General features: G+C 38.0%; 2 protein-coding genes across 3 annotated transcripts in view; both read left to right on the plus strand.

Moving 5' to 3' along the window:
- Positions 1-13,197: 13,197 nt before the first annotated feature.
- On the plus strand, positions 13,198-47,397 carry dgat2 (diacylglycerol O-acyltransferase 2). Its single transcript, XM_039744586.1, has 8 exons — positions 13,198-13,352; positions 19,271-19,399; positions 19,716-19,823; positions 20,286-20,356; positions 27,388-27,592; positions 35,300-35,474; positions 41,560-41,762; positions 45,076-47,397. Exons 1-8 carry the CDS (start codon positions 13,232-13,234, stop codon positions 45,228-45,230), a joined length of 1,167 nt encoding a protein of 388 aa, XP_039600520.1. The 5' UTR covers positions 13,198-13,231; the 3' UTR covers positions 45,231-47,397.
- Positions 47,398-70,014: 22,617 nt separating this feature from the next.
- uvrag (UV radiation resistance associated gene) overlaps positions 70,015-72,089 on the plus strand; it is a 331,183-nt gene continuing 329,108 nt past the window's right edge. For both annotated transcript variants that reach the window (XM_039744584.1, XM_039744585.1), the window contains exon 1: positions 70,015-70,383. In XM_039744584.1, coding sequence (XP_039600518.1) covers positions 70,273-70,383 — 111 coding nt within the window. In that variant the 5' untranslated portion in view covers positions 70,015-70,272. The remainder of the gene's footprint in view (positions 70,384-72,089) is intronic.

Genomic DNA, 72,089 nt, shown 5'->3' on the forward strand with positions numbered 1-72,089 from the left:
GCTGGAGCCTATCCCAGATAGCACAGGGTGCAAGGCAGGAGCAAACCCCTGGATAGGGTGCCAGTCCTGCCCAGGGTCAACACACACACTAAACTCACACTAGGGCCAATTTAGCATTGTCAGTTCAACTAATCTGCATGTCTTTGGACTGTGGGAGAAAACCAAAGCACCCAGAGGCATATTATACTAATGTTAGGTTATTAGGGATTGATGAGCTTTGTTGGACCATTGCCATCAAAATAGTTCTTATGTTCTGACCCATTTTGCCATCTTTGCCTTCTACTTTCTGAACTAAATCACTCTTACCACCTCCAGAGATCTACTGCTTTCTGTTAGCTTATCAGGCTGGAGAATTCTGACCGACTTTCCAGGTTCGCACAGGTTGGATAAGGACAGCTCCAGGTAACTACAAGCTATCTGACTAGGCATGGAGCCTATCAGGGGTTAGCTGTCTGCCAGTCACATACTGTATACATAGTCTACACAACAAAAAATAATGAAGTCTCTAAAATTGCGATATATTATTTTTGTACTTATTCCAGTGTAAATGGAAATAAAAGAATGCAATGATTAACAAAGACAGAATGTTTGACAGAGAGCCGTGAAATCTCTGTTTCTAATTTATTGTGCACAACAATAACACACATTACTGGGCTCTTGATTTTCTAGGTTCTCCAACTTTGAATTTTGCACTGCTTCAATGTATATGAAAATATCAGTACTTAGCAATCAAAAACCAAGGACATAAAGATGTCTGAACCACATTGGGTTACGTTAAAAATAAAGTTTTCTGTTACAGATCAACAAATTGAAAAATGTCAGGTAATAAATCAAATAAGAATCGCATAGGAGCAAAGGGGAAGTTGTGATTAGAAGTGATGTTAGTTTTCCAAGAATTAACAGGCTTTGTCTAGAAGGATACAAGAACGTGAAGTGATGCTCCTCACAAATTACTTTTTCCATGCTCCTATTTTCTAACCCATATAGACTTTCCACAACAAAGACATATAAGAGAAATGAGGGTGATTGATTCTCTGACATCAATCACATTATGGCAAAATCACAAATAGACTGAAACACACAAAGATACCACATAGAATTTTAATTTGCAGAAACAAAGAAGTACAAAGAATGAGAAAATGAAGACATGTATGCCATAACCAATAAAAAGCATAATTAAGTGATATTTTTATTCATGTCAAATAAAATACCACTAGCCCACATATTTTAAATTATGGTTGAGCATTAAAAGCATCATAAACTACCACTGTAAAAAATGTCAGTAAATTTAACGGTAAAAATACTGTAAATGGTGAAAGTAAAAGACCTTTTCTGAAAAAGTTACCTTATATTCTACTGAAAATTTACCTATATATCTTAAACAATACATTTCATTATTTTTTACAGCCAAGTTCTGTAAAATTGATATTTTTCAACCTTTAAAATATGCTAAATATTGTTTACTGATGCATTACAATTACACTGAAAAAATCTTAATATTACAGTGTAAAACTGTTAAATAGTGAAGGTAAACAACTGTAAAATGTAAAACGGTAAAGCACTGTTTCAGTAATATGACACACCCCCTTTTACAATATTGTTCCTAGTGATCCGCATATCTTTGAATAGTAGCGAAAAATTCTTAAACAAAGTTAGTTGACATATTTTTCCCTGCATACTGAAGGTTTTTTGAAGTTATGGAAGCTGATTTCTGGTGGGTTGTATTCGATAAGCTGACACACCTGTAGGACACCATACACCACAAAGGCAAACTTTATGTCCCCACCTGACAATGTGCCGTAACCTCCTTAAACACTGAATTATTTTCAATGTGTATAATTAAATGGTACATGTTTGCTATTGGTTGTTGTTACTTTACTGGTGCAAACTGCATATTGGGGTTTGACCCTGACAATACTTTCTAATGGTTTATTGATTGCCATGTTTATTACACTGTATGAATATCTGGTTATGGTTAAATGTTCTGTTCTGTTGGAATGTGTTGTAAAGAAAAAAGTTATTTACTACAAAGTTATACCGTAGATCTAAAATTATTGTCACCTTATTTATTACAGTAAAATTCTGGCAACCCAGCTGCCAGTATTTTACCATAAATGTAACATTTTTTTTAAAGTGTGCCGTAGACCTAAAAATATTGTCACCTTCTTTTTTACAGTAAAATTCTGGCAACCTAGCTGCCAGTACTTTACCATAAATTAAAATTTTTTTTTAACAGTGTATCTTTAGAGCAATTGAAAATTTACATGGTTGGGAGAATGTGTTTTACAAATTGCATTATAACTAAAGCAGCACATTAAATACTTTGTAATTTATGTGTTCTCTGAGCCACTTGTTAATTCCTAAGCACTTCTGAAACTGGCTAACAGTGTTTCTAGATAGGATGCCTTATACTGTATTGATGTTGAGATAATTTATTGAACATTTTGAATGCCAAGATTATAATTGCATGGATGATAATATTTTCCTGATGAAATACAATAATGCATTATTATCTATTGTCATACACGCTTGTCATGAGACAACCTCAGGGTTTATTTAAAGATTGTTACATTTTGAACCAGAACATTCTGAACCACTGTTGCCTAATTCCTTTTCTCCGTTCTCTACAGACACTAGTGTGGTGCTGAGGTGTCAAACGTTGCACAGCTGCACTCAGGTCCTAATTTGGGATCTTGAGGTAATTGGGAGGTTGGGTAGGCAGTGTGGTGTAGTGGTTAAGGCTTTGGATCTCAAACCCAGAGGTTGTGGGTTCAAATCCCATTACTGACACTGTGTGACCATGAGCAGGTCACTTGAACTGCCTGTGCTCCAATTGGAAAACCAAAAGAAATGTAGCCAATTGTATCATAAATATTGTAAATCACCTTGGATAAAGACATCAGCCAAATAAGTAAATGCAAATAAAAACATGCATCATTGATTTAAGGTTCATGAAACTTTGCAAGAATATTACTTTTGATACAATTAAAATACAGACTTTATGGCCATTCAAAAGTTCCTTTGAGAAACTTAGTTGTAATGAGGAACATCAAATTACACCAAAACAGTTTAGCCAATGGTAATGAAATTGGTATATTGTTTAGGTTTGGTTCTACTTAAAATGAAGGGTACATTCCATATCAGTGATTCAATGGAAACATCCATCCATCCATTTTCTAACCCGCTGAATCCGAATACAGGGTCACGGGGGTCTGCTGAAACAATAATGGAGAATGAGTGTGGTGTAATGGGAGACCAATACAAGAATTGTGTATTATTCAAAAACAGCTATGTCTAGCTTCATGAAATTTGTATTTACATTTTTGGTCATGCAATGTAAATTACAGGCTTCATAGACTTTTAAAAATGTTGTTGCGGAGTTGAAATGGGTGGGCCTACACCACAAAAACCATGCATTACTGAAACAAACTGAGTTTACCCAAATTAACATTTAAAGTTAATTTATGCAAAGTTTCTAAAGTTTAATCATGGAAAGAGGTTTATTAGAGGGAACAACACAAATCCTTGTAGTTTTACCTTGCTTAGATGATTCACTTATTCAGCAAGCTATCTAGTTTGTTCATGTGGGATTGAACATTTGTTAAACCAAGGAAATCCAGGAAATAGAAAAAAGCATTGTTTATGGTTCCAGCCCAGCAAGGAGTTAATGCAATTATGGAATCCATTCATACATAAAAGGAACATATTCATGACTCATGAGAGCAGAGAAATTAATAGCTATCAGATAGGTAGTGTAGAAGACAAATGGGGCACAAATATTTCAACCAGGAATGACAAAAGGGTCCACTTGTAAAACATATAAACATCTGTTTTCTTAACTTAACCCATTACACAAACATACCTGGGCAACACCAGGCAAATTGACTAGTTTCAGATAAATGTAGCTAATATCTATATCTGCTTTAAAAGTTCTCCACATTAATCATTCGTGCGAATTGCAATCACCAAGTACTTTCCAGATATAAGCCTGGGACTACCAACAATGGTTTTATCTGGGCCACTTCTCCAGTGTGTCAGAAGGCACAAAATGGGTTTTGGGTGGCTATTAGGTGAAAGAAGGTATAACCTTAAGTGTATACTTATTGATAAGAGTAACTAACCCCCAGAAGGTTGATAAAGAATATTACAATGCAGCATAGAAGCAAACCCACAATGTTGTGTTTCACAAGACGTATTGAAAATGTACTTCCACTACCTTGAAACATCATCGGCTCACATCAGATCATTCACCTCAGAGATTCCACACTTCTAATAGTTGTGTGGGCAATGCTGCCCAATGAAGTCAAGTAGGAATGGAGTTTGGCAATGTCAAAGTTTCTGATCTTAGAACACTGGAAGTACTAGGACGGTGTGGAGGCTAAGCAGGCCTTCATCCCTACCATTTTCATATAATTATTTTGCTGTTCATCAGTTTCCAGTTGAAAGACTTTGTGTTTCATTTTACTTGAGTTTCTCCCTAAGGAGCATTTACAGTAAATGTTTAATACTTTTTAGTATTTATTTACGAATCCTTTTTGAGGAATTGTGAAAAATAACAAATTATACAAGTTAAATATATACACTAACAATTTACAGATTGATTGAAGGCTGCCCATGGTGTGTCTGAAGAGAGTAAAGTTGGGTTGTAAAGTTGCAGGCATTTGGTCTCTTTGCTGTCTCATCTACTGCTTTTGTTTCTTCTTTCTGTTGGAAAGGCTGTCATGTGCCTTAGTAAACAAAGACATGCTGTTGTCAAATAAATGAAGAGCAAGCTGTACTTCAAAAAGAGTGTGGTTTAAGTTTAGAGCATGTGTCTTTCATTTCTTTTACATTTGACATAAAAACCATCAGTGTCTTATTATTTGCTTATTATTAGCACAATTGCTGCTGATGACATGTTTACTTCATATTACTTTTTTACAAAATTATTTCATCCAAACAGAGGACCTAAACTGACACCAGGAATTAAGTATTGTTAATTGAATGGTTTAGCAATTGACTTATGAGGTTTTGGCTAATCGACTTCAGGTGCAGTGTTAACAAAAAGGTACTTTAAAATATATATCTTGAGAAGCATCATAAAGTTACTTGCTCATCTCTAAAATGAACTGTTTTCATGAAACTTTTTTAGTTCAATCCATGGCTACACTGGCAAAACATACTAAAAATGTAGTACTCAGTGTCACACGTGTCCATTTGATGATCATCATCAAAGATCTTCCCAGGTATGTGATACCACCCCAGGTGAGAGGGAGTGCTCCCGCTAACTGTCATGTTGTGTCAAGAAACTGCCAAGTGAGGGCGACTGGGACCTTGTCAACCCCGGAAGGAGGTGTCACTTATCATGGAGACAACTTAACCAAAGGAGCTACAAGTCTAACAACCAACCAACAGAGCTGAGTTAATCCAAAACCACCATTATTTTATGGCAATTGCCTTTTTTGTTGATTTGTTTTGCCATTGAGTGTGGTTTTTTATTAAAAATAGCAAGTAAACAGGGAGAGCCATATTGGCACCCCAAAATATTCTATAACTTTTCTCACTCAGGTGACCACAACAGAAAATTTGGGACAAAGTTAAAATGTTTACAACGTTTAAGAATGTATTAGATTAGATTAGATTAGATTAGATTAGATAAACTTTATTGATCCCATACTAGGTGTTTTAAAAGCAAGTATAACCCCTTTACCAAAAGCAGTTTTTGTTTTTCCTGTTTAAGATATTTCAAAGTATTAAGATCTGTTTGAGAATTTTGTTCACAGGTGTTTGTTCAGTCATTTCTGTCTAAAAAGTTTTTTTTCATATACTATTTTTCTGAGATATGTGTGCAAACAACTGTCAGAAATTAAAAAGGAATCATGATACGTCACATCCTCTATGTGTGTGCATGCCTGTGACATTAAAGTGGTGTAGTCATGTGGTTCTAGAAGCCATCTTATTTAAGGGGTAGACACATACTCAGTAGTTGTCTGCCTTTGAAAAAATAAAGGAGAGATTTGCTGGAGAGGGCTAAAATTAGTTTCTTAACCAATTTAATTTAAGGAACAGTTTAGCTTGTTATTGACTTTAAGCTTGTTTAGCCTTTTTTGGGGGCTGAATTTCATATTTTTGTGTAACAATTCCTGCTGATGGTTAGAGGCTTAAAAGCCATTTGCCCTTGAAAAATATCTTTGCCAGTCATTTAGTATTGGTTAGATCTGTTCTTTTGCAAAAATGATCCTAACCAGTTCAATGTCAGTCTATTATAGGGCATATCCATACACACATACCTCTATATACTCAAAATGAACAAAAAATATTATTTTTTCAGTTATATAAAGCAAATTAAATCTTAGGAAGAAGAACACAGGAGCCTAAGTTGAACGCTTAGAATTCGTATAGAAGGCACCATGACTGGAAATTCAACTATGATCCGGGAGTTGTGAGATAACAAGGCAACCCACTAGATCACACTGTTACTAACCACATAACATCTATATCATTTATTTGAAGGATTACTAATTGATTTAGTTTGGATAATGCATGAATGCATTTAACCTCAACTTTCCACAGAACTAAGTGACAGTATTTTAGTCAGATACCTACTGGTATTTTCCCTGTGCCAACTGAAACAATTACTCTTTCTCAACTCAGACAGTTTTATTGCCAAAAAAAAAAAATTAAAATAGAAAGGATGAAAGGTCACAGCTGGGATATGCACGTGAAACAGGGACGCTTAAGCAATCAGACGTGCATTAGCTGGCAACTAGGTGCTGTCTGAAATCTACATCCAGACTTGGCAACAGAAAATAACATTGAAAAGAGTGACAATAAAGTGGGAAAAAGGTTTTCCAATAAACGTGACAGAAGACCTGAAGTAGCAGTCTGCATGTACAGTGATGCAATAGCCTGAGTTCAACACTGAGGCAAGAGGAGCAGAATGAGGACACTGAAGGTTGGAAGGATTCAGGCCATTTTAAAAATAGATAGTGTTGGAAACAGCAAACATGTATAATCATGTAATTGAGATGTTTTGTTTTTTTTTGCATTTATTTAGAGTTGTGTTCATTTTCAATGAACAGTTTATGTTTTCTTTGGGTGTAAATGTTTGTGTAATAGGAATAAATAGATTATCATTTCCAAAGAATCCAATTGCTAGAAAGTTATGCTGTTGAGACCCACAAATGACAATGTTTGGTTTTAAATACACGACCTAACAGGCCAATGTTACACATAGAGAACTCTGAAACAGTGTTTTCAACCCTGCAGGCTCAACGTGGCTACTGGTTTTCATGTTATGAGAAACTTTAATTAGAAAATTAATTTGAAAGAGTATTGCATTTTACTTTATTTTAACTGCTGTGCCATGTTGCGTGGATTTACATTCTGAAGTGAAGTGTTGAAAGCTAACCACAAAGATTTACTTTCTGTAAATCACCTTTCTTTAGTTAATTCCATTGCAAGGTGTAGACAACGAATAAGCAAAGCTCAGAGTTGCATAAATGCTGTGTTTTATGCAAATAGTATTTGTAGTATGTACTAGGAAAGTATTGTTAGACACATTAGCCAATTTGAATTTCAGATTAACTTCCTGAAATATGTACTTTTATGCATGAGTTATTCAGCATTTCTTAGCATCAATGGTGGCCAGACAGTATTGCATGGGCACATGTGAGAATTTTTTGTAAACATCAAGGAAAGGCAGCTCAGTTGCTACAATACTGTACTTTCTTTTCATTTCCTTTCATTTTGCATTGAACTGGTATGGTGTATTACTGGTCACAGTCTGGGGATGTACTGATATACTGTACTGATATATATAGTGGTAAATAATCAAGCTTTGACACACAAAGAGGCTTGGGGCAGCCTCCTGTATAGTTGAGAATTGACAGCAAATGCAAAAAAAGGCTGAGAAAAAATGGTCTTTACAGACAAGAGTCCAAAACAGAACTGAACAGGTTAGAAAACATGGTAAATATACAGTTGAAGAACAGGAAGAGGAGGGATCTTGGGACCAGAACCGAGATGAGGTCATCAGGCTGCAACTTCTTGGGAGGTGAAACCGGAAGCGACATCTCATGGGACGGGACCGGAAATGACATCTTCTGGGGCAGAACTGGAAATGATGTCTTCATGGGAGCCAGGCGGAATTTTCTGCATTTGGTCTACGGATAGATAAGAGAAAGAATTAATGCACTTTGACACCCCCAGTCGTACTGGGAATTATCTTCTTTTGAGTCCTTTAGCTGCCTCCCATGCGCACGTGTGTGACCGTATATATATACAGAAACAAGGACAGCTAAAGGACAAGGACGGCTATTTAATTATTGTTCAACAAAATGAAAAGTTTAAGTGAAGGCAGTTCCAGAGACTGTCAGATCCAAAGCGAACGCTTCTTTAACCTTAGAAAAGAGATCCAAATCAGGAAAAGAATCCATCATCTTCAGAAGCTGGTTCTTCAATAAACCTTAACTTCTGATGCTGGGATTCATTAAATAGTAGATTCAAGGCAATGTCACATGATATGACTTTTCCTATGATTTTCAGTTGTAGCATAATGTGACATGCTCAGCGATTCACTTCAATTAGTCCTGACTCACTCTGGCAAATTCAAACAAGTTTGATTATGTGTTAAGTCATTGGTGGGTTCTTTGTGTGTAGCAGCTGACAACCAATGAATGCTCACCTGGGTGTTCAATACATATAATGCAGTGATGAGGAACAAGGAACAGAGGTGTTTTTGGACTTCACAAACAGAGGAACGTTTTGTCTGTCCAATGTCTCATGTTTTATGTAGCACAACAGAATGAAAGAAAAGAAAAAAAGGCAGAGATTGCTGCTGAACTTAGCATACTTGCTAACCCTTCATACGGCAGTGGCTCTGTCAGGCAGCACATTGGCTGTCTCAAGAAGGAGTGAACATGACTCTACTGAAAGTTTGGCATGCATTCAATAAATGTGGGATGTCTAGCATTTTTCAGTCATGTAAATAAACGTGGCCCAGCAGCGAGATCAGCAACTGTAGTCAGCAAGTATGGCATACCCAATGACTAGAAGTTGCGTAATATGACATCAGCTTTATGGGAAGAAATGGAACTTTGAGGGTCAAGTCGAAAATGATGTTAGTGCTCCCCAACGGTGTCCTCCTTTATATTTGGTGGTAATGAGGAAAAAGACTGTATACCCTTTTATCTTTCTCCCCATCTCTTACCTGAACAGAGCCTATAAGAACATTCCTAGGCTTGTGTGTTTGATCTGGAAGACCTACTGCATATATATATATATATATATATATTATAATAATAAAATCTTGGGAATTATTTGGTTACCATAGACACGTTGTATCTTCTTTCTGCATGAAAATAGAATAAAATGTTTTCCTGGTCATCACAACAACCTACATGAGATATATAAAAAAATATATATAAAAATAATTTTTTGGTGAATTATTCCTTTAAACTTCATCAAGATTGACACTGTAATTGTGTACCCAGATCTGCTCATTATTATCAAGTGGCAGTTTCAGAACAATCTGTCCATTCACTCATTTTTTAACCTGATTTTTATTATAAATTCCAGAGTGACATTAAGCTGGAACCTATCTCTTCAGGGTGAGGTGGAAGGCTGTAACCAATCTTTTTTGGGAAACACACTATAATGCATATTAAAAAGAAGGGGCTGCTTCTCTCCACATTCACTTGCTAAGTTAATTTCTTTCTTTTTTCAAATCTGATTAATCTAAAGAAGGGTTATAAGGAAATGGGAATCTATTGCAGCAGCTTGAGGCACAGAGTAGCATCAAACCCTAGAAAAGGTGTCAATCTATAGCATTGCAGACTCAAATACACACTAGGCCAGTTTAGTCACCACTGAATCTATCCTCCACATCTTTTAGACTGAAGAGGACATGGAGATACCTGAGAAAAATGCACCATACCATAGGGGAATATGCAACCTTCACACAAAGTGCTGGATACACTTACCAAAATCATGTCTTACTCTAATCTATTTTAAATTACTTCTGTAGAAAACAATAACTAAAATCAAACACTGGGGACAATGTAATAATAGAGTAGTTAGCTGTGTTATCTCACATCTCCAAGCAGCTGAGTCTGAGCTGTGCCCGATTACTCTCTATGTGGACTTTGGACATTTTCTCCATGTCTGGGTGGATGTTTCTCTATGCACATTTTAGATAGATAGATATATACTTTATTAATCCCAAGAGGAAATTCACATAATCCAGCAGCAGTATACTGATACAAAGAAACAATATTAAATTAAATAGTAATAAAAATGAAAAAATGAAAAAGCAAACAATAACTTTGAGTAATGTTAGCATTTACTCCCCCGGGTGGAATTGAAGAGTCGCATAGTGTGGGGGAGGAACGATCTCCTCAGTCTGTCAGTGGAGCAGGACAGTGACAAAAGTCTGTCACTGAATCTACTCCTCTGCCTGGAGATGACACTGTTCAGTGGATGCAGTGGATTAATTATGATTGACAGGAGTTTGCTTAATGCCCGTCGCTCTGCCACAGATGTTAAACTGTCCAACTTTACTCCTACAATACAGCCTGCCTTCTTAACAAGTTTGTCCAGGCGTAAGGCGTCTTTCATTTTTATGCTGCCACCCCAGCACACCACCGCTTAGAAGAGGGCACTCGCCACAACCGTCTGGTAGAACATCTGCAGCATCTCACTGCAGATGTTGAAGGATGCCAACCTTCTCAGAAAGTATAGTCTGCTCTGACCTTTCTTACATAGAGCATCAGTATTGGCAGTCCAGTCCAATTTGTCATCCAGCTGCACTCCCAGATATTTATAGGTCTGCACCCTCTGCACACAGTCACCTCTGAAGATCACAGGGTCCATGAGAGGCCTGGGCCTCCTAAAATCCACCACCAGCTCCTTGGTTTTGCTGGTGTTAAGATGTAAGTGGTTTGAGTCGCACCATTTAACAAAGTCTTTGATTAGCTTCCTGTACTCCTCCTCCTGCCCACTCCTGATGCAGCCCACAATAGCAGTGTCATCAGCGAACTTTTGCACGTGGCAGGACTCCGAGAAATATTGGAAGTCTGATGTATATAGATTGAACAGGACCGGAGAAAGTACAGTCCCCTGCGGCGCCCCTATATTGCTGAACACAATGTCAGACCTGCAGTTCCCAAGACGCACATATTGAGGTCTGTCTGTAAGATAGTCCAGAATCCATGCCACCAGGTGTGAGTCTACTCCCATCTCAGTCAGCTTTTCTCTAAGGAGCAGAGGTTGGATGGTGTTGAAGGCGCTAAAGAAGTCCAAAAACATAATTCTTACAGCACCACTGCCTCTGTCCAGGTGGGAGAGGGATCGGTGTAGCATATAGATGATGGCATCCTCCGCTCCCACCTTCTCCTGGTATGCGAACTGCAGAGGGTCGAGGACGTGGCAGACCTGTGGCCTCAGATGGTGAAGCAGCAGCCGCTCCATGGTCTTCATCAGATGTGACGTCAGAGCAACAGGCCGGAAGTCATTCAGCTCACTAGGACGTGATACCTTTGGGACAGGGGTGATACAAGATGTTTTAGATCTGACTGGCAGCTCTGAACTGGTATGAGTTTGTGCTTTCTGTATCAGACTTGCATTTCGAAATGGGTTGTGTCCTGCTTTGTTACCATTGCTGTTAGGATTGTCATTATTTCACTGCTGTCCTAAAATTACTTTATATGTACGTGTCAGTTGATGGATGGCATACAAACACTGAAAACATTAACTTCAGCTTTAACATTTGCTACATTATAGAATGTTTTTAATTGATTAAACTGAGAAACTAATGATGAAAGAGAATTCCTTTTTTATAAAGACGAAGAAAATATATTCCTCAAAAATATAACTTTGAGTTCTACCATAATTGTTTAGTCTTTCAATATTGTGGGTCACTTCAGTTTCATTTTTATCCATGTTTTTATTTATCTATATCAGGGTTGTGGGCACCCAGAACATATTGGGATACTGGGATTAAAGCGTCCCTAGAGTCTTTAATAGAGTACACAAAGTGCCACCTAAGGACAAGTGCATGTTTTTTGTGATGTAAATGGAAAACTGGACATATGCAGAGAGAAAGTGTCAACTCTACATAGATCATGTCCGAGTCAAGATTTGAAAACCAGGACGCGGTAGCTGTGAGGTGGTAGGGCTTATATGCCACTCATTATGTGTGAGTTACAAGTTTCATTTTATATGGGTTTAGAAAAAAGTCTATGTTTATTTTTACAGGTTTATTTATTATGAACTGTCACACTCTTTTAGATCAGATCATACCATGCATGTGATGCTGCCCTGCTAAGCTCCAGCACCCTGGACCACTGCATTGGTTCAGACATTACATGAGAATGTTCTGATAGATTAATTTATTTGTCTTTTTTAGATAACTGTACAAAGGCAGAAACATTGATTGACTGTTTAATTTTCTACAACCTTTACATCCTTCCACATACATACACGCACACGCACAATTTTAAAGGTTCAATACAGGGTGGCGCAGTGGGTAGTGCTGCTGCCTCGCAGTTAGGAGACCCGAGTTTGCTTCTGAACCGAACTTGCATGGAGTTTGCATGTTCTCCCTGTGTCTGCGTGGGTTTCCTCCGGTTTCCTCCCACAGTCCAAAGACATGCAGGTTAGGTCAATTGGTGATCCTAAATTGTCCCGCCTGGGGCTTGTTTCCAGCCTTGCTCCCTATGTTGGCTGGGATTGGCTCCAGCAGACCCCCGTGACCCTGTAATTAGAATATGGCAAGTTGGATAATGGATGGATGTATTCAATACTTCATTCGGTTTGAATGAAAACCACAAGCCACTAATCACACATTGCACTCGAAAACATAAATTACTCAAATGTTTATATACAAACGGTAGCAAAAACCAACTGTTCAAGATACAATGCAAGATAACATACAGGTTAACTTTAACGTGTTAACTTTTGTCACAGCGAAGCTTGCACTTTTTATTTGTAAAGCCCGAGCTGAACCATTCAGTAACAAAAATTCGACTTTTTTCTTTTCAACAAAAGAGATGAGCATTATTTGTAACCAATTAAACCAAATTTTTTAAAAATATATTTTTTTTAGAAATTCGTGCTCTAGAAAAATGGAATATGTAGCATGGTGTGTCATAACAGCACTAAGAATAGCTCAGTTTATGTCCCCCCCGGCTCTGCGTTATTGGTAGCGTCCCAAGGATAGTTAAATTGCCGAGCAGTTTTGCAGCGACTTGTCATGGTCAGTAGCGGTTATATTTTGACAGCAGTATTCGCCTCTTATTTTTTATTCATTTTACGAATTAATTCAGCTTTAACAATGAAGACAATCATTGCAGCATATTCTGGCGTACTGCGAGGTAAGAAGGAGAGCGAAAAAAGCCTTATTTGGGTTCTTTAATGTGTGACGTCTTTCTCTAGAATGTATTGTAACAATTATGATTAATGTCGTTTTCCTTTTAGTATGTTATTAATGCGTTTTGTCAAATCTATGTTTTGGCTTCTAATGTTTGTAGTGGTTGCTTCTTAAGGAAAAATTATATGTAAAATGAAAACTTGCGTTAATCAGCCTATTCGCATCCGAATTCTTTTAACCTCATTGCAAATGAGTTGCAGAGACTTTCAGGTTTAACTGTTAGCAGGTAATAAGAAGATGCGGCAAACCACGCAGTATTTTCCCGCTTGGCGCTTGCATGTGAATGCACGTTCCCAGTACTGCGCGCGTGCACGCACCATTCCACTCCCCCACGCACAGCGTTCATATCATATGTATGTTGCTAGCACGCGAGGAGATGCTCTGCTTCTCAGAAGATGAGCACCTGCAAGATGCTGTGTAGCTTTCTTGCCATTCGTCATCTAAAAAGACTACCTTGCAGAGGCTTATTAGACATGTAAGGTCTGTTTGGTGTGCGGTTAACGAGCACGCTGCTTTATAATTGCACAAACAAGAACTAGTGGCTACCCAGAATCTTCTAGAACTGCAGTAGGTGACCTCCACTCCGTCTAACTGCAGCCAATAGATAGTGAAGAAAATACTTGACAAGTGGCAAGAAGCACTAAGGAATGTAACTACTTGTACATGTAATGTTGGTGACATGTTATGATGGAATAGTGTTGATGACGTTTACTATCCATACTAGACATTTTAATACTGCTGCTTGAAGAATGTTCAGCCCACACTATCTTGAGGGGTAGTATGTGCCTTCAAACGTTTATACAGAAACCACAGGTGAAGTAGTTGAGAATAGTACCCTTCATGACGGGTGATATTAAAGTTTCTGTTTGAAGTTCCTATAATTCATGATTTTTTTAAAAAAAGTAAGGGCCCTTTGAAGCTTTATTTTGCCACATGTTCTATAAAGCTGGCCGCTTCATTTCTGTCTTTGGAGCACCCTTTTCCAAATATTCATATGAAGAGTGTGGTTTTGTGTTTACACAACTGACATTGAATGCACAACACCTTCATTTTTCTTGTGTTTTAACTTGTCTCATTGACTTTGCTGCTTCTGTGGGTTTTTCTCATTTATCAATGCACTTAGCCATTTTGTTTTATATGTTAGTAGGTTTGAAATGTGATAATTGTGTGCATTTATAAAACCCGTTATAAAATGAAATTGAGACATCTGTAACAGATGTACAGTACTGATGGACCTTGTGTTTAAAAAAAATAAATAAATAAAAAAAATTCTGGATGAACTGAAGGACACACTAGTAATTTTTTTATCAGTCTGCTTAAGTTACCTGATAGTCCTTGTGTGTGCATGTGTATATACAGTATAATATATGTATAAAACTAGTGTGTGTGCAGTGCATGTGTATATACAGTATATGTTTAAAACTAACTGGAGATCTAATTCAAAACTGTTTAATATGCTGGGGTTGAGGATATAGAAATTGCACATTTAAGTATGATATTTTGGGCAATTTTGTAGAGCATCTATTAGTACAATGTACAGAAGTCTGAACTATTTCCTTTTTTACTTTCTTAGTGATATTCTACTTATTTATACATTAAAAAAATTGGCTTTCATTTAAAATCTGTTTTACAGGCTGGGTTAATACTCAAGTTATATTTGGAAAATATCCTCTGATAGCCAATGCCCATTTTTTTTAGGTTTCTAAAAAGTGTAAATATTTGTAACTGGAGGATGAAGAATCAGTTTTCAGAAGGAGGGAAATTTTAAGTGTTCAGTGGAAGCATTATAAATAGTTTATACTAAGCAGTGTTGTGAGAATCAATATTTAATGCATTGCTAACAAATAGAGTTGAATTTTGTTTAGCTCACGTTTTCTTTCTTTGGTTTGATGTGCTTGTGGTTAGAAACTGATGCATTTCTGTACAATACTTTGAGTAAGTAAGATGTTAACTTGCACTTATAAGGGACTGTAGTATCTGAAATACTGAAATTTCTAAACCATTTTTAGATATATACAGCTAAACAATAAATGGAACACTATTAAAAGTAATGCTGATTTTAAAAATGATTTAAAAACACTATTTACTGAACATTTCATATAAGCAAAAATGGAAATTAACTTTGCAGTGGTATACAGTCTATGCAAAGTACAGTATTTTCTAGTATAAGACTGCAATCGTCCTCTTGCCCTCATACCTGGAAAGTGTGACACCATGTCCAATGGCAAATTTTATATAAAAAAAATTGCAAAACTTATTAACTATTAATACAAAGAGTAGTTTCAGTGAAAAGTTGTTAAAGATACTGAACTTTTTGAGAAATTTGATGCCTTTTTATGTGAACTGTCTGGTTTTCCCTGGAAATGTTTGCCACCCGAAAGTTCTTAAGGTTCAATATTGCATTTTCACGTTTTTTTTTTCCCCATTCAGTTTTAACATTTCAAAAGTAAATGGCCTAGTGTTAGTGTTTTTGTCAATTATATAGACAAACGATCAGAATTGGTAAGAGACTTCTGTATTGACATTGTACAACTGCATGACCAATGCTTTCATCCACATGTTCAAGACTATTCATGGAAGTGGAACTACAGTACATTTTACTTGTTCACAGTTGTGGTTGGAATGGTGGCATCTTTCTTCCCTCCCCAGTATAACATTGTGTGCAGCTTGCTCTTTTCCATTTTGATGTGCACATTTTATGCATTGGGATGGATTTTGCACTAAATATATACTGTATTGTGATTTACATATTTTAAGACTAGTTTTGCAGTGAAGGTATTTTTTTTTTTTTTTGTTTTGGGGAAATGTTACCTAATACAGCATATGTTATAAAAAATATATATTATGGCTTGGACTAATTTTTTCACAAAAAGCAACAGCAGTTTAGGAGGAATACTTTAATATTTAATATACATATAATTTGCTATGAAGCAATTTAATCATGGTGTCCAGTTTCCCATTTGTTTGACTCATTCTAACATATAAAGTATATACAATTTTAATGTTTAATCCCAGTGAGATGACATTGGTTACTGGTTATTGTTTTGTATGACTTCCCAAGCCTAGTTCATGCCTTTTTGAAATATGTTTTTATCTTTATATGTTAGAATTTACTTTGTATTAGTCTGAGCACAATCTTATGTATTCATATATTTTGGTTAACTGAAAATGGTAGTGCAGAGATCAACTATATAGTGTAATCTAAAATATTTAACGTTACATTTTAAGTCCATGTTAATATCATCTGTTTTACGACAATACTGCTGACTGCAGAATAAAGTAGGTTTATAGTACCATAAAATGTTCAATGACACAGACTGATCACTTTATACTTAATTCTGGAGTTAATTTCCTTTGAAACACTGCTTTGGCCAGAGCCAAGTCTAGTAAGATATGAACCCTCATAGATCTAGTTCTTTCAGCCAGTCCCATGTTCCTTTTTAATGGACAAATTATAGTTCAAAGTAGGCAGGGCCTATTTGCTGCTTCTCAGTGTTCCTTATTCCTGCCATCCTTGGAGCTAACAAGGGATCTAGGCACCTGCTAGGTCCTGTTAGTTTTTGCCATTGTACAACTTAAACAGTAGTGGTTAGGGGATGCTTGCTTGTTCTAGTCTCTGGCAAGTGCGACTGTGTGTGTCTCTTTGCAGGTGGTTTTTGACCCACAGCTCTTTTCTGTTTTTGATTTGTGCTGTAAGCAGTTCATTTTGAAAAACTTTTTTTTTTTTTTTTTTAGGGTCTTCTTCCCCCATCTTTTAGGGGTCGATGTGCTTGATCAACCTTCTTCAAACATTTGGGTCCTGCACCACCTCGCCAGTCAAGTCCCCTCACTTTCCCTTCTATACTTCCATTCCAATTACTCTTTTGCCCATATAATAATTCTCTTCTCATTATGTCTGTACCACTTAAACCTACTTCAGTGTACTTTCTTAAATATCACTCCCACTTTTGTTGTACCTCTGATGGTTTGATATTTATTGTCTCTTTTTTGTGTTTCCACACATCCATTTTAAAATTCTCATCTCTACCACATCTAACTTTATCACCTGCACTCCCTTTACCGCAAATGTCTTGGCTCCATACATCATTGCAGGTTTTACCACTTTCTTAACCTTTAATGTTTGACCATTGCCTTACTACTTCGAAACCCTGATACCTTCTTCCACTTGTTTTATAGCCTATCTGGATGGAAGAATTGCTCTGATTGATTTTATGTGTTGTCTTGGATTCCTTGTTCAACTGTAGCCCTGTCATATTGTTTGTATTTCATTTGCTTCTGTAGTAAAAAAAAAAAAAAAGAATTTTAAATTCAAAACAATAAAACAGTTACAAAAACTAAATGTCATGGCACATGTACTGTATAATTATGCATTGTCTCTTGCTAATGTATAGCAAATGAACACCCAGCTTGTTTTACTGAAAGTACTGTTCATTTTATTTTTCCATTGGATAGAGACTTAAATATATTCCACATGCTTCAGAAAGAGCACAGATTAAACTTTAATCAGCAAAATTGATGGACTTTGTAATAGGACTTTAGGAGGCATGCATGCAGGTTTATGCATGTCCAGTAACCATTTGGTTAGCAATTGATTGAGATGGGTTGATATCTGTTGATAAAAATAAAAGTAGTTTATTTGAGTTTAGATTTTAACACGTCGCATTGCAAATATTGCAAGCATTTTTTGACAAGGTGTTAAATTTAACTTGTGTGTTTATTTGCTATAACTTTCAAATGTGTGTGCACATTCTGTAGTGAAATGCTGTGCTAAATCTTAGATTTGATGTACTTTGTGGAGAACAAAACACTTCAACTGTAATTTTCATCTAATTTGAAATTTTACTTTTACTGTATTAAAAAATATTTTACTTGCCTTATTGATTAAAAGAGCAATGGTTAATATTTCTGGTGTGTAGTGAACTTTATTGGAAACGGACCTTGCTCATTAAGTCATTTATTCTGCTTTTTTTGTGCCTCTATTCTTGGTTATATTCAACCTTTTTAAACTAGTGGTGGCCTTATAATCATTTTGTGAAGATCAGTTGTTATTTCTTTCCTCTTCTTAAAGATTTAGTGTCTATCTAGCAACTACTAATGAGGTTGGCCTAGGTGATAAGGTAAAAGTATTAGGAAATACCTGATGGTTCTTAGTACATGTCTGTTTATGGGACCTATAATGGGATTTAACTTGTATGAAGGGCCAGGCTGGTCATGGTTTAAGTACTTATTTAAAGCAGCAGTTGTTCATACAACCCCAGTCTGCATAAAGCACTGTTCAGTTCATCGGTTTACTTCAGTCCATGGCAGTTTTAAAGTTTGATAAGGCAGTGTTCTTGTATGAGCCAGTGGTACATTCTCATTTAGTTGTGTACACTGTAGAGATGAGGTACAGGCACATGTATTTGCCAAACTGCGTATACAACCCATCTCAAAACTAAATTTTCCAAAGCTCTGAGCTAGAGCATGTAAATAATGTGGAGTCCAAATGAAACATTTGGTAATTGAATTTTGTTGTGAATACTCTTTTCACAGTAAATATCCGTTTTAGCTTTGCTGTTTAAGTAAATAGTAGTCTAGGAATATAACTAATGTTCCCACCCATTTGCAGTTAAATGGAAAAATGGTTTAAAATACAACTGTAGAGACAATTCCTGTGTTTATTTAATTTACATTGTTTTGATAAAATGCAACATCTCTCCAAAGTAAAGTTGTGCTTTTTTTTTTTTTTTTACAAAAGTTTAATTATGAAGTGTATGCATATATACAGCAGTTTGACTAAAGAGGTGAAAAGTTCTTGCTTCTTAATTGCCTCAATGGATTTCCTAAATTTAAGACTATTTATTTATTCTATAAATTCAATAGGTACTGGAGCAAGTATTCTCTCAGCCTTCCAGGATTTACCATCTATTCCCTGGCCTTCAAACTCAAAGTTGGTGAAGCAACTGCAGATAATCTCTGTTCTTCAGTGGGTCATTACCTTTCTTGTTATGGGTAAGTGACACACACAATTACAAAAATTTGCACATTTGTGCAGCAGGATGCAAGGAAAACTATACTCTTGATATGAAATTAGAGAAAATGAAAATATTGTGAAATATTTTTGATGGAAAATCTAGTGAATCTAAGCCTGATACATTAACTCTAAAATACCATACTTGAGGTGTGTGTGCGTTAAGCATGAAACTGATTAATTTTCTGCCATTTAATTTTTCTTTGAAAGTCAGTTTGCTCAACTGTATACAAAAACTAGAATTCAATGTCTTAACCTTGAAGTAGTTGTATGATTTTTGGTTTTTCCTCCCCCAAGGTGCTGCATGTACGCTGCTACTTCTTTATATGTTCTGTACTGACTGCTGGGCGATTGCTGCTCTTTATATAGCCTGGCTTGTGTTTGACTGGAATACCCCAGAAAAAGGTAAGAACATTTCAAAGAATTTAGTACAAGACTGTAGTCCAAAAACAGTTGGCTGGGCAATGTCCCGCTTTTCCTTTGATAATGTTATATTTGTTTTCCATTTAACACTGTCACTTGAAAGCAGATGTATTGGGTAATGCATCTATTTTCTGGTCCATGAATTCCCATCAATCTTTAAATAAAACTGTTTTGCTATAAATGAGGAGTCTAGTGTGCCACGGTATAATTGGATATGAATTAAAAAATAATTTAAAGCAAAGTTTGTGCGCTCTACTGGTTATAAATGCATATCTAATATTTTTCAAATGATATAGTGTAGATTACTTTTTGAATATTTGTAAGCTTTTTTTTTTTTTTTTTTTATTGAAATTCTCAGTTTTAATTCACATTGTTTGGGTAATTTAGCATGCACTTTAGACATGATATATATTTTTTATTCATTTATTTTTTTTTTTTTTTAAGGAGGCAGACGTTCTGAATGGGTCAGAAACTGGACAGTCTGGAAACACTTTCGAGATTACTTTCCAATAAGAGTAGGTTATTTTGCATTTTACAGTATGTATGTATGTATGTTTTTTTTAATCGATTGGTACAACTGTATGTATAAGATGTCCTAAGTGAGTTTGTATATATTTGTTTATATGTATAGATACAGTAAGTGTGTCGTGTGTTTTTTATATAGATCATATAAATATGATATATATATCATATTATATATACAGTAGTGGTGCTTGAAAGTTTGTGAACCCTTTAGAATTTTCTAGATTTCTGCATAAATATGACCTAAAACATCATCAAATTTTCACTCAAGTCCTAAAAGTAGATAAAGATATAAACCAGTTAAACAAATGAGACAAAAATATTATACTTGGAATGAGACAAAAATATTATACTTGGTCATTTATTTATTTATTGAGGAAAATGATTGAATATTACATATTTGTGGTTGGCAAAAGTATGTGAACCTATAGTATTAGCAGTTAGTTTAAAGGTGAAATTCGAGTCGGGTGTTTTTAATCAATGGGATGACAATCGGGTGTGTGAGTGTGCACCCTGTGTTATTTAAAGAACAGGGATCTATCAAAGTCTGCTCTTCACAACATATGTTTGTGGAAGTGTATCATGGCACAAACAAAGATTTCTGAGGACCTCAGAAAAGAGTTGTTGATGCTCATCAGGCTAGAAAAGGTTAGAAAACCATCTCTAAAGAGTTTGGACTCCACCAATCCACAGTCGGATTGTGTACAAATGGAGGAAATTCGACCCCAGGAGTGGTCGACCAACAAAGATCACTCCAAGAGCAAGGCAAGTAATAGTCAGAGGTTATAAAGGACCCCAGGGTAACTTCTAAGCAACTGAAGGCCTCTCTCACGTTGGCTAATGTTCATGCGTCCACCATCAGGAGAACACTGAACAACAATGGTGTGCATGGCAGGGTTGCAAGGAGAAAGCCACTGCTCTCCAAAAGAAAATTGCTGCTCGTCTGCAGTTTGCTAAAGATCATGTGGACAAACCAGAAGGCTATTGGAAGAATGTTTTGTGGATGGATGAGACCAAAATAGAACTTTTTGGTTTAAATGAAAAGCGTTCTGTTTGGAGAAAGAAAAACGCTGCATTCCAGCATAAGAACCTTTATCCCATCTGTGAAACATGGTGGTGGTAGTATCATGGTTTGGGCCTGTTTTGCTGCATCTGGGCCAGGATGGCTTGCCTTTATTGATGGAACAATGAATTCTGAATTCATCAGAGAATTCTAAAGGAAAACGTCAGGACATCTGTCCATGAACTGAATCTCAAGAGAAGGTGGGTCATGCAGCAAGACCACAACCCTAAGCACACAAGTCGTTCTACCAAAGAATGGTTAAAGAAGAATAAAGTTAATGTTTTGGAATGGCCAAGTCAAAGTCCTGACCTTAATCCAATCGAAATGTTGTGGAAGGACCTGAAGCAAGCAGTTAATGTGAGGAAACCCGCCAACATCAAAGCAAAGGTTCGCAGGTTTTGCCACTTGCAAATGTGTAATATTCGATCATTTTCCTTAATAAATAAATGACCAAGTATAATATTTTTGTCTCATTTGTTTAACTGGTTGCTCTTTATCTACTTTTAGGACTTGAGTGAAAATCTGATGTTTTATGTCATTTATGCAGAAATATAGAAAATTCTAAAGGGTTCACAAACTTTCAAGCACCACTGTATCATACACACACATACAGGTAGTCCCCAGTTTACGGACTTACGAACGGCGATGCATGCACCTCCGTAACTGCCGCTCTGGCATCTTCAGCCTGGGGATGCTGCAAGCGGTGGCTGAAGGGGGGTGATTTTGCTGCTCGTGCAGTGTAGTGTCCCTTGGGCGGCTCCTGGCGGCAAGCGGTGACCTGTGGTCCTTAGTCACTGGGGCCACAGCTATCACTCTTGTGCAGGACGGAGGCTTGATGGGGTGGTTTGCTGCCCGCCAACTACACCGCCGCAGCTAATGCTCCTGACAGGATGCAAGCTGGATGGAGCAAAGGGGGGCGTTTCACTGCCTGCCCACCACACACGGCTGCCCCTTTCGTTCTCGGTGGGCGGCTGGCAATGCTGCAAGCGGTGACCCGGTTGTGGCTGAATGGAGGCCATTGAGGGTGAACGGGGTGGCGGGGGTGGAAGCATTGTAGTGTGCCTTGGGTGGCTGACTATTGAATGGGGGTGGTGGTGGGCAATCCACTACCCACCTTTGGCCGCACTGTATTCGTTCTCGGTGGGCGGACACTGCAGGCAGCATACTGTAGTGGGAGGTGAATGTGTGGTGGGCAGGTGGTGAACTGCCCCAGTTATCCCAATTCATTCTCAATAGCAAGCCTGCTTGTACTGTTGAGCACATAGCAGGAAGTTGTCTCTTGTCAGTACATCAGACGTGTTGATGACCGCTGCCTTCCTGCTGTGATAGCGTGTACAGTGCTGTGCAGAAGAGCTCATCTTAACCTTTTGTCTTCACCCTTCAAGGATGTCTCTGAAACATAAATCTGATGCAAGTGCTGGTGATAACAGTAAAGAGAAACGCCATCACCATGGGAAATAAAGTCGAAATGATAAAGGTCATAGAGTGGTGAAACTCCATTCATTGGTAGAGCACTTGGTTACAGTCGGTCAACAATAGCATTTATTAAAATGTACCTGTTCCAACTTACATACAAATTCAACTTAAGTACAAACCTACAGCCCCTATCTCGTACGTAACCCAGGGACTGTGTGTGTATGTATATGTGTATGTCATTTTAAAAGATATCATATTGTGCTGGCTTTCTTACTTTTCATTAAAATTTGATATAGAAAAATGCATAGGTTGACATGAAATGTTGGTAGGAATGTTTTACAAACTGAAATAGAAAAACTAGAAATGTATTTGAGAAGAACTAATTTTTGAGTTTTTGTTTAGTAGTATATTAAAAATAGATTGAGTTATATATCAGATTTTTCCTTTCCCAATATATCAAACATCATTTCCTCTTACAAGTTTTTCATCAGACCCTCGATAATGATTTGTTTCAGTCAAAAGTTTTGAAAGCTTCCTAGATGTTAATGACAACTTGCTGCCATCTAAAGTATAATTTATAACCTATTTCCTTCCCAATACATCTCTCTCCCTTCATATATTCCCATTAAGTCAAAGGTCATGAAATACTCTTTTTAAAGAAAATGGTGTGCAGGCAAACCACAACACAATGATCCCTTATTTTGAATAAGCACATTTAAGTCTGTATAACATCACTTAACATGATCATTCTGAAATAAGAATATTCAAAAACACTTTTGAAATGGACTGCTACAAAATGTTCATAATCCATTACCATAGTTGAATAGGCTTACAAATATTTACTTTGCTAATGTATATCTTTTTGCACTGTGGCAGGTGTAAATATACAGCATAGTAGAGAAGATGGGATTCTTGCTTTATACAATTGCCTTGCCGATTTAAAAAGTACTTGGTTGAATTTTTAGGAGACAAAGATGCCTACCAGATAAATACAACATTACAAATGAGTATTGCGTCGATTAATTAGGTTAAGAAATTTCAAACATCCGCACACTTGTCACTTTAGTTTTTAAATGTATTGCTAATTATTACACTTCATCTTGCTTAGCTGCAAGTGTAGGTGAATACAATAAATTGAGTACTGAAAAATATGTCATGCAGTAGACCATTCAGCTTGGTTACCAGGTAAAATTAAACAATTAAAATGTTAAATCATTCATATTATACTAAATGTAAACAGAATATTGTAATTGTCCTCAATATTAACACTTGAAATTCCAATGGTAAAATTTCTAAAAGCAGTATATGCTACAGCACCCAAAGGTGCCATTTAGGTAAACCTAACCATACAAGCAGCAGTATCAATAGGCGAAATTGTGTTATTCAGCAAATTGCTTTGTTTTCATGGACTTCCCTCCTCTTTTTCACCACCATAGTTTATAAGGTTAGTCTCCAGTGATGCATCAGATTGGTAACTCAACAAAACTGACCAAATTTTGTCTTTTTCAAAGATCTTTGGTGCTATGTTGCAGAAACATTTTTGAACGTTTAAGTCTCATTTTTGCAGTGCCAATATGAACAGTGTATAATATAATATATATATATATATATATATATATATATATATATATATATATATATATATATATATATATATATATATATATATATATATATATATATATATATATATATATATATATATATATATATATATTTTATTTACTTGGTAGGATCTTTTTTTTTTTTTTCCCCCATACAATTAAGTAGGAATCTTAGACCTAGTGCTTGCTTACTACACATAGTCAATGAACTCTAATGTAATGTTGTTCTCTAAGTGATTTATTTTTTTTTAAAGTTCATGAGGAGTATTACTCTTGTAAAACAGTTTTTTATAATGGTGCTTTCCAAAAGCTGGTAGTGTAGTCTTGGATTTTCTATGACATAACCGGTCACCCCAGTACCGTGCAAATAAAACTCTAGCGGCTCAAATTCATGCATATATGGGACAACTATACCAACTTCCCTTCCCATCATTCTAGAAGTCCTAGTTTCCAGGTATGTGAGGGGTGTAGCTGTTATGTTGCACAGGTCTATTACATTTGTTCAACTGCCTTAACTAAAACAGAGTAACGTATTGTAGATAAACCATGCAGGACTTCATTATTAGAGTAATAAAACATTGAACATTAAGGATCAAAGGAACTTGTGTTTATTACATGTTCTTATTTTACATGACTGAGGTATTGACAACTGCCCAGTTTAAATTTTGATACTTTAGTGAGAATTTTCCAATGTTCACTGGTGTGTGGTAGTGGTTGGTTGGGTGGGTGTGTGTGTTTATTATACTTTAGCACTTGTTGATGAGACAGCCAATTGCCAAATAGACTTTGATCTCTTGGCAAGATTGATCCAGATTCTTGTAAAGTTGTTTACTTATACTTTATGCTGATCTTTGGTTACAGGTTAATACAGCTGCTGCTTTTTAGATGCATCTTGCCTAGCAGGCAGGCATTTTATTAGATAAACTACATTTGGGGGATGGATGATATTTCTGCTAATGACTGTTCTTTTTGTTCAAAGTCACACTTAAAATATTACACTTGAGTAAAATCTGTTGTGCTTAGTGATGGTGGAGGACAGCTGATCATAAATGAAAATTTTACAATTACTATATTAAACATATAATCCATTAATCAATCCATTTTCCAAACCAAGTTCATAGCCACTGAAGCCTTGCCCAACAGTAATTGGGTGCAAAGCAGGAAGAAAAACTAGACAAGGCACCAGGGCAAATAGACCCACACACACACTTGCTAGGGCCAATTCAGCAGTGGCAGTGTACCTAACCTGTGTGTCTTTAGACTGTGGGATGAAAAGCGAGTTCCCAGAGGAAACTAGTGATCACGCAGGAAGAACATGCAAACTCCACTCTGACACCATGCCATCCTTTTGACATGTAATAAGACAATTTTCAGTTATATATATATAACTGTCAACAAGTGCATTAAATATATATATATATATATATATATATATATATATATATATATATATATATATATATATATATATATATATATATATATATATATATATATATATATATATATATATATATATATAAACTGCCCTCATTATCAATCACTAACTCGGTAAATTTGAGATGTAGTGTACTGTTACTACAGAGTTTGAAAATGTAGTCTTGAACAATATGTTCTGCAGGGTGTTGGTCCTGTTAATGATATCCCCTTCCTATTCCTCACTTTTATTCAACATGGTGCTAGTGGAGACAGGGCGGAAGTGATGTCCTTGACTGTCATCTCACATGTTCCCCACCATTCTAGAGATGAAATTGGAGATCTGGTTAAAGACTGTACACTGGTTCTCTTCCTTAAGTTGTTTCACTGCAGAACACTCGCCATGCTGGCATGTTGGACACCTTTTTCCCCTAACCTTTTGGGTTAAAGATGAAAATCGGCCCTGGACAGCACTTTACTCCATGGCAGGACCCACTCGTGCACATATCCATTCTCACATAGCCAATTTGCAGTTTCACTTGCATGTGTTTCTTTAATATCACTTTAATAGTGTAATAACCAAGATAACTTGCTAATTTATGAGCATTATCTCCAGCTTCAGGAGCTTCCATACTGTCCTATCAGACAGTTCAATATATTGATGGATATGCCAACCTAGTATACTGCAACTTCCAAGACAGTATAAACTCTGCTCTACATCTACTCAGCTGTACATGGCCTAAATGCTGGTGGACTCTGCTATCCTACTAGGTCTTTGTCCAAAGGCTGAGAAGTTTTCTCATTGATTACCTCAGTTTGTTTTAATGAATATTTGTAAATGTAGTATACATTTGCCTTCATGTGCTCTTGTCCACTAGATGGCAGAGACAATCCTAAATGTGGTGTTTACCCAACAACGTTAATTTCATGTGATGCTTGTAATTTGGTGTGTTTTAATGTTGTGCTCTTCCTAGACTAATGCAGAGATGAGTGCATTATTGCAGTCTGTGCAGCAATATTAACATTAATAGTGTACCATTTAATAATGTAGAAGCCGTGCATTTTGTTACACAAGTACCAGCAAACGACACTGCTTCACATACTCCTGTAAATACTGCATATGAACCCAATACCTGTCCTCCATGTACTGAAGAGATTGCCACAAAAATTTTTACAGTCCTATATTCTATCTACCCCCAACATTATTTGTGTATTTTTTTTTAACGTGCATCTATTCTTCCAAAGTGCCATTTAACTCTATAATTTAAATGCTGTCCTGTGACACTAGCCTCTCCTCATTCTCTAGATTTGTTTGTTTGTAGCACTCTTGCTTTTTCTCTTGTTGATCAATACTACATGCTTCTTTTGACATGGCAATACTTTTATATTTTTACCTGTGAGTTTACTTGGTTTGATACTGTTCTGTAATAATTGTTTTGTAAATTGTCTTATGATGTGCATGCTATGAATTGTTGTCTGTTGAATTACTGAATTTCTTGCCTTTCTGTTTTTCTTTTTTAAACAGTTGATCAAAACCCATACCTTGCTGCCGAGCAGAAATTATATTTTTGGATATCATCCACATGGCATTTTCTGTTTTGGAGCATTCTGCAACTTTGGTACAGAAGCAACTGGGTTTTCAAAAAAATTTCCAGGCATTCGCCCTCACCTTGCTACACTGAGTGGGAACTTTAGATTGCCACTGCTGCGAGATTATTTATTATCTGGTGGTAAGTATGTTTTTAACTGGTGTGGTAAATTGTAATCATTCACTTTGAAATAATGAGCTTCGCTGTGCTGCTTTGTTAAAAATAAAAATTGTATCTTTTTCACAAAATCGTTTCAATTGATGATGTATCCATAATTTATTAAATATCTTTGGCTGGCAGCATTGTAATGCCTGAGGGCCAATAGCTCTTTAGAACTGAGCCTATTCAGTATTATATCCCTCGACATTTTGGTGATGTTGATCTTTCAATAGAAATGATCATAACCTTGGTGTTTTTCATGTAATGTAAACTGTTAAATTTGAAGTTGTACTAAAACTATAAATTATGAATTTTAAAGTTTTTTAGTTAAAACTTTAAAGGCAAAATAGTTTTTTGTTTGTGTGTGTGTGTGTGTGTGTGTGTGTGTGTGTGTGTGTGTGTGTGTGTGTGTGTGTGTGTGTGTGTGTGTGTGTGTGTATGTAAATTTTAAATTTTTAAATTTTGTATTAGTTTTGTTTATAATGTGTGTGAAAATCCACGAAATAGAAACCATATGTTTGTATAATTATTTTTATATATGTTAAGCCCTTATAAACTCTCCCACACTGTTTATAAATATTCCCCGCACAGTTATACAGCATAAACCCATTTGTATTCTCTTAGATATTAGGTTTGATTCATTTAAATTATGTATGTAAACACTGTTTATATGCAGTAAAACCTAAATATTTTAAAGATATCGAATGTCTCCGATATCACATATGTTACAGCCATTATGATAGACAGGCCACCAGCAATAAAAACGTACAATGCAAGAAAAATTGTATACAGTAAATGTGTGTACAGTAACACTAAACGTACGTACATGTACTAAGTACTGTACGTGGAAAATTAATTATGGTTACTCACCAACAATGACCTGATGACTTGTCCGATAACAATGAGTTTAGTTTTACTGCACAACAAAGGAGAGCGTTACAGCTCTCCTAAATGAGCCTCTTCAGGTGACTGTGTAGCACCGCCGTTGTTCTTCTTCCAGCAGTCTTCAGTCCAAATCCCTAAAACAGATTCCATCCATACTACTGCCTTATTACATCCACTTGCAACTCGTTTTCACCCTGGTTTAAAGGACACTGCGGCCGTAGATCTTGTATTCCTTTCCTACTTTTTAAATAAAAAAAATCGTAGCCTCATTGATGCCATAATGGCATCCTACAGCAGTGTAGCTTTTCCCTTCCTTCAACATATTCAAAACGTTTACCTTTTCAGCAATCGTTAACATCTTCCGTTGGCGCTTGGGCACTGCCCCTGAAGCAGGAGCAGATCGTTTTGGAGCCATAATGAAGAGCTTGACTATGCACAAAGATAAACACAAAAGAGCACAAAAGTTAACTCTTTACACAGCGAAACACGTTGATGCTGAATGAGTGAGACGAGACTTCCTGGTTAACGCCGCAGAATCGAATTTGGCGCTCCGTCGCTGAGCCATTCAGCACACAGAAACTTGACTGAGAAGCTAACCAATCAAGAGCACGCAGTTATCCGCCAATAGCGTCCCTTGTATGAAATCAACTGGGCAAACAAACTGAGGAAGCATGTACCATAAATTAAAAGACCCATTGTCCGCAGAAATCTGCGAACCAGCGAAAAATCCGTGATATGTATTTAGATATGCTTATACATTTAAAATCCGCGATGGAGTGAAGCCGTGAAAGTCGAAGAGCTATATAGCGAGGGATTACTGTATTCTCATTTTAATGCAGTTTTAGATATTTGTTAAAATTAAGAATTTCTTTGTTGGCAAATGTGATATTTTGAGACATTTTAGTTGGTAACTTTTAATATCCGTTACTAGTCATATTTTGTGCTTCCAAATTAACCTTGTACGTTTTGCAATAGTTAATATTACCAGAGGAGGTGGCATTTGAGCTTTGTACTCTGAATTCTTCCCCACACTTTGACTAGATTTAGAAATTGTTTTAAGGTCACTGTCTTAACTTCACTATATCTTGAAGCTATGATTTGTTTCCTGTTTCCTTGTTTATTGGTCTCTTACATTACCTGTGATTTGGCCGTGTCAGCAGCTTCACTTTGTCTTTTTAAAGCTATGCCATTGTAAAACTGTCATTAGTAATTAGAGTATGTAATCCATTTTCTCCAGAAATCACTAAAGAATATATATTAAACTGAGTGTGTATTTAACTGCATTTCTTTACTATGATAAAGTATCAAATTGGACTGTCCTGGTGCAGTTTCATTTTGCACAACAATGTGTCATTGTAGAGGTTTATTTGCATTATGTTGGTTATGCCATTTTGTTTTCTATAATGACCGTTACTTTATTATTCTCTTTGCACAGCTGTGGTCATGTTTATAGTCGCTACGCTTATCGGTCATATGACATAGAGATGCTGTGACTTGCCATGTCCACACGTTCTGCCTATATAAAGTGCTGGCATACAGCTACTTGTTATCCAAGCATTTTCTCATCCTTACAAAATGCTTGAGTATTGTATCCAGGATTAAGAAAACGTGTAGGAAACTTGGCTTCTTTCTCAGACTTTGACTCGGGTTTGTACTCGGTATGATAATGCAGGTGGCCCCATGCTACAGAATTCTACGGGGAGCCTCTTGAACCCAACACCACCGATACTCATAACTGGGATGAGCTTAACAGATGAGGACAAACAAAGCAAGGGGATGGTGTAATGATGCTCAGTACTTTTTTATTAAAACCAGTTCAAAAGTTAAAAGAGTGTTTAAAATGGTACAATGCTCCAAACTTCAATAAAAGAGTGGAAATCCATGATATTAAAAACAAGACTTAAATTATGGAAAAAACCATTCCAGTCATTTGGTCAATGTTGCTTTCCCTCCCAGGCAAGTCCAGCACAACTCACTCTCCCATTGCTTTTCTTGTTCAGCTGGAAAAGAGGTGCCTCAAGTGGTGTCAGCCAGACCACTTGGGGTCGGTTGTCCTGATCTTTCTTCTTGTTCACACCGGTATACCTTGAATCCCTGGAGAAGACACCACCTTTATCGCACCCACTCCTTTGAACAATTAGTGAGGACGATATGTCACTATAGCACCGATGCTCCATTGTGGGACCAATGACCGCACTGCCTTTCCCTATGCTGGCTGTCACGTGTTCTTTCTCTCTCCCTCTCTCTCTCTCTGTCTGTGTGTTCTTTTTTTCTTCCTTGTGCTCCCCTTTTTATATGATGGGGAGCAGTTATAGGTGTGATCACCTGATGGTCATCCTGGGCTGATAACAAGACAATCTGACTACCTGCACATGCTGGCAAGGCATCACATAGATGGCTGACTGCATCTCACCAACTCGGAGATGAGCCATCTTCTCTGCACTCCCCAGCACAAGCGCATCCAATTTTACACACCTGGGTTTTGAAAGTTGTTTTGTTTTCATTTGTTCACGTTGGTGTTGGAACCTCTTCAGTTTATGCTACATTTCCTACGTATGTGTGGGTTCCTCCGCCCCCCCCCCCAGTTTCTTCCCTGTAGCACCCGCACACACCATGTGTTTCACTTTCAAGGGAAATGGATGAAATCTCGAAATTAAATGCCAAAAGGAGTAATGTGGATGCCATCTAGGCTCTTCGACAGTAAACCAACTGTCGGTCTTTGGACTTAAAGTACCACAGTTGGTACTTGATTTGTCCCAAGAGGAACGTTTAGCCTATATGAGGATGTTGTAAGAGGTGTGGGGGTTTTTTTTTTTTTTTAAAATAAAGGCAGAGAGAGGCTTGCTAATGCAAAATTATCTGTTATGTTGATACTGATATTACATATTTCCCTTGCTATTATTTGGAATATGAATGATTGATAACAGATTCCATTATCCAACCTGCTATATCCCAACTACAGGGTCATGGGGGGGTTTTGCTGGAGCCAGTCCCAGCCAACACAGGGCACAAGGCAGGAAACAAACCCTGGGCAGGGTGCCAACCCACCGCAGTTGATCACAAATTATGAGTGAAAAATGTATTTATTTAGCCTGTGTAATGAGGAGAGCTCTATACAAGAATGGGCGACTGACTTGTGCTGGTCAGAGGTTTCTATATGAACCATAGACCTGTTAATGGTTTTTGCTTTTTCAGTCGAATGAAAATGGATACATCAGGTAAAGATCCTATGCAAAGAATGAAGGATCTTATAGCTTTAATATCCTTATAAGAACTATATAACTATCGACATTAAACTACAGAAGTGACACATGGCAGCATAATTTGGCAGGTTACATACAGCATGTACCTTTACAGTCAGTCTTTCAGTTGGTTTATTTACAAAAATCTATCTGCCACTAGGTGGAGGCATAGAGCTGGCAGTTATGTGCTTTATTTTAGTGAATACTTTGTATTACTTGTATGTTTTGATGTAATTTAATTTTCAAAAGTAAAAAAAAAAATAATAATTTGCATAAACACATGAGGCCAGATGACGGACTAAGGTAACCAAATGCTTAAATTTTAATAAGAATTATGCAGTGTTCATTATAATGCTGGATGATTCTGGTACCAAGAGAGTTGTAGAACTCTGTGTACTGAAAATGTGAACTGGCAAATGCCAAAGTTACAGTACTTGACCACATATATGGTATATTTGTGAGTAAACTCTGTGCTGTTTGGTTCAGTGCAGTATAAGATCTCTTGGAGCTTTGTTGTGGCTGTATAAACTCATTGTTATTCTGAATCGATTAAAACATTCTATAACCAGTACAAATGAGTTTTGAAGTGTACATGCTGCATAAGTTTTTTTTTACTTTTAAATCACTCCCCAAACTGAAGTTGGTTGAGTGCAATTGATTATCTACATCTCCCAATTAAATTTAGCACTTGTTTCAAACTATAGATGGGCTAATAAGTTTGCAAGATTCCCATTAATTTAAATGATAGGTACTGTACTTTAGATATTAGCAACTTTCTGACTTTGGATTATGGGCATCTTACTACTAACAGTATAAAAAAAAAATATATCGATACACTTGAGTATTATGTTTTTTGATAGTGCATCAATTCTCAAACATAGTATCAATCTTTAATTACTAGTTTACTTTCAAAGATTCAAGGCACTCAGTTAATTATGTTTAAAACCCCGATTGCAAGATAGCACCTAACTTAACAATATAAACTGAGATAGGAAGTAGCGTAAGGGTTGACATATGTATGCTTTCAATACTCTGGCGGATGGATCTGGCAGACAGCGTGGATCGTGCTGTGACAAACTGAGCTGACTAGTAATACGACAACCGATGGCTGAATCCAGAGGTGTTAGACCAGCTCCCACGGCGTACAGAGCGGAAGTGTGGGCTCATTTTGGCTTTCGCAATAAAAAAGGCACTAAGGAGATTGACATGAGCCATGCCATCTGCAAATTGTGCCATGCCAAAGTCAAATATTCGGGGAACGCAACAAACCTGAGAGCACACTTAGCAAGACACCATTCTGATGTACAGATAAGTAAGCAAATGGCAAGCGTTAATGTGGGTCCCTCTCAACTCACTATGGAACAAGTTCACACACTGAATTTAGCACAGACCTCAACTCGTGCAAACAAAATAACTTGGTCAATACTCTTATTTCATTTGCAAAGATATGCACCCTCTGAGTGTCGTAGGGAATGAAGGCTTCCGAAATACACCATACCCTCCCAACAATACATCACTGACATTGCTGTGCCCAAATTGTACGTGAAGGTAAAAATGAAGGTACTGAAATATCTCAGCTCCACCGCAGGAGACATTGTTACTGCAGAGAAGTGTTCTGAAAGCTGGGCATGTTAACCAGCTTATCTTCCTCCACAAAAACCTTGACATTAAAAAAAATAAGCACTGACTTGCATACAAACTGTAATAACATGTGCAATCCAAGTTTAAGATCTGAAAAATATTGACTACCGATTATATATGCATTTTTTCAGTTTTGTTTAGTATTTTCTTTAGGAATTCTGCAAGCACTTTTAATTTTCAGTGATTATAGGCAGTTGTAGTTCTTTTTTTTTTTCAGATTACAGAAAATATACTGTTATGATGTTGGATGTTCCAGGGGCAATGCATTTTCTTTTATTGACCACTTGAGATTGAAAAATTTAAACAAAATGGTATACATGCTACAATAGAATGTGGACCTTTAAAGCAGAACAGATATAGATATAGAGATATAGATATAGATATATATAGATGGATGTGTGTGTGTGTGTGTGTGTGTGTGTGTGTGTGTGTATAGATTGATTTATTTTTTTTTATTTCTATATCTATGTATCAATATATATATTTATATTTTCTCAGTTTGTTTTCCTAAAGAATCCTGCAAGCACTTTTATTTTTTACTGATATACTGTAAACAAATGTTAATTCCTTTGTTCGGATTACAGTACTATGATGTTATGCATTTTCTTATAAACTACTTGACACACAGTGTGAATAGTATGATAGTTTTCCTAAAATTTAAAAAAATTACAATATATGGCAATATATTTGAATCGTAACCCCTGTATTATGATGCATATCGCAAAGTTCTTGCCAATACACAGCCCTACTTACTACTACAACAAAATGTGTGTGATATGCGTGATGTGTTTTTGTTTATTGCATTATCTTTATTTCAAATTGTACAGGGGTTTTTTTTTTTTTTTGTCATGAGTCTTTTTCAACAAAATCCTGATATTATGTTGTCATTTTAGTCATGATTTCTATCTCCTTAAACTTGAATGGTTTTTATACTGTAAGACAAGCAGTAGGTGTTTTCTGAGGTACAGTTAAGTTGCACTGAATTATAACATTTGGGAACTGTCACTTCACTTGAGTGTTATAAGGTTAAATTATTGCTTGCTGTTTTCCAATTTGTAAGTACAATTTAAATTTTGTTCTTTTATGACCCTTCACTATTTAATCTACATTTTATTGTACCCTCATATAATCCACACAGCATACTTAAGCTGACCTTTTATATGTTTTGTTTAGTTTAAGAAACTTCACAGGAACTACAGTTAACACCACAGTTGATGTACTATTTTATAATAAGTTTATAATTAAACTTTAGTTTTTAAAACTAAATTAACAATTTAACTCTACATTGTAGTGATGATTTTGTTTTCCATCCATTTCCTAACCCGCTGAATCCGAATAGGGTCACTGGGGTCTGCCGGAGCCAATCCCAGCCAACACAGGGCACAAGGCAGGAACCAATCCTGGGCAGGGTGCCAACCTACCGCAGTGATTTTGTTTTAGTATACCCAAACTCCTCATTGGCTAATTTATTTTTTTTATTTTATTTATTTTATTTTTTGTATATTCCCTCAAATAATCATCACTTGAGCATGGGAAAGGTGCTATATAAATTTATTATTACATGTAACAAGTACAGTACTGCCAATTACTCCCAGTTACATGAACTGCTATTTACAGCATATTTTACTACCTTTTCATACTGCAGTAGGATATTCATTAAATAAGTCATCTAGGAATTGATGATTTGACTGTGCAGGCATAAAGTAGTCTCTGACGAAGACTGGCTGCAATGAAAACTTGTTGGTTTCTGCTTTGCTTTATAATGGTTTCCATAAATTTGGCAAATTTTGCCTCATTCTAATTATTCTTTGTTGTGAAAGAAAAAAAATACTGTGTATAAGAACGCAAATTAAAGTTTTAAACTTTTTTTTTTTTTTTTTGGTCCATTATGAGTTTTAACAGACTTGTATGTGCTTTGCAGGAATTTGCCCTGTTAATCGAAAAGCAATAGACTACATTCTCTCAAAGAGCGGAACTGGCAATGCTGTAGTCATTGTTGTAGGTGGTGCTGCTGAGTCTCTAGACTGCACTCCTGGGAAGAACGTAGTGACTCTGAAGAGCCGTAAAGGATTTGTGAAGCTCGCCTTGCAACAAGGGTAAGAAAATTACACCAAACTGGGCATTTGGATTGTGGTGTGGACAGTCTGAGGTGCATCCTGGTGGCATTGGATGGACCAAAACATAATGTCCCAGCTGTGTTCTATTGGATTTAGGTCAGGAAAGTGTGGTGGCCAGTCAATGGTATCAATTCCTTCATCCTCCAGGAACTGCCTGCATACTCTCACCACATGAGGCCAGGAATTGTCGTGCACCAGGAGCCACTGTACCAGCATAGGGTCTGACAATGGATCCAAGGATTTCATCCTTACACCTAATGGCAGCCAAGGTGCCTTTGTCAAGCCTGTAGCGGTCTGTGTGACCCTCCATGGATATGCCTCCCCAGACAATCATTAACCCACCACCAAACTGCTCATGCTGAATGATGTTACAGGCAGCATAATGTTCTCCATGGCTTCTCCAGACCCTTTCACTTCTGTCACGTGCTCAGGGTGAACCTGCTTTCATCTGTAAAAAGCACAGGGCACCAGTGGTGCAACTGCCAATTCTGGTATTCTATGGCGAATGCCAATCGAGCTGCATGCTGCTGGGCAGTGAGCTCCGGGCCCATTAGAGGACATGGGGCCCTTGGGTCACCCTCATGAAGTCTTTCTGGTTGTTTGGTCAGAGACACTCACACCAGTGGCCTGCTGGAGGTCATTTTGTAGGGCCCTGGCAGTGCTCATCCTGTTCCTCCTTTCCCAAAGGAGCAGATACTGGTCCTGCTGATGGGTTATGGACCTTCTATGGCCCTCTCCAGCTCTCCTAGAGTAACTGCTTGTCTCCTAGAATCTCCTCCATGCCCTTGAGACTGTGCAGGGAGACACAGCAAACCTTCTGGCAATGACACATATTGATGTGCCATCCTGGAGAAGTTGGACTACCTGTGCAACCTCTGTAGGGTCCAGGTATCGCCTCATGCTACCAGTAGTGACACTGACTGTAGCCAAATGCAAAACTAGTGAAGAAACAGTCAGAAAAGATGAGGATGGAAAAATGTCAGTGGCCTCCACCTGTTAAACCATTCCTGTTTTGGGGGTCATCTCATTGTTGCCCCTCTAGTGCATTAACACCACAGCAGCTGAAACTGATTAACAACCCCCTCTGCTACTTAACTGACCAGATTAATATCCCATAAGTTTCATTGACTTTATACTATACTCTGATTAAAAAGTGTTCCTTTAATTCTTTTGAGCAGTATACGTGTGTGTGTGATATATATATATATATATATATATATATATATATATATATATATATATATATATATATACAAAAATTCACTTGTTTATTAATCGCCAAATAAACCACAGTGCCCAAGCATGAATCGCCTCTAATTCGGCTTCTCTATCAGTCCGTGGCCACCTTTCCTCTCCTTATGGGAGCTTCGTCCTGCTCCCACTCCTGACTCTAGCTACCCGATTGTGGGAAGGCGGCCCCTTTTATTCCTGCCCGGATGTGCTCCAGGTGTCTGACGTCCTTCTGGCAGCACTTCCTGGTGTGGCGGAAGTGCTGCCCTTTGCACCGGAAGCACTCCGGGCGTCCCTGGAAGGCTTTTCCGCCATCTTGCCGGGTGAGGTGGAAGTAACTGTTTCCCGGGTTTCACGTGGCTTGGGGCGCCCCCTGGCAGTGGCCACGGGTCCCAATGGGTTGGAACTTCTTTCCTCCTCTCCCATGGTCCTCTCCTGATCCAGGGCGGTTGCCCTGCCATCTTCTGGTCCTTCCAGGCATCCCGGCTGGACCCCAGCAATCTGTGATACTGCCCCATCTCCAGTGAAGAAAGTCGTTCATAGCGGCCAGTCCCACAAGGGTAGACTTTGGGCGAAGCAGGACTAAACTGTTGTCATCCAGGGCCTGGTCCTATAAAGAAATAAACATGGGGGCAGAGCCGTTGCCCTGATGCCACTGTCTTCTTCAGTTGTCCTGACTCCGAAGTACTTCCAGGTCAACGTCCCCATAATATCCACCTGGTTCTTGGTGAGCTCCCCTCTGGCGGCACCCACAGCACCCAACAGGGCTGAATCGGACTCCATGTCCCATGCTACCCTGCAGGAGTCCGGGGAACCATATCCTTTCAGGGGAGCTGCCATCTAGCATCCCGGGGGATGTACTGCCCTAAAAAGGCGGCTGTCTTCATTTGATGACTGGACTGAAATGCATGCCGACTGTCCACACACACATACATTATATATATTATATAATATAATTTATTCATTCATTTCCCCCAGTTTCAGACATACAGTAATTCCCAGGTTGACAAATCCTTTGATAACAAGTCTTCTTTATATCTACTTCATGCACAAATGAATTCACTAAACAGATGACAACTTTAACGGCCTTTTCACTTAAGGTGAGAAGGGTTGGGAAAGATACAAAAGTAAAATATACCCTTTACAGCTCCCTATTTTATTCTGTGGTCTAACCATATCCTGTTAATGTTTAGATATCAGAAATGATCATGAAATGACAAATGCTTTCTAAACGTGATATAGGAGGAAGATGAAATTGTTTTGTGTAAAATAAAAAATTTAGAGAAATGAACAACACAAATGTGTATTAGTGGAATATTCCTGAATGACTTGGAAACATAAACTGGAATAAAGAGATAGATGTTGACTGTCTAAGGCCTTAATGTTTGCTAATCTTAAGGTAACCAAGTTGTAATTGTATATCAGGAATACCATACTTTAGTTATAGAAGCTTAGGGGTGGGTTTCATTGGAAACAACGGTGGCCAGTGTTGGCTGGACATTATACAAATTTGTGATTTCTTCTTTCGGCTGCTCCTGTTAGGGGTTGCCACAATGGATCACCTTCCATATCTTTCTGTCCTCTGCATTTTGTTCTATTACACCCATCACTGCATGTCCCCTCTCACCACATCCATAAACCTTCACTTAGGCATTCCTCTTTTTTCTCTTCCCTGGCGGCTGTATCTTTAGCATCCTTCTCCCAATATACCCAGCATCTCTCCTCTGCACATGTCCAAACCGCCCACCTTGAGCTGACCCTCTAATGTACTCATTTCTAATCCTATCCATCCTTGTCACACCCAATGCAAATCTTAGCATCTTTAACTGCCACCTCCAGCTCTGTCTCCTGCTTTCTGGTCAGTGCCACTGTCTCCAACCCATATAACATAGCTGGTCTCACTACCATCCTGTAGACCTTCCCTTTCACTCTTGATGATTCACTCTTACTCCACTGCCATCTCTCCTAAACACCTCCATGCTTCCATAGGTTGTTATCTGGACCAACAGCCTTTCCATTTTTCATCCTCTTCAAAGCTGTCCTTACTTCCTCCTTGCTAATCTGTTGCACTTCCTGATTCACCATCTCCACATCATCCAATCTCTCTCTCTCTCCATTTATCAGCCCCTCATCGCTTGTGAGTATGTTTTCATCTTTATCCTTTATCACCCTAACCTGTCTAGCCAATTGGTACAGGTCCTTTTCTCCCTCCTTGGTGCCCAACCTCTCATACAACTCATCATACACCTTTTCTTTAGCCTTCGCCACCTCTCTTCACCTTGCGCCGTATCTCCTTGTACACTTGTCTACTTTCTGCATCTCTCTGACTATCCCACTTCTTTGCCATCCTCTTCATCTGTATACTCTCCTGTATTTCCTCATTCCACCACCAGGTTTCCTTTTCCTCCTTCCTCTTTCCAGATGTCACGCCAAGCACCCTTCTTGCTGTCACCCTTACTACATCTGCTGTAGTTTCCCAGCTGTCTGGTAACTCTTCACTGCCACCCAGTGCCTGTCTCACCTCCTCCTTAAACTCAACCTTGCAGTCTTCCTTTTTCAGCTTCCATCATTTGATCCTTGGCTCTGCCCTCACTCTCTTCCTCTTGATCTCCAACGTCATCCTACAGACCACCATCCTATGCTGCTTACCTACACTTTCCCCGCCACCATTTTACAATCTTCAATCTCCTTCAAATCAACTCTTGTGCATAGGATGTAATCTACCTGTGTGCATCTTCCTCCACTCTTGTACGTAACCCTATGTTCCTCCCTTTTCTTAAAATACGCATTCACCACAGCCCTGTCCATCCTTATGGCAAAATCCAGTATCATCTGACCACATTCATTTCTCTCCTTGACACCATACTTACCCATCACCACCTCGTCTCCACTGTTTCCTTCACCAACATGCCCATTGAAATCCGCTCCAATTGCCACTTTCTGTCCCTTGGGTACACTGTTCATCACTTCATCCAACTCACTCCAAAAATCTTCTTTCTCACCCACTGCACACCCAACTTGCGGTGCATATGCACCAACAACATTCATCACATCTCCAATTTCCAGCTTCATAATCATTACTCTGCCTGACAGTCTTTTCACCTCCAAAACACTCTTGACCTACTGTTCCTTCAGAATAACCCCCTACTCCATTTCTCCTCCCATCTACACCATGATAGAACAATTTGAATCCACCTCCAATCCACCTTGCCTTACTCCCCTTCCATTTAGTCTCTTGCATGCACAATATATCAACCTTCCTTCTTTCCATCATATCTGCTAACTCTCTCCCCTTACCAGTCATACTGCCAACGTTCAAAGTTCCTACCCTCCGTTCCACTGTCTTTACTTTCCTCCTCTCCTCCAGCATCCGGACACGTCTCCCCCTCTTCTCCTTTTTCAGCCAACAGTAGCCCAATTTCTGCCAGCACCCTGTTGGCTAACAGTACTGGTGGCGGTCGTTAACGAAATTTGTATTGTTGTCCGCATATTGATTTGGCAAAATTTTACACCGGATGCCCTTCCTGATGTAACACTCCCCATTTATCTGGGCTTGGGACCGGCGCAAAAAAACACACTGGATTGTGCATCCCCTGTGGCTGGGTTTTTATAAATATTTGTACATCTGCAAAATTATTTCCAGCATTAATTTTACGAACCCAAGGTGTGTTTTGAGTACACACTGCATGAGGTATGTTTAACTGAACGAACACTAAAATCCATGAAGCCTACAAAAAAAGTTGTAATGCAGCCACCTTAAATTCCCCAGCACTTCTTCCATCAGCATCAATGTTTTGCAAATGTGTCAATCAGCACAGGCAGCAAGCAGCCTGTTATCCCATCCCCTTACCAACGCAGCTGAAGTTCTCCCAGCTCAAGTCTGTTTATCTGGGTTCCAGGGCTTCTTGTGTTAAACACCAAGCAGGCATTATGGAGCACTGAGCTGATCTACACAAACTTTTTTTTTTTTTTTTTTTTTTATTTGAGAGGTATATGGATCATAGTGCTCTGACCTTTGCATTCCATTGCCCGAAGACCTCTTTAACAGTTGTTCCAGATAAGATTTGTCTATAACCATAGTATAGAGTCAATTGGTAGTGTTGCTTGTTGCCCTGGATATGTATTTGACCACTGAGTCAGTTGACATGAGGTTACAAATGTGTGTAAGAAAAATGCAGAGTGTTAAATGTGCACAGCTAGTAATGCATGCCCTCTTATTTATAGGATCTTTTCTTGAAAGTATGAGTGAATTGTATAGCATAACCTAAGAACAACACACACCACCAGTCGAGAGTTTACAAACCTATTTAAATTAAAGGATATCTGTAACTGTGTGTAATTGTTCCCAACAAGGTGAAAAAAGTACCCATCCATATGAAGGCATTAACTGTTGCTGACGGTGATTAGGGGGAATGTATCTTGATTTGCACATGGGAGTTGACAGAATTGCAAAATATCTGTTGGGTAATGATTAAAAATTTTACTGGTTCTGGTAGTTATTGAAATGATGTATTTGTATGTACTTTTCATACCGAAGCATGTTATTTGTTTAAAAAAAAATATTAATCATTAACTGTGCATGAAGGTGCACCTGTTTTATCCCTAAAAAATATTGTTGAAATGCAGGATAGGCTGGTTATGTTTTTTGTCCACAGTCGTACCATACATTTGCCACAAGAAGTTGTATTCTAAAGTGAAACATATATATTTTTTTTTTTTTAAAAAAACAAGTTATAGGATCAAGAAAATTTATAAACATTAATATTTTTGTCTCTGGGAGATTGAATATGTTTGAGAATCATACAAAAATGTTACTGTTCCTCCTCCACTGTAGTGCTGACTTGGTTCCTGTATATTCATTTGGAGAGAATGAGGTCTATAAACAGATTATTTTTGAAGAAGGTTCTTGGGGAAGAAATCTTCAAAAGAAATTTCAAAAGATAATGGGATTTGCACCTTGTTTGTTCCATGGCTGTGGAATGTTTTCTGCAAACACTTGGGGAATTGTGCCATATTCCATGTCAATCAACACTGTTGGCAAGTATATTCTTATGAAATAATAATTTAATGTACATAAATATTTATCATTCCAATTTTGTCATGCACCTCTTAATTTTCTGAACATTTTATACACTGTTGTGTTACAGGACCAGAAAAAGCATTTTATTTCACATCCCATCCTGACCTAGTTGTAAACCAACGTTTAAAAACTCTAAAGAATATTCAATTGAGATGCATGTTAACACCAAAATTGTTTTATAATTACGCTTGTTTTCCTTTACTGACATTACACTTTTTAATTGATGTATTGATTTCAGACTGTCATTTTTAGTAGGGTTTTGTAGTCAATTGTTAGGTTAAAAAACAAAACTGATTATTTAAGAAAAAAGTAAAAATACTTTACTTCCAAAACAATTGTATTTGCAATCCAAATTATAAACTCTTTTTTTTTTTTTTTTTTTTTTGTCTTCACTGACTTTTTTTCACTGATAATTAAAGTGATTGTCTTTTGCTATACCCCGGTTTCTGTTACTTTGTAACAGATAACCATGATTCATAAGAAGCTGACAGGATCTTGCTGTTGAAAGATAGATTGAGAAAGAAATTCAAAGGAGTTGTAACAGAATACTAATGCTGAAGAGTATCTTTAAGATGCATGGCACAACCAGTACACTGTAAATATAATGATGTCTATCCATAATTAGGAGTAAACTCGTATGAAAATCTACCAAGAAGCTGGTGGCAACCTTTCATTAGTTGCACAAATTCATAATGGCATCGGCCCCTTCACTGGGTGGTAGTAGCTTTACACAGAAAACATCCAGTTTGCATGTCCACTGATCTGAAGGGACCAAGGTAGAACATGTTGGTCCTAATTCCGAAAGACGCCCCTGGAACATAACCTTCACCCAAAAAGTAATTGAAGCATGGTCATGTAAATATTGTATCTAGCTATGGGATGGTGCCCTGCTTGGGACAGATAGGAAAATGAATACCTGTATATGTTTACACATTTTGGTTTAAACCCTGCTGCCTTATTGTAGAAAGCATAAGTTAAAGAATAATTTATTCTCCCAATATTACAATGTTTTGAAGCATATAGCCAGGTCAGCTTAACTCCATGGAATGGTCAGTCAGTGAGTGCATAGACCAATAACCTATATAAAATTGACTTTCCTAGAGAAAAGTGTGCATAGGAGAACTCTCCCATACTTAACTAAACAGAGTGGATAAAATTGTGAGATCTAACTGAGTTGCAACTTTAATTGAAACAAATGTCCACATTACAGTGGCTCTGAATTGCAATGCTCAAAAATAAAATTCATGCAAAAGTAAACCAGAAAATGCAAAACCAAACTGGAAACACAACTGAGCAAATGCAAAGAGTCTTTAAAACATGATTTGTTAGTTGGCAGATTTTAGACCAAACCATTATATCGGAAAACGAGGCATTAAAGTCGTTCTTCTATGCTTGCAGTAGACATGTCCATATTTCTACTGGATAAAAACCCATCTACTGGTTAATCCCCAGTCTGCTCTGCCACTGCTTTGGCAGAAAGAATACTGAAAGGAACACAAATGTCCTCTTTTCTGGCACAACATATAAAAATACCTAAAAAAAGATGAGATCCATACCACTCGTAAAGCTGGGATTGAATCGTGTTGTACGGTGTGCTTTTTGGTTTTTTTTTTGTGTGTTGCGTAATGCACTTCTTTGTTTTCATGCTTCACAATTTGTTTGCACAGTTGTCATTTTGTTTGCATGCTGCTCCATTTGCGTTTGTTGCTTCTGATTTTGATTTTTCATGATTTAATTTGTTTTTGTGCATTGCTCTTCAGGGCCACTGTACCACATGTTTATGTAATCATGCACATTCTAAGTAATACAGGGTGAGCCAAAAAAGTACCACATTTCAAACATTTATTTTACAAAAACACTACAAGGTAAAATTTGACACAACACAAGGAAGGATATACAAGAGAGTTTTTTTCACTGTGTTTTAAACATGATGCCCTCAAGGTGGTAGCCATCATTAGCGATACTGTTAGACGATTTCTGAACGCTCGCATGATTCGTTCGGCCGTTTCAAGGGAAGTAGTGGTGATTTTGTGGCGAATAGCGTCCTTGAGGGCTTTAAGGTTTTTTGTGGTTGGTTTGTGTATACCTTCAACTTGAGAGAGCCCCACAAAAAGAAATCAAACCGAGCAAGATCAGGCGAATGTGAAGGCCACCCGATATCCGCGCATAGGGTGATCAGCTTCCCTGGAAACATCTCCTGCAAAACTTTCGTGAATCTCCGCCCCATATGAGCTGTTGCTCCATGTTGAAACCAGGCATCCACCACATCTATTTCTTTCAGTTGGAGCCACAAAAAGTTCTTTAGCATTTCACTGTAACGTTCTGAAGTGACCGTGACCTTTGCCCTCCTGCAATGCCAAATTCTGTAATGGCGCACAAAACTGTAACACACTTGCTATGCAGAGGGTCTCTAAAGTTCACAAGGGTTGGTTTCAGCCCAGTAGTAAACATTTTACTTGCTTGTGCAACCATTCAAATGGAAATGTGCCTCGTCACTACACAAGGTGATGGCATCTTGAACGGTTTGCAGAATGTTTGCGCACAACTCTCTACTGCTGTCCCAGTCTCTCGGTGAGTTCCTGCACTACCATTTTGTATGGATGGAAATTAAGAACCTCCAGGAAAATCCTCCTCAGACATGTTGGAAATGCCTAAGGCAGAAGCATGTTTGCACGTTGAACGTCTAGGAAACTAAAATTGATGCGTTTACAGCTTGGATGTTTTTCAGACATTCATACAGTACGAGGACGGCCTGGAGATTTTCTGTTCAATGTTGTACCCGTCTGTCTAAATTTAATTACCCACTGAATTGGTTTCCGATTTAGGACATCACCGCTAGGATGAATGCTGAAGTGCATTTGGAAGTCATGTTGCATAGATTCATTGATGGATTTGTTGTTTTTGAAGAATGCTTTGACGGCAAAAGTACAGTGCTCACCAGACCAAAGCATGTTGCCAACTGAAAACTAAGGGGTCACCTATCAAAGGACCTCCACCCCAACCCACTTGGCTGCCTCTACCTTGCGCAATGACCTTGAGAAATGTGGTACTTCATTTTTGGCTTACCCTGTACGAAGACTTTTTAGTTTCAATTTAGTTTTACCTAAACATGACTTAATTTAAGTACTTTTTGGTTTAAAGATTTTGCTAAATTTAGTAGAGATCTGACATGTTTTGTCCTGATTTATTCTCTGCTGTTCTTATTGAAATTTCAGCTTTTGTGTTGATTTCTGATTTCAACTTTAGTAATAAAATATTTTTACTCCTCAGTTGGTGAACCTATAACAGTGCCAAAGATTGAAAACCCAACACAAGAGGAAATCGACCAATATCATGACTTGTATATACATTCTCTGATAAAACTGTTTGAGAAATACAAGACCAAATTTGGTTTACGAGACATGGATACTCTGGAAGTCCGCTAAGAGGAAAAAATGTGTTTGATACTGAACTTGCTGCTCTGTTAATAAGATTTCCATGGATGTGTTTAATCATGAGTTAAGTGACTTTTTTGTTTACAGACCATTATTCTATGAATAGTTTAGTTAACTGTAATTTGGAGGTGGGCTGTTGAATGGGGAATGCTTAAAAAGAGATTCCTCTAATTTTTCTAAGGCGATTCCCATAACAAAGTGTTACTTGTGTCGATATTTGTAATTATAATGGTTTCATTGCTCCAATTTTAATGCTTAATAGTCCACTGACTTTGTCAAAATGTACGAGTCTTTAGACTAGACAAATGGGTGTGTGGATTCGGATTGTCTGGTTTTACAACATTTAATGTAACAACAAAATTCTGCTATGGGGTTACTAGTTTTCAGTGAAAATTAAGGAAGGTTTCTCTTCTCAAAAGTTTATTTTGCATAAACATTAACCAAATTTTTCAAGATTAGAGAAACACTGTCAAACAGTATTTTGCACTTTTGATAACCATTATATATTAGGTTAATTGCACAGATTCTAGCATATTTTTCTATTTATAAAATGAGTGTAAACACACAGATTGTGCAATATGAAGGTTTTTAAATCCTTGAGGCAGCACTTGTATGGTTAAATTAGACCTATAATTTTTCTTCTATATTTGTACTGACATTGTGCCATTTGGTTATTTGTCTCAAATAAATATTTATGTAAATTGTGTAGGATTTTTTTTTAACTAGTAAAAGTACAATATTGCCACAGATTGCATTCTATATCTGTATTTTCAATAATGTAAATGGCTTAATGTGCCTAACGAAGGGTAGGGTGTGTTTCCAATAGTTAAACACTATTCCAAATGTGTTCTGAATGTTTGAAGGGGTAGAAATAAGTTGTGTGCGTGTGTGTTTTTGTTTATATTAATGTTGTACATGTATGCATTTAAGAAATTACATAATGTATTTGTATATGCATTAAACTGTGATTGTCTGTATTTGAAACCATGCACTTTATCGCTTTTGGTTTTTTTGACCAAGGTGCCTTTCTTGTTGGTGGTACCTTTTTAACGGTGAATGAGATTCTGGAAAGATTACTATCTTGATAAACTACTGAAGTGCCTATTATATATATATATATATATATATATATATATATATATATATATATCTATATATATATATATATATATATATATATATATATATATATATATATATATATATATATATATCTATATCTATATCTCTGCAATGTTTATATTTCCCTCATCCAAAAATCCCAATTGTAACTGTTTTTTAAACAGTAAAGGTGTGTTTTTTTTTTTTGTTTTTTTTTAATGAAAATTCTCAATACAGTCATGGAAATTTGACAAAGCTTTGAATGCTACAGTTATTTGATAAGAATGGTGGAATTCTTACTCTCCTGGAAATGTTCACAAAAAGCAGCCTGAAGTATTTATCAAAATAATAATAGAGTGACCTGATGTGCTGGTAATTTTATACAGGTTTTATACCTTGATTTTCATGGTACTATGTGAATTATGTTAATAATGAATGTGTATTTAAAGTACCATTCATTTACATGAACACAAAATTAAGAATGCCAAAGTCAAAAATTACTTTTTTTTTTTTTCCCAATATAGTATTTGAAGAAATCGAGTAATATTGTAATTCAAAACTTTTGGCTGATGTGTTTGTGAACATCCTCTTCTGTAGTCTTATCAGGGGTAAATTTAAAAATAAAAAAATAAAAACTTGGGAGAAAGAATGTAGACTTTTTTGATTGTCTTAGTACATATACATTTTAATCTACCTGCAGCTCTGCAATGTAAGGATGTGCATTGATCATTTGCCCATGTGTTTATAGTGGATTAATTATATGATGTGAACAAAGAATTAGAGCTACATCTCTGGAAACTTCATAATGTTAATGTTGTATGTTGCATGTGCTGGTTAAATGAAGTACATCAATTCAAAATTTACCTGTGTTTTTTTATGTACTCTTTATCAATTTTTACGATGCACATGTTCCAAGTGTTGATGTGAGATGCTTTCCAACAATGAGGCTGATTTGAAATCATAGTAGATTAAAGTGTTCTTTTCAGTGGCTAATTGTTGACGAATGTCTGTTTTATTCAACAAACCAATAAAATCTTAACTTTTTTTTGTAACAGAACAACTTGTTTTTTCTTTGGTTGAGAGTGGGAGTATATTGTGCTATATACCTGTCCATTTATCAGATTTTATGAACCTGCTCTTTCCAGCGTATAGTCACAGGGCTGCAGCATGGAGGGCACAATAGCCACCAGCCCAAGATTATACATACATTATACACCACTGGACACAGCACATGCAGACACACGGGCTCCTTTTAGAGTTGCCAGCTAATCTTATGTTTAAGTATTCAAAGATGTGGAAGGATACCCCTTGTTGACACAGGCAGATAGTGCAAACACCTTTTAAGCAGAATCCAAGCAGATGATGTTGGTTCTAGGAGGCAGGACTGCTAATGGTAACTTGTTGGTGAGAATGAAAATTAAAGTCTTTAATTCTGGCCGCTTGGACCTCTCATGAGAAAAGAATCTTCTCTTTCAGGTTTATTCGAAGCTGCACCGTAAAGAGATTTGATTATGAAAAAAGTCACTTTTCACAAGAGTAGTGGTAATTTATCATTGAATTATTGCGTTATCAGAAGTTGTTTACAAATGTTGCATAACTATGTGGTGTTAAGGCCTTGTAAGAAGCTCTCAATTTACAGTTCCCGTCTGTCTATATCCCGATTTTCGTACCTTTTGTCAAGCACATTGAAAATTCCCAAACATACCTAGTGCATGTTAGAGTGATAATGTCTTATTTTGTCCTTTATCCATGACAGGGCCCATTCATGCACCTATGGCCAATTTGGAACCAACAGTCAACCTAAACAGCATGTGTCTGGGGATATGGGAGGAAAAAAAACATACAGGCATGAATATGCAAACTTCACATGGACAAACCAACCAAATGCAGGATTCTAAGCCAAGATGCTGGATTTGTGCTGCAGCACTGTCCATTACACCACCAAGCTGTCCCAACAAAGTGTCATGTAATTTTCCAACCCACTTAATCCAGAGCAGGGAGCCTAAAACTAGCTAGCACTGGGCACAAGTCAGGAAGAAACCCTGGACGGGGAACCACTCCAGTGCAGGGTGAACACGCACATCCACACACCAGGGCCAATTTAGCAGTGGCGGCACACCTAACTTGCATGTCTCTGAACAGTGGAAGGAACACCACACTTAGAGAACATATAAGCTCCATGAGGGGTAGACCAGGGATGTGAATCCTGGTCACCTTACTGTGTGGCACCAGTGCTACTGCTGTGCCACCATACTGACCCTATACAAAAAAAGTTTTAAATTTGTTGTTTTTGTTTGCCATAATTAATTATAGACTGTGTGTCCAAAATATTGCTTGCACGCTCTTCTCCAAACATTTTTTCTGAGGCTTAAGTTTTCACAAGTTTGCCACATCCTTGACGATATGAGGGAAAACGTCATGAGTAAAAGATGGCACAACCTTAATGTGTGCTTAATGCCCAAAGAGACAATATGTAAGAAGGAGTAAAAAGGAAGTCTGGAATAATGCTAAAACATCATTGTAAACTTTAAAGCACCAGTGCCATGCCCATCAAGAGCATTGATCATCTGATCTTTATCCTATCAAATCAGTTTTTAAAATACATTCTACAATATGAACACGGTTGGAAACTCAAGGGCAGATTTTGCACAACTGTTACTTTTTTTTTTTTCTTTATCTAAAGAACCACAGATACATGAAATAAATGACTAAGTAGTGTGGGGGAGAGTAGGACTTCAGGGATGTTTGAATCTTAACTGATCGTATTTGTACATTCCAGGAGAATGGGATGGACAAGTGTGTTGGGCTGAATGTCCTGTTTGCTGATCATAATTGCAATGCTCTAGTGAAGTGGCAGAGGTTTATTAAATGTAAGGACAGAGAGAAATTTCTTATCACTCTGCCTAAGAGTGGCTTTGTGCCAGATAAGTGAAAAGGGGGCTTGGACAATAAATAAAAGAGCCAAAAGTTGGCAATCATAAGATCTACAGTTAGTTCAGAAGATATGCTGGCCCTTCAGTAACTGCACACTTGTGTTTTATAGATTTAATACATGGACTGGTGGCATTCAATAGCCCATAATAACAAAGTCGAATATTTTCATAAAGGTTTGCAAATGTAGAGTCGGCATAGCACAAGTGTTGCGTCAGAGGCCTGACCCACAAGAGTTGCAAGTAGGTACTGTGGCAAGATGATGATGAAACATTTTAAACTCCTTTCATATAAAGTGTGCTGCATATGGAATTCAGAGGTGAGTTGTGGTAAGTACTTGCTGGTGGGTGGATTGGAGGCCAAGCTCTGGACAGAGAGAGATGCTGGTATTGATCTATAATGGAAAGGTCAAAACCATAAAGTACCCTCCCAGTGACTCCAAAGGATTAATTTATTTTAGTAATTTATTAATATAATGATAAAATGAACAGAAAAACAATGATTTTTTTTAGTTTGTAATATGTTAAACTTGCAGTTTGTCTTGCTATATACAAACCGGATTCCAAAAAAGTTGGGACACTAAACAAATTGTGAATAAAAACTGAATGCAATGATGTGGAGATGGCAAATGTCAATATTTTATTTGTAATAGAACGTAGATGACAGGTCAAACGTTTAATCCGAGTAAATGTATCATTTTAAAGGAACAATATGTTGATTCAAAATTTCACGGTGTCAACGAATCCCAAAAAAGTTGGGACAAGTAGCAATAAGAGGCTGGACAAAGTAAATTTGAGCATAACGAAGAGCTGGAAGACCAATAAACACTAATTAGGTCAATTGGCAACATGATTGGGTATAAAAAGAGCTTCTCAGAGTGGCAGTGTCTCTCAGAAGCCAAGATGGGTAGAGGATCACCAATTCCCACAATGTTGCGCAGAAAGATAGTGGAGCAATATCAGAAAGGTGTTACCCAGCGAAAAATTGCAAAGACTTTGCATCTATCATCATCAACTGTGCATAACATCATCCGAAGATTCAGAGAATCTGGAACAATCTCTGTGCGTAAGGGTCAAGGCGTAAAACCATACTGGATGCCCGTGATCTCCGGGCCCTTAAACGACACTGCACCACAAACAGGAATGCTACTGTAAAGGAAATCACAGAATGGGCTCAGGAATACTTCCAGAAACCATTGTCAGTGAACACAATCCACCGTGCCATCCACCGTTGCCAGCTGAAACTCTACAGTGCAAAGAAGAAGCCATTTCTAAGCAAGATCCACAAGCTCAGGCGTTGTCACTGGGCCAGGGATCATTTAAAATGGAGTGTGGCAAAATGGAAGACTGTTCTGTGGTCAGGCGAGTCACGATTCAAAGTTCTTTTTGGAAATCTGGGACGCCATGTCATCCGGACCAAAGAGGACAAGGACAACCCAAGTTTTTATCAACGCACAGTTCAGAAGCCTGCATCTCTGATGGTATGGGGTTGCATGAGTGTGTGTGGCATGGGCAGCTTGCATGTCTGGAAAGGCACCATCAATGCAGAAAAATATATTCAGGTTCTAGAACAACATATGCTCCCATCCAGACGTCATCTCTTTCAGGGAAGACCCTGCATTTTTCAACAAGATAATGCCAGACCACATTCTGCATCAATCACAACATCATGGCTGCGTAGGAGAAGGATCCGGGTACTGAAATGGCCAGTCTGCAGTCCAGATCTTTCACCTATAGAGAACATTTGGCATCATAAAGAGGAAGGTGCGACAAAGAAGGCCCAAGACGATTGAACAGTTAGAGGCCTGTATTAGACAAGAATGGGAGAGCATTCCTATTTCTAAACTTGAGAAACTGGTCTCCTCGGTCCCCAGACGTCTGTTGAGTGTTGTAAGAAGAAGGGGAGATGCCACACAGTGGTGAAAATGGCCTTGTCCCAACTTTTTTGGGATTTGTTGACACCATGAAATTCTGAATCAACATATTTTTCCCTTAAAATGATACATTTTCTCAGTTTAAACTTTTGTTCCGTGATTTATGTTCTATTCTGAATAAAATATTAGAAGTTGGCACCTCCACATCATTGCATTCAGTTTTTATTCACGATTTGTATAGTGTCCCAACTTTTTTGGAATCCGGTTTGTACAAACTTTGAAAGAATAAACCTAATAATTATTAATTTAAAAAGAAATAAAATGAATACATGTAAAAATAATTAAAAAGAAAGATAGTAATTGACAACAGTAAGTCCACAAATTCTTGAGTTGAAGTCAAAATACAAGGGCAGGAATCAAAATCAAATGAATTCAATATACAAAAGTCTCAAAGAAGAGCACACTATACCCTAAACTAAATGTCTTTAGTAGTAGATTATTACTAAGACAGCAGATCTCGAGGAGACAATCGCAGCTGGCACACAACAAAATGTCAAAAGAGGAGAGCAAATCTAGTCCTAACAAAAAAGAGATGGAGCACCAAGAAGCAAATAAACACAGTGATCTAAAACTTAACTAAATGTCAGATCCATGGCAAGTAAAAATCTTTTCTGCTCCTCTCAGTCCTCTCAGGTAACTGCAGAGCTAATCTGTGCAGTATCTGATACTAATGTAAAAAATGAGAACTTAAGTTGCATGCAGTTTGTTTTTGTCAAGCTCATTGAAGAAACATTTGTACACATACAAAATATGGACAACAGGAATGATCTGTTCATCCAACAGGTCTCATAAAATCAAACTAGCAATAATAGACTTAGACTAGGGTTGTCAAACTCAAGGCCCATGGGCCAGATCTGCATTTTGCACCATTATTAATGTGGCCTTCATCATTCACATTTGAAACATGTTAAATGCAGCTAGTGATGATAGGTTGGCTTTCTCAGAATATCCTGTTAATGGTTTTATATACCAAACGTATCCAAATACAATTTAACCAAATTACATTTACACCCTCCATTAAGGGTGTTGCTCACACTAGGCACATTTGTTCCATGTCATGCCCAAGCACGATTGTCCCCCACTGGCCTACACTCACACTGTGCTTAATGTTCTGGACCTGGGCATACCACTTTGTGGCAAAAGCCAAAACAAGATCTGAACTTGGAGTGACAACATGCATATCAAAATGATTTTGCTTATTTTGTGGTTGTTTTGGAGTTGTATACGGCAGGATAACACTCTACCCTCTTACAGATTTATTGAGTGGGCAGTGCAGTGTTATGCTGTTAATCATGCTGCACGTACGAGATTTTTATGGAGACAAATGATGTTAAGGAAGGAATTTGCAGTTTTTCTTGCCAACTACAATTCATGTTCATATGTAGGTGAGAAAAAAAACATTTTTTAACTCAAGTGGAATTGAATGAAATGAGAATTGCACTGACTTGTCGCATCATTGATGTCATGTCTTTTTTCTGTGATTGGGCACATTTAGTTGTCACAATGTTACCAAATGCTGCTACTGAATCACTCTCAGGCCCACCTCTTCCAAGCAGGGCAGGGCACGGTACAGTTGGCCTGGCACAGAGCGATCACACTAGTCAAATGAACTAGACTTTGTGGGGTTAAATGTGGACAAACGTGCTAGGACACGGCATGAATTGCCAGTGTGAGTACGCCCTAAAAATGCATCTTCGGTGCCCAGTTGCATTTATTTGTACATCACAGCTACTAAACTGTTAGAACGAAACTGCTAATGACTCAACAGAAAAAATGTGAAAATAAGGTGACACTCCACACTGCCATAAACAGTGTTGGTTTCCTCAACACAATGACAAAGATGTCACAGCCTAATAATGACAGACAGACAGAAAAAAGAAAGAAAGAAAAAGCCTGCCACGTGGCTCACTTTGTAAAGCTACACAATCTTCTGCCATACTGACAGGTCTGCACTTTCTGTGGTTTTGAAAATAAATTATCAGGCTTTCCGACTGGCACATCCTTATTTCACTAATGCCAGTTGTATTCACTATACTAAGGTTATCATATCACAAAGAGAAAATATCTTTTGTTTATTCTGTTTCTGCATCTGATGAGCATTGTGTCAACAGGACGTACTGAAACAAAATCTGCGTCTGTTACTTGTAGTAGTGACAACATAAAAACACATCAGACAGCCTGTTCCTGTTATCAAATGCATCTTATGAATGCTTGTGCAGCGCACTTAACAGTAAGAGTCAAAAACTTCTTACTGTACCTTCCACAAGCTCACTAACACTTGTTAATTTCAGCCATTGCACTCACTGAGCACTTTTAAAGTAATCGTGCATTCGATGCATCTATCTATATATATAATTCACTAAGGGCACGCAAGACACTGAGGGCACGCTAGACAGTGAGCGCAAGCAAGACAGAGCCCCGCCCGCCAACTCTAAACCTCCTACCGCGTCATGGGATACGCACGACAGAGCCATGTACACCAACTGTAACCGTCCTCCCGAGTCCAGCGTCGCTCTCGAGGCATGCAACAACTCACCAAACACAGCCTCAGTCGCTTTCGTCTGTGCAAAAGTCCACATGCACCTCTGAGCCACGTTGACTTTACACCGCACGCAAGACAGAGAGCCACGATCGCCAACTCACAGAGCCCTGCCCGCCAACTCTAAGGGCAAGCAAGACAGAGCGCACGCAAAACAGAGAGCCCCGCCCACCAACTCTTAGACCATGGGATACGCATGCATTTAGTGTATAAATGGATATAAATAATTGCATGTAAACGATTCGCCAAAATATGTTGTATGTAAACGATACTGTTTAAAACATTATTGCTTTTACATCAGAAAACCCGGTTTCCATGTCTACCTGTATTAGTTTAAATGGCACTTTTACCACTCGCAATAGTGCGGACGCGCTGACTTATTGTGTCGACTGGGCAACACAGTGAATGCGGCGTCTATCTATATATGTCTATGTTTTCCGTAGTCTGCTACAGGAAGGTACTCTCTCGACCACTGGCATTGGTTTCGCTCCTTGCTATTTTCGTTATAAGGCGACAGTGGTTTCCTAAGCCTTTGTTATACTGAATTCCTTTCTCACCGTTTTCTGTTCCTATTCTTACACCGCCGTATGCTACTGTGGGCTTCGGCTAGTAAGTTATAGAACGTGTCTGTACTGGATTTATTATTTCTTTGCGTATCATACAGTATAAGATTGGTAAGAAACAAGTTCTACATAAGTAAAATTCATGTATTTATAAGTACACCTTAGGAATTAGGAATGACTAATTAGTACAATGTTAAAAAAACTAGTGTAATTAATGGTTAAATTATAAAAACAAATAAATGAATGTATGTGTAGGTTTCCGCGCTAATTTGGCTGCCAATATCAATTAATTGTATTAGTGTGTAAGAATATTTTATGAATAACTGTATTTCCATAGACTCACAAAGACTTGGGTTGGACTTTCTGTAAAAATAATGTATATAATGCAAAAATAAAAAAAACTGAATCCACGCATTAGCTTAAAGTTTTGATCAACTTGATTTTTAGGTTTTTTCTTCTCATATTTCAAAAGTAAAAAAAATTATAATACTAAATACTTTGCAATATTTTAATAAACTGATCTAAAAATCAAAGATTACTTGTATCAATATTTTATGTTTAACTAGCTGTACCCCGTGGCTGCGGCCACATAGTAATGAAACAGAACATACTTCAGGACAAAAATCAATACACGTTGGCACTGTATCGGGTCATGTTCAGCTCTGACGGGAGAGCGTTCCCCGCTTGGGGAGAAAAGCACATGCCGTGATATCTCTGGCAATCGGCCGCTACCCTCTAAAACACATGGAGCTCTGATCTCTCTCTCAAAAATATCAAATGTTACTTCTTAACAATCTTTAGATGATAATGTCTGCTGAACAAACAGGTATTGCTAGCTAAGCAGAGGCAAGGTGCAGTGCAGCACATGGTGAGGCGTAGACCAACTCGAACACAGGCAGGCTGCTGAATGAGGAAGGCCCCTGCCCCCCTGTTCTCTGCCCACAGCCACTCTCTTGGATTTGCATAAATACATTGGTACCGCAAGCAAGATGAGAGAAGTCGCAAAATAAACCGGAAAGTTCAAGCAAGATTATAGAAAACAACCAGATCTAAATCCGTTAAGTAATTTTCTTGTGAAAAGAGGACAGACATACAGACAGAAAGTGCTTGGACCACAACATTTTTAAAACCGTTTTTTAGCAAGCACCTATGGGCCAAGGGTAACCTATATTCCAAATTTCGAGTCCCAAGTCCTCATGGTTCGGGAGATTTCGTGATGAATGAGTCAGTGGTATTTGGCTGTTATATATATAGATAGATTAATTAATATTGCCTGCTAATCCAGTGTAAGCAGTTTAGCCAAATAATTGTCTTTAATTGATATGTAGTACAAATCATGATAGAATTTTTGTTGTTTACTGCCTTCATTTTACAGATAGAAATAGCACAGTGCTCTGTAATTTTGACTGTTTTTTTAACATTTTCATAATTTGAATTCCATTCATCCATCCTTTATCCAACCCACTATATCCTAACTACAGGGTCACGGCGGTCTGCTGGAGCCAATCCCAGCCAACACAGGGCGCAAGGCAGGAAACAAACCCCGGGTGCGCACACACACACACACACCTAGCACACACCTAGCACACACTAGGGACAATTTAGAATCACCAATGCACCAAACCGGCATGTCTTAGGACTGTGGGAGGAAACCGGAGTACCCGGAGGAAACCGGAGTACCCGGAGGAAACCCATGCAGACAAGAGGAGAACATGTAAACTCCACGCAGGGAGGACCCGGGAAGCACACCCGGGTCTCCTAACTGCGAAGCAGCAGCACGACCCACTGCGCCACCCTGATTGGAATTCCAGTCAGTGAAATGTTAAATTTAGTATGGCAGGAGTTGACCTGACAGCTCTATGTGGCTACAAGTTTTTGTTCCTGCTGGTTTCGCAACACTAAATGATGAACAGCTGCAACTACTTCAGTGTCAGCCCAGCTGATATGTTCATTGGTAAATAAATAATGGAGAATAAAAACTTTGTTTAAAAAAAATGCAGTAAATGCTCCCCACATAAATGTTTAGCACATTCCAATAAAAAAATTCCAAATTCTACATTGACCCCAAATCATAGGTCAATGAAGCCACGTAGGTTCCCAGAGCTGATTTTGAGAGTGATTGTACCATAGTCATATGAGGCGCACATTGCATCTGAAATCTGATCTTATTGTTAGGTTACAGTGTCCTTTCTCCTTTTTTTTTGGTAAAATAATTTGGGCCATAATAAAGCCTGTGCCTACAGCTTCATGACATCGAAATCTGGCACTGATTCGAGGTGCATTGGGTATATATAATGTTATTTTTGGCCCTTAATAACTTTGAGTTTGACACCCTGACTTAGACTTGCTGTTATGAACTTGAGAGTTCCAAAACAATAAAAACCCCAATAATTGGTCAAAGTGCCCACTAGAGGAGAAAACCGTCATCCACAGCTAGTCTCAAAAAAAAGGGCCACAAATAATCTTTATAAATCAAAAGTTTATTTTAACAAAGCTATGTTGATCCAACATAAGATCTTTGGAGCACAAAGTCACAGATTGTCAAAATAGGCAATCCCAATAACAAACACCAGTTTTCCACCAGTGTTTCCCAATGTTTTTCCTTTGGTGGCATACTTTTTGTAACCAAAAACATCTCAAGGCACACCACTATCTTACTAACCACAAACACATTGAATCTCATACATGTGAACAACTGTCCAAATGGGTGGGACTACCAGAGAAGCCAATAAAAAAGCACCTCCAAGATCAGACCTGGCATGTTGCTGGCACCTGCCAGCTGCTTCATCCCGCTTTACCCGCCTGTATCTGCCTCAGAAGCATCTCGCATGCCCACTATCCACTGGTCATGATAAACTTGCTGGTGACCACACACCCAGAGAAGAAGACTCTAGCAGCCTGGAGACGCGTCTGAAATGCTCTAAGTGCTGTGTCAACAACCAAGTGATCATGGAGCTGCTTTTATGCCAGCTTCTCCAGGTAGTCCTGTCCTCCTCAGATGGGTCTCGACAACCCGAGCAGGTTACCTCTCTCAGGTTGAGACCCAGGTGCGCTACACTATTTCCATGACACGCCAGAGTAACTCCATTGCACACTGGTTGACAAACACTGCTTTACACCATTGATTTTGTGACACGACAAGTTGTAGGTCACAATTCATGTAATTGGTAGGCCACTGCAAAAAAAAAGGTGCTGCCCATGAAAAACAAAAAAAAGAGTGTTGTAGAAAAATAAAACAGTAATAATTCATTAAATACATGTCAACATTTAATTCAGCAATTACCGAGATCAGCACATACATACAGTAAGTATACAGTACAGTATGTGTTCCATTTATGTCAAGTGGCTTTGAAGCATTTAATATTATTGTGCCTAAAGCCGCACTCTGCCCAGTGCTACACTTTTAGCCTAAGACTGCTTAGACTGACTGACTATATCAGGATTATGAATTACAGTTACATTCTACAAGAAGAAGGGAAAAAAAACCAGCAGGCCATAAAGGCAATTAAGAAAAGGACCAAAAGATGAAAGTAATTTGAAAAAATGAGGCAAACAGTCAAACTGGGGATCAGAAATTCAAAATTCCTAACATACAGCACTAACTGTGGCAATGATGTCATATGTTGCACACTTCCAGTTGTCATAGCCCAACAGTGATGCTGTTATGACTGGGACTCCCAAGATACGTAAATCCTGAAAAGTTGCAAAAGCATGCCAAACCCCAACTAGATAAACTGGTAAATACTGAAATTTCATAAAAATAAAATGGTTTATTCTTCACAGAAATACTCTGTCACAGAGTGAAGTTCTGTAAAGCAAATTGGAGTTGCCTAAAACCACAAGACAATCCAAGGTGAACACAGTCCTAATACAATAAACCAGAAGTGCAGTTATGATACCTCTACGGATACCCACAGGCCAGGTTGGGAACTATAGTTTCATGGAGCAGCCCTGTTGGATTCCGTGGGTGCCGCCAGGGCATGCTTCTCTGGTTGTCTCACCCTTTCATTCTTCAAAGGGACAATCTCATGATACCAAAAGTACTCCCAGGTTCTGTATAAAAGAAGTATCCCCACTTCATTACAGGGAGTCAGAGTTGAACGGAAGTGGACGGAAGCAGAGCAGGAAAAGGAGACTGAAGAGATGTGTTGTGTTTGGTTTACTCCTTTTGAAACCTTTGCATAATGTATTTATAAGAATAAACCTGTTAATTTATACTGGAACTTGTGTCTGTGCAATTGTGTCTGGAGACTTTGGTGCTGTAACGTCCTCTGATGGTCAAAATATACACATACATATTTATATATCTAATATATATATAGTGACAGTAGGGGGCGCTGTCACACCTCCAAACACGCAGACAATATGCCAAAACACCAGGTAAAAGTCCAATAATATTATTTATTATAATAATGTCCACAAAACACCTACTCTCCACAATACTCAATAATAATCACAAACACTAATCAATAACAATATACAATCCTCCAACTCCCAGCAGCTCAGTCACCCTTCCTCCCAACTCAGCTCACTGCTGGGACCTCCCACAGTCCTTTTATAGTTTGTGACCCGGAAGTGATTGTATCTCTTACTCCATGTGATTCTCCATCACTTCCGGGTCAGATGAAAACTCCTTTTCTTCAGTCTGGAAGTACTTTATTTCTTCTGCCCTCGTGACGATGTAGTACTTCTGGTTCATAGTTAAAATATAAATCCTTGTGCCTCCCCGGTATCCAGCAGGGCTGTGTAGGAAAACTCCAATATCCAAGATGCCCTGTGGGAATTCGGGGTTCCTCCATAGGTTACAGGGAGGACTCCACCTAGCGCCGTGGGGGTATTGGCTGAGAGAAACAGCCGGCCCTATACCTTAATATATAATATACATACATATATACAGTATATATATATGTATATGTAAATACAGTATACATTTATACACTACTAGCCAACCCGCGGCGTACCATACGCCGTATAATCAGGCCGTTTTTTAAATGATTTTTAAGCACAGGGAGAAAATTAACATTTGAAAAATTGGTAATGTAATAAATCAGCAAGAAAAGCAACATTTTAACAATCGTCCGTGCGGTGCTCAGGCGCGGAGGGTGGAACGGGAAGAGAGGAGAAGGACATCCACCCCGCTCCCTCCATCATGCTAGTCTGCTGATTTCTCGTCCAGTATGCACTGCCCGTTCATTGTCTTTGCACAGTCCAGATGCACCTGTGACTCACGTAGACTTTTCATTGCTCTTTGCGGTTTTGGCTGCCTTTCTATATATAATCCACAAAGACACCCGACCATGGTAGTAGCGAGGTGGGAGGGGGGTGTGTACAAAGTGCAGGAGCATCTAAGAAGACGCATGTTTGTCATGGATGCGAATTGCTGCATGTAGCGTGTAAAACAGTTTGATATGGTCACGCGCTCGTGCACTGTAACCGGAAACTCGGTTTTTAAAGACTGCTTACTTCATTGTGTATACGACTGTAGGTGAATGAAAAGATATAACTCTGGAGAGGGTAACATACAATACAGCGTTGTACACGCAGCACACAGTGATTCACATCCGCGACAAATGTGAATCTTCTTAGATGGTGCTGTTGCGTCCACCCACGATTTCGAAGCACACACACTGCGTGGTCATGTGCCCGCTCGCAAGAGCAACTAACAGAGACTCGCCCACCAACTGTAAGACAATGGAATACCCCTCGCAAACTGCTCTACACGACGCATACAACGATTCACATCTGTGACAAACAAACTGTTTTACACACTGCATTCAGTGATTCACAGCTGCAACATGATTTTTCTTAGATGGGTCTAAGACAGGGGTCCTCAATCACGGTCCTGGAGAGCCGCAGTGGCTGCAGGTTTTTGCTCCAACCCAGTTGCTTAATAAAAAGCACTTATTGCTAAAGTAACACTTCTGCTTCACTTTAGTGATTTTGAGCCCTTATTGCTTAATTTTGTCTTAAACAGCAATTTTAATTGCTCCTTATTATCAATAACATGCAAATGACAAGAGAGAGCAGCATTTCTCCATTTAGCTTATTTACATTTACACCTGTGTGTATTTATCTGCACTATTGGGTTTAATTAAATACTTGGAAGAAAAAAGAAGAGAAAAAAGTGAAGGACTGAGAATTACTCGTCCATTTTAGCCTTCAAATCATTTGCATGATAGAAAGGGAAAGAAAATCTAGGATATGAGAATGACCTGACATAGCAGAGTTAATTTAATTTCATAGCTTGTTAGTGCTTTATTGGCAAGAATCGCTTTCTAATTAAGCAACCAGGTCAGAACAAAAACCTGCAGCCACTGCGGCTCTCCAGGACTGGGATTGAGGACCCCTGGTCTAAGACCATGGGAAACCCCTCGGAAACTGTTTTACACACTGCATACAACGATTCATATCCGCAACAAACAAACTGTTTTACACACCGCATACAGCGATTTGAATCCGTGACAAACATGCCTCTTCTTAGATAGTCCTGCCGGGTCGTGTGGTGCCTCTGTGTGAACCGGTCGGGCACAGAGAAGTTCAGCTGCTGAGAGAGCGTCTCGACTGTTGCAGGGCCTGCATTGGTGAAGCAGGTGAGACGGTAATGAAACAGAGGCACAGGTAGCGAGGTGGGTGTGTACAAAGTGCAGGAGCATCTAAGAAGACGCATGTTTGTCGCGGAAGCGACTTGCTGTATGTAGTGTTTAAAACAGTGTGCTATGGTGCATCGTAACCGAAAACTCGGTTTTTAAAGACTGCTTACTTCATTGTGTTTCAACCTTAGTTGTAAAGGAATGTTTTAAGGATCCCATGGGATAACCCTCGCAAACCGTTTTACACGCTGCATATGGCGATTCACCTCCGTGAGAAACATGCCTCTATGAACAGTCAGCGTGGGTCGGAGCCGCATGTTGCCTCTACGACAGACGAATATAAATTACGCCATTTTTTCTGAATTGGTGGGCGTGGCTCTGTGATTTGTCGTCGTATCCAATGGACTTGGAGTTAGTGGGCGTGGCTCATTCCTGCGTGCGCCATAGTTGTCTCATTTGTCGGCGGCTTAGTGAATTCACGCCCCTTCCGGCGTGCTTTCCATGGTCGTCTTGCCTTAGTGAATTATATATATAGATATATATATACAACAAGCCCGGAGGTGAGTGAAATATTGCGAGACAAGGGGTTGATATACAGTACTAACGCCTCTCTCTCTCTCTCATCAGACAAAAAGAAGAAATATAAAGTACCTTCCGTACTTCCAGATTCCCAAGATGATGTCCAACCGTCACTTCCTCCTCTGACTCCCAAGGATCATGTCACTTCTGGCACCTTTGACACGACGTCACTTCCGGCGCCTGCAACACAACGTCACTTCCGGCTCTAACCCAATGACCTCACTTCCGGTACCACACCATTTCCAGCTTCCAAAGATGACGTCACTTCCATCTGACAGCCATGACATCATCTCCTGCCAACTCACTTCTGTCCCCCATTTTTTCTCTGTATAAAAACGCCATTTTTTTCTCATGTATGTTGTTGAATGACTGTAAAGTACTTTAACCACATTTCTGGCTTTTTTGCATTCCTTGTCCTTTGGACATTATACAGGGACGGTCCCCAACTCTTTTTTGTTGTTTTGGAGTGCTATATTTCAGGGAGACAACAATCATAAAGAGTTGGGGATTCCACCAAGCATGTTCCACCATACTTGAACATAAAACAATAATATGCCTTTACAAACATGAGTCCAAAACAGAACCAAAACAAGAACATGACCATTATATATCTGGTAGGCTGTAAGGGGGCTCTTTGGCACCAGAAGTGGAAATTATGTCTCTAGGAGTTTGGTTCTTATGGTCTGCAAGGGAAAACAGGAGAAAGTGTTAGAGAACAGTACCTACCCCTGGTCTGGCGAAGAAGCACATTTAAACGAGCCTGTAAACTCTCTCCCATGTGCACATATGTGACTATTATAGAAATTCACTGGTGCACAGTCCTGATCAGTTTATAAAATGTGCAGTGGGGACCGTTATTCACACTAAAGTTTTGCCTTGCCAGAACATATGGGACATTGATAGTCCTTTCTCAGAGCTGTAAAAGGGTTTATAATCTTGTTAGGTATATAGCTGCATATACCGTAGCTGCACAGCTGTAATCAACATCAATGCAGTAATACTTTTTTTACAATATCGCATTTTATATATTAGTGCAATAAAAGTAATACAAGGTTAAAAAGTATCAAGTCATACAGGTGACCAGCTGAGGTAGGGCCACCCAGAATACTTAATGTAGATCTCAGCTAAAAAATGATAATATCAAAGTTAGAATACAGGACATCCATGAATAAGTGAAAGGTTCACAATACTAGTAACTCACCTACACAGAGAAGATATATCTAAACAATAAAACAATAAAAGGCAACAGGAAAACAAGGAGACTTTCCGACTCTAATAATGGAGAATTGCAAGAGCTGTGTTTACTCTTAACTAAGATCAGAAGTAATAACTCAATTCAAAGAGCTCATTGAGCCCACCTAAAGTAACTGTACTCAATTTGAAATCCAGTATGCCTCTCTCCCACAATTAGCAATTGTTTTTCTTTTCTTCTTTGCTCCAACCCTCCCTATGTGTGTTTCATCCTGCTCCTTCCCTTAATCTGACTCTGAGTGAGTTGAGGTGGCCTCTTTTGGCGCTTCTGGGGGTAGGACATTGCTCAAAGAGTCAGATGGAAGCCTTCTAAAGTAAAGATAGTCCTTCCTTGGCAGCACCCATGAAACTGTATATTTTACTATATACTGTATACTATACACACACAAACATATCTCTATATATATAAAATCCAACATCTGTCTGTATGTCCATCTGCTTTTCATGAGAGAACTACTTAGATTTCTTAGATTTAGATCGGGTTTTTTTCTATAATTTGCTTGAACATTCCGGTTGATTTTGCGACTTCTCTCACCGCACTAAGTATCATAGTTCGCTTGTAGTACCGAATTATTTGTGCAAATCTGCGAGAGAGACACAGCTGGCCGAGGGGAGGAGGGCAGGGAGTTTGCATGTTCTCCCCGTGTCTCCATGGGTTTCCTTCGGGTGCTCCGGTTTCCTCCCACAGTCCAATGACATGCAGGTTAGGTGCATTGGCGATTCTAAATTGTCCCTAGTGTGCTTGGTGTGTGTCCTGTGGTGGGCTGGCGCCCTGTCTGGAGTTTGTTTCCTGCCTTGCGCCCTGTTTTGGCTGGGATTGGCTCCAGCAGACCCTGTAGTTAGGATATAGCAGGTTGGGTAATGGATGGTTTTACTCACAGTTCATCTGCAAAAAGTTAAATGTACTTAGAAAAAATCTGAAATAAAACATTCTCTAAAGGACAAATGTAGAAATTACAACAAAGACTTGAAGCAATGACAATTGCAAGATCATTTTGGCTTGGTGGAACTAATGTCCCTTTAACTTGACCTATTATTCCTGACCATGTTTGTATTTTCCAAAACCACTAATTCTTATAAAAGGGGCGCAGAGACTAATGCCTGGAGCATTGTGTGCCATACTGGGTGAGTCACCAGTCCATCTCAGACTACACTCATTTACACATTCATACTCATTCATACCAGGCAAAGCCAAAGTTACCAAGTAACATGATATATACATATTAGTATGTGGGAGAAAATTGGAATGCCCAGAAAAATCCCATAGTAGTGCATCCATCAGTGTTATAGACTCCAATTGATATCTATGGGATGTGTGTGTGGAAAGTCAGAGTACTTGGAGAATACCCAACACAGACACAGACAGAGAGAGTGTGTAAGACAGACAGTGAGCAGGCGGCACTAAACTCTGAACAACCATAGCACCCGTGCTTGATAAATATTTAAGGCCCTAAAATAATAAAAAGTAACTGTTCCGTACATATAATAAGGAGAGATGTTGGGTAATTTGGGAAAAGGATGTTAAGGATAGAGCTGCCAGGCAAGAGGAAAAGAGGAAGGCCTAAGAGAAGGTTTATAGATGTGGTAAGACAGGACATGCAGGTGATGGGTGTAACAGAACAAGATACAGAAGACAGGCCGATACGGACGGAGATGATCCGCAGTGGCAACCCATAACAGGAGCAGCCGAAAGAAGAAGAAGATCAATAATAAATTGTATATTATATCCAGGTCCGACATATAGGGTGAGGCAATGAGGCAATAACTTTAGACAGCACTCTAGTAAGAGTGGCATTTTCATGCAAAAACATTGCAAAATAATAATACATAAAATAAGAATTAATTATAAACATTAAGAATTGTATACACATTCATTTCCTTATATATACACTGTGAGAAACATTTCTATTTTATGTTTCAAATTGTGCAAAACACAGTTCACACAGTCTCACTGCACCACAAACCTCCGAAAATCCAAATGGCGCATGAACACTTTGAAGCTGCAGGTCAGTGCATGATTTTGTTTTTCCTGATTTTCACACGTTATTGGATATACATTGATTTGTGAAACATTGCTAATTTCCAAAATGTTATAGGTGTCAATCTGAAGTACAGTGTACACTAAACAAATCTCTGAAGTTTACAATGTGTGTGTTTTGTTAAAAAGGGCAGGATACAGTATGAGTGTGCAAAATATAGGAGCATACAGGATAAGCAAACCTGAATAAAATAAAATTAGAGGGATGAAGAATGCCTACATTTTTATTTTTTTATATTTTGCATATTTTAATATTTAAAAAAAATCTTTTCCATTTTTTTCCCAAAAATAATAGACATTATTTATTATTTTGTCTGGTGTTACAAGAATGTTTATGTGGGAGTATTATATTGTGATGCTTATGCTTTATTACAAAAATATACCTTGCCTCAGGCAGCATTGTTTAAAATGCTGGCCCTGAGTAAATCAATCAGTTTCCATATCGGACAGTACTGCACATCAATGTGTTATTCCTTACCAGTAAATTCCTGAATGCTGAGTTTAAACTGTTTTTTCCTGCAGTTATTTTTTATTTTATTTTTGCCCATTATAATTCTAAAAAGCATCTTTTTTGTGTAAACTAGGTCAATTGGCATATGCCTTTATCAAAAGGTATGATCATTGACTCCTTTAAGATTGGCTTCCATTAAACCTTTATTAAATAAGGCAATTCTAGACTCTAATGTTCCTCAAAATCTCCATTTCCCCATCTAAAAACATTACAGCATTAAATATCTGTCTTATTTACACAGTCACAATCTACCAGAACTTTTCTAGTGTGTTTTAAGTCCGGATCAAACACAGCTGAAATAGTCTTGCTAAAATTTTTTTATCCACTTTGATTTATATTGAACAGGTATTGTAATTGTTATGCAGTATTCTACAACTCTTACTAAACTAATTAAATTAGTGTTCATTACAATATAAGATATATTATAATATCTCAGGTAATGAAATCTGCTCTGGGGCCAGGGTTATCTTCATGCTTTGTGATTTTAAAAACTAATGTCCATTTTAATGACAGCATGGTGGCACAGTGCTTAGAGCTAAGGGTACCAGGAGAATAAGTGAATATGGGCACTATGAAAGTGTGCCCAATGATGGACTCGCTTCCTTACAGCACTGGTTCATGTCTTGCACACGATTCTAATTGGATAAGCCCCACTTAACTGTAATCTTCTAATGGAATAAAGAGGTTCAGAAGACAAATGGCTGGCTGGGTGGATTTATATTCATTTGCATGTTTTACACATCTGTAAAACCTAATAATACTTATCCTGTTACAACCTTAGGTAATTTTTTCAATGAGATTAACCAGAGGATGGGTGAAAACTGCTAATCTTTAAATATAGAGAACACTGGAGGGCTTTTAGAGGGTGGTCATCCTGCAGCGTATAATGCAATTCCTTTAACTAAATTCTGAAAGGAGTTCTTCTAAATCTGCTGGGAATTCAAGTGTTATTTTTAACTTGAGCCTTTCTTGGTCTATACTCATTCATTTACTGTTAAAGATTTAGTTTATCAAGCTTTGCAATATTTTAATTGAATCTTACAGAGTGGAACTTAAAACAAATAATTAATGCATTCGTAATATACAAGACGTGTTTATCTGTACTAGTTAATTTAGCTCACAGTCTTTGGGAATAGACCCTACAGTATATTAGAATCATTGCTGCAAAGCAGGAACCAACATTAAGCAGGTGCCAGTCCAGAGACGCATGCATTACACAGTGCCCTGCAAATGTTTTACAGTACTTAGATTTTAACCCATCTTAGACTCCAGTTAAACGGCTCTTTGTTATCAACCAATTGCGTTAAATCCTGTCTCATAAGGCGTGAATAGATCACCTACCCTTTATCTTATTTTCCCAAAACAGGGAGTCACCACAATATGTATCACCTTCCTCCATTTTTTTGTCTTTAATGGATGTATTTCTTTCAGCCCTCCATTCCCTAAATCCTCCTCCTTTACTGGTCCTTCCTTCTTCCTTGCCTTTTCTCTTCTTCTTTTCTCTCTCCTGGAATGTCAGTTGCCAACACTCTTCTTATTGCATACTCTCTCTCGCTGCTTACCACATGCCTAAACCAGCACAGGATTTATTCCTGCAAATTTCTGCAGATGTTTCCCACTTGTACACATTACCTCATGTAGTCATTTTTAATCTTGTCCCTTCTCGTGAACTCTACTGACCACCAAACAATTCTGCAAAAATCAATCTTGATCTAAGCATTTTAGTCATGACCACTATATGTCAACCATACTTTACTGAACATACTTCCTGGACTTTACCCTGCAAAATCAGTATGTACTCTTCCATTTTAGGATGCAAGTTAAATTGTAAGATTCCAGAATAAACAAGATTAGGGGAGCAGGTAGAGGCTTTAGTTACAAGTGTCTGATCTTTGGAATGATCTCTCAGCAAAAACGTATATTACAACAATTTTGACAAGAACAGGCCATTCAGGTCAATAAACTTGCCAATTACTTAACTGACTTCATTTCTCTATAATGTCATTAAGTTACATTTAGCAAGGGTCCAAAGTACATGAGCCCTGTAGGGTCTCAATAGTTGAAAACAAGGCTGAACGCCCTTTATTATAACTTGCAATACTCATCTAATTCTTTGTTATTGATTGACACTTCATCTGGGGTTTGATTCCTGCATTGCACTTGATGGTGCCATCTTCTTATAAGTAAACAGACAAACTGATGGATAGTTTATAAATATAGTGTCAAACATAGGGGTATAGTATGTTTTTATATGGACTAATGGGTGTAGAAAGAAAATATTTAGATGTAGCACACCCTTGGATAAGAAATCAATGATGCAGAAGGGGGACACTAACCTCTCCTTAGACTCCACCACCTGCACTGCTTATCCCAGTTCTATGACCTAAAAGCAAGAAGACAATACTGCAACTTGAGGACAAACAATAGTGTTGCCTGATTCTATTTTTTTTTTATTTCTTTAATCGATAAACCCTTACTGCATTCATTATACAGAGCCAGCAGCAGGTACCCCAGATTTTGTCTGTGCTTTTCTCTCTTATCTTACAATATTGTTACTTCTATTACATCTATGACAATATCACTACATCTATGGGCTTTAATATGATTTTCGTTTCCTTTTCATCCTACAAGGTGTCAAATCAACCCTTGTCCATGCAATATCTCTTGGTAATGCTACATGGCATTACAGGGGTACTCATTCACCACTTTACACTTCACTGCCAAATTGTATGAACAGTCTTCTCTGTGTATGCCGCACTGCTCTGGGAGTAGCTGGAATACTGTCAAATATCACTTCTACTGAAGAACTCTGAGAGATATATAATTTGTTCAAATTTGTGTTGCCTTTTTTTCCTCTGACATCAAGCCTTTGGGACGTACTGTGCTTTTTTTGTTGTTGTAATATGTCCGACTAATAATACTGAATGACTGTTTTTATGTTTTCACTTCTGTGTTTCAAATGTTGATTAAGTGCAATTGAGAATGTTTTGTTACGTGTTTACTGGAATGTTTTGAAACTTTTAATAATATGAAAAGCATTCTGTTACAATACTGTTGTTGTTACTATGAGTACCTGTTAAGGCGAGTTTCCTGTTCAAATGCATCTTGTTGGATTTCTGGACCCTTAGGGCAAATGCTTTTAACACTATTACATTTTCCAGCATAAAGTAACATTGCCACAGTGAATTTCATAGACTGACTGTTTAGCTACAGTGCCTATAAAATGCACAGTATTCACCCCCTTGGAAGTTTAAAAAATATAATATTATACAACTTTGAATCACAATGGATTTAATTTTCCATTTTTAATATTGATCATCAAACTCTTTAATGCCAATGTGAAAACAAATCTCTGCAAAGTGGTCTAAATTATCTACAAATATAAAACACAAAATAATTGATTGCATATGTGCTCACTCACCCTTTTGAAGTAAGTATTTAGTAGATGCACCTTTGACAACAGGTCTCTATCAGCTTTGCACACCTGGACACCTCAATTTTTCCCCATTCTTGTAGTTTTGGCTTTATGCTTGGGATTATTATCTTGCTGGAAAACAAATCTTCCAAGGTGCAGATTTCTTGCAGACTACATCAGGTTTTCCACCAGGATTTTCCTGTATTTTGCTGCATTCATTTTTAGCCTCTACCCTCACAAGCCTTCCAAGTAATGTATCCTCACAGCCTGATGCTTCCACCACTGTGCTTCATGGCAGGGATGTGTGGTTCTGACAATGTACAATGGTTGACTTATGCCAATCATGGCGTTTAGTCTGATGGCCAAAAGCCCCCATTTTGGTCTCATCAGACCACAAACCTTCTTGTGACCGACTTCAGAGAATCCCAAGTACCTTCTGGCAAACTTCTAGCCAAAATGTCACTTGTGTTGTATATTTATGACATAAATTTATAAATTGAATATTGAAGAAATATTTGGTTAATTCTTTTTGTAAATTAAATGAAGGCAGGAATATAGAAATTTTATGTATAAGGGAAAACATGCCTGTCATTTTATATGCCTGGGGTCAAATCTGACCCCATTTCAACCAGAGGATTAAATTTTTAGCAAAACTTTTTAAATCATTGTGTATTACGAGTCATGTAGTCAGCCGTTACATTTTCATCATATTGTTGCAGGGAACAGGAGTTTAAAATGCAAGGTGAAACACTGGTTGCATGTAGAAATGTATGCTGTATATTACTTCTACAGAATAGTGGGCAAGGAGGGAATGACACGTAGATTGGTCATCAGTTCATCTCAACACACATTCTTGCACACATGCAGAATTATTCAGAAAGCCAGAGGCATGAATTAACCTAGCACGTACCTCATTAACTTGCTCTAGGAAAAAGTAGTGTCTGGGGAAATCCTAAATATGAAAAGGAAATTTCTTATTCTGTGGCAAAAATGAACTCGAACTGCCAATAAAATGCCATTCGAGGACAACGAACTAAAATGATTATTTCTTTTACCAGAGATGCACATGCCAATACTTTAGAAAGCGTGCCAGGTTAATTTCGCAACTCCACGAAATCAGGCCAAAATAACTCTTTCTAGTAGACCTCTCATTCTATTAAAAATTTGGATACCTACCGATTCCGTTATTCGCTAATAACGGCAAGTCTTTCGTTTGATTGACGTTTCAACCACCAATCAGAATTACACATTTTATTCCCGCCTGCCCACTTTGATTGAGCTTACGTAGTCCAATCAACATTCGCTACAGGTTGCGACAGCCCGGTTTAATGGTCAGGGGGTAGTAGATGATGGCTTCCTGAGTGAATCTTGCTTGTGTTTATTTCGTAGCAGTACCGACAGATTGGTGGCTTCCGTTAATGACAGGAATATAGATTTTGGATTATTTTAAGCCCACTCTTCTCCTCTTCGCTATCCTTGATTTATTTTTACGGGCCTATTTTTGCCTAACCAGTCTCTTCTGCAGAGCGGTAATGCGTTGTTGCTTTGAATGAGGCGGAAGTCCCGAGTCCCGTGAAGGAGGATGAACTCCATCACCGGCCGGGAGATCGGTGTTCCTGCAGCCGCTGTCAGTGTCACCAATCCCGGAGCTTCAGCCACACGGGCCCTGCACGTCGAACTCACCTCCCAGCAGGTCAGTCCTACGAAACTGCGTGAACTCCTACTTAGGGTGAACCTCTGATCTGAATCTGCGATTCCTAAACTGCAGACTGTTTGTCTCGAGTAGATAGGGATTTAGGAGACGGTGGCCTTACAGACTTTACACTATAGGTGCCTGGCATTTTTAGATTTACTTTTTCATTAGAGAATACACTGTTGCCGCGTCTGATCGCCTGGAAAGTTGATCAGTACTACTGTACTTCCCCTCTTCACCTTACCAGTGCAAGTGTGGACATGGCTCACCTGTAGCATTCAAGTAGTATGCCACCTGATCTCTGAAACCTTCAGTGTTGAAGTGTGTTAAATTGTAGTGCATTTGAAAGACTACTATCGGTTATTTTTTTCTTCGCTATGGTTGTTAAAAACCATTAAAATGCACATATAGCCCATCTAGGTTTGGCTCCTCTCTGAACGCCCCATCCTGCCTTGGTAAGCGCCGGAACCCATTAATAAGCTGCTATGATACAACTTAAACTAGAATGCATAGATTTGATTGTCTCAGTGAAAAATGGATACAAATATTATTAGCAGCATATTTCATAAGTTTTTTAATACCGAGATCGTTTGACAGCTGCAACTGCAACAGTGTAAGAAAGGGATGGTGCAACATATTTTAGACAATGTCCACAATTTTTTATTTACTCCGTTCAGTAATTCTTTAGCCATGCACAACAGCTTTAACAAATTTAGATCAGAGTACTGTATGTATCTGAAGGACATGTTTATTACATAATACCTCATTCATTTTACATTGTACGTTGTTTGATTTAAGTTATCAAATGCCAAGAACAGTTTCTGTCACAGTAACTCAATTGCTAGCATTCATTTCCAGGGGTGTTTCATGTCGCATATTAACCATACTGAATGTAACACAACAATTTGAAAGTATTTTACATTGCACCTTATTAGAAAAAGTTACTAAGACATCTTTTAAAAGCATAAAGTGTTAAGAAACTTTAAAGTGGCCACATGCTAATGAAAACTTGAATGATGTATTATTTTCATATTTCAAAACTCTGCCTGCTATAATTAATCATAAGTAAAATAAGATATTCAACAAAAAATTCAGTAAAAATTTAAACTTCTCTGAACTTTAATTTCATTTACTTTAAACCCAGTCTTGCATATGGTTTTTGACAATGACTCCATTTTCTTTCTGATTTGTGATATTTGTATTAATACTGTTAGGATGTCTTTCCTGCAATTTCACATTGAACCATGCAAGTTAAGAAAGTGGACAGACAGATGCTGGATTATCTTTAACATTGTGATGGCACTGCTGTTTTTTTTTTTTCTCTGTTTGGCAATGCTAGATTTAAAGGTTATATTTGTATGATAGAGAGGGTAACTGGTGTTTAGGTTTTTGAAGCAGAAAACAAATATAAGATAAAATGGCAAAATTCAAAGTTCAAAGCAGAAATCTCCCTTCACCGACCAGCTCTCTGTTAATGCAGTTTAAGAATAATACAGTGCCAAAAGTGTGCACACGTTTTTCATCTGTTGGAAGAGCATAGTTTAAAAATGTTTGCTCTTGTTAACACTGAAAGATGGGGCAATGAAAGAAATCATTACAAAGCTTTCCAACAGCAGTATGTTCTTATTCACAATGAGGGTATAGAGTACAGACACATTATAACATAAAAGAGCCTTATTTTTTATAAAAGTTAACCTATTCTGTAG

Source organism: Polypterus senegalus, chromosome 2 (genome assembly GCF_016835505.1).
Source record: "Polypterus senegalus isolate Bchr_013 chromosome 2, ASM1683550v1, whole genome shotgun sequence".
NCBI classification, from domain to species: Eukaryota; Metazoa; Chordata; class Cladistia; order Polypteriformes; family Polypteridae; genus Polypterus; species Polypterus senegalus.

Excerpts from the sequence above, each read along its gene's own strand:
- dgat2 (XM_039744586.1), top strand. The coding sequence starts at position 13,232 with ATGGTCAGTAGCGGTTATATTTTGACAGCAGTATTCGCCTCTTATTTT. Across the intron at positions 20,357-27,387 it reads GAGATTACTTTCCAATAAGA|TTGATCAAAACCCATACCTT; the intron begins GTAGGTTATTTT and ends TTTTTTAAACAG. Across the intron at positions 41,763-45,075 it reads CATGTCAATCAACACTGTTG|TTGGTGAACCTATAACAGTG; the intron begins GCAAGTATATTC and ends TTTACTCCTCAG.